General features: G+C 35.7%; 2 protein-coding genes across 2 annotated transcripts; one reads left to right on the forward strand and one right to left on the reverse strand.

Annotated features, from left to right (window-relative positions):
• Window positions 1-11,159: 11,159 nt before the first annotated feature.
• On the forward strand, window positions 11,160-14,122 carry LOC113296993 (G-type lectin S-receptor-like serine/threonine-protein kinase At1g34300). The gene has a single exon (XM_026545367.1). The coding sequence runs from the start codon at window positions 11,350-11,352 to the stop codon at window positions 13,810-13,812; it is 2,463 nt and encodes an 820-aa protein (XP_026401152.1). The 5' UTR covers window positions 11,160-11,349; the 3' UTR covers window positions 13,813-14,122.
• Window positions 14,123-14,586: 464 nt separating this feature from the next.
• Window positions 14,587-17,871, reverse strand: LOC113296994. Its single transcript, XM_026545368.1, has 3 exons — window positions 17,574-17,871; window positions 15,187-15,536; window positions 14,587-15,085 (listed from the first exon to the last, which is right to left on the reverse strand). Exons 1-3 carry the CDS (start codon window positions 17,795-17,797, stop codon window positions 15,003-15,005), a joined length of 657 nt encoding a protein of 218 aa, XP_026401153.1. The 5' UTR covers window positions 17,798-17,871; the 3' UTR covers window positions 14,587-15,002.
• Window positions 17,872-72,089: the final 54,218 nt, after the last annotated feature.

A 72,089-nucleotide genomic window follows, 5' to 3' on the forward strand; every position in this document is an offset into this window, starting at 1 on the left:
TATGGGATGTTTGATTTCGGTTTTCTAACCTTGATATTCGATCTCATAATGTGTAAACCCTTATGGTTTGAGTGACTTTTTGATTTAGCAGGATTAAGTTCTAGCCCATGTTGGTAGGATTTATCAAAGGATCATGAGGGGTTCTGATAGAAACAATATGTGAAAAAGTCACAATATGCTGAATCGGTTTTGGTTTAGCATAAAAGCATATGTGTTTCGGTGGTTTTCAACTTTTTCTTGCAATAGTTAAAAACTGGTTTTCAACCTTTCTCTGGTAAAGGTTGGTTGTTGTTATTCTTTTATTTTGCATAAGGATGACAACATAATGATATTTCGATATCAATTCTCCCTGGAAGAAGATGAAAACATATTGGAGAAGTGGATGCGAAATTTGAGGTAACAATCTTGTTAGTTAATTGTTTTCCTGTTTAAGAAAAGCCTGATTTTTATTTCATATATTTATTGTTTTTGCTTAACAAAATTTCGGTACAATTGATGTTTTATTCCATGATGTGTGTATGGATGTGTGTGTGATTTAATTGGTTCCGGTTAAGAAAAACTATTGTTATCTTGCTTTATTGTGTGGTATCAATTGTTTAGGCTTACAAAATTTCGGTGCAATTGTGGTGCTATAATGTCCATGTTGTTTCAATTGCTTCCGGTTGAGGTGAATAATTATGCAAGTTGATTTATTTGGTTTGTATGAATTGTTTATGGATTAACGAAAGAAAAAGTTTACGGGATGGATTGTTTAGTCCAATTCGATTCCGGATAAGAGAAACTAAGTTTATCTTAGTTAGACTTATCAAAGTGGAGGTTTCGGTTATTCATGTCTAATCGAATGCCTTAACAAGAAATACTAGTTAACTAACCTAGTACTTGTCTTGTTTAAAAGTGAAAGGTCTAAGTTATATGGATAATTAGAGTCTGATGATAAAAATATAGTTATCTTTATTTTGGTCTTATCGAACGAAGCGGTTGTATTTGTACAATCGGTTTAGCAAAGGAACTAAGGTGCTTAGTTGATTTTTGGTTTGCTAAACTACTAGGAAAAATTGCTTCGGGCAATTATTTCCTTGATAACATATCAAAACAAATTACTTTGTAGTTTCGGTTTTGATATTGGTTATCAGAAATAGTGTGTGGAAACCTCGTGCTTAACTCTATAGGTTGCAAGTCTATTTTGAGATTTGTAAGATTCTTTTCGGTTTGTCCTTTATTTTTTCGTTTCTTTGTCATTTTTTGACACAAATGGGGAGAAATATATGGAGTAAACAAGTGATACTGGCATTGATTTTATATTGATTGGTATCACTAAGGAAAATAACATTGGTGCTTAAACGTTTATCTAACGAAAGAGTGAAAGCATAGACTAAGGGGGAGTAACATATCATTATCAAGGGAATAGCAAAGACGTGCGGATTGATAAAATCTACCTATCTTACATTTAGGGAGAGTATGAGATTTTTTATTATAATGACAACAACGGCGTTTAAGGATTGAATGTATACATGTTATTGTTCTGTTGAATTCGGGAATCAAGCGTATGTGTAATGAATTCTTGTAATTTGTTTATCCATATGATTGTAAGAATTTTGTCACTAAAATTGACAAAGGGGGATATTGTAAAAGCATTGCTCGGTTGAACCCACCAAGCGTTGGTATGTTAATTTTGGTTGTCATATTTTAGTGAATCAAAACTCATTTTAAGAGTCGCTTGATTATGTACTAGAGTCAACTGCGTATAGGTTAGCTTGAAAGTATTAGGATATGAGACATTACAAGTATTGCGAAGACTTGAAGAAGTGAATAAGTAAGAAGCTACGACGACGACATCACCCTTCCAATTGAGGTTAGTGATATTTGACTTGAACTGTTTCATACCCTAACGTATCTTTCAAGTCGTGCATATTGAAAACAAAACTGCGAAGCATGAACACTCTAGATAGACATAGTATTAAGGAATACAATACGAGGTTTATTGCTTAACCATTAAACTTTGTAGATAAGACATCGACATAATCGTTTAAATGCTATTGTGATTATGTATGGGTATGAGGTGAGGATTTCATCCTAGGAAATAATGTTTTACATGTTTTAAGAAGTAAGTTCATAAACTTGTTTATGAACCGAAAAGGAAATCGCCAGGCGTTATTGGTATCGTTATTCATTGCATATCTTGTGAACAACCAATATGTGTGATTTAGTATAAACGCTCATGACTTGTTTGTGTTCTTGGTAAAACTATTCACAAAGGCCTGACTTATGTATTGGTATGACTTTTATTAGTGAAACCGATCTTAAGTAATCACCTGAGATGGTATGATCGAGTTTGTGATTTGTGTATGACCGAATCTGGGTAAAGGGGAACCGATCCTAGTAAGAGGTGAAACACATCACAAAGGGGAATCGATCTTTGTATGAGGTGCAATAAGTTTTTAGCAGAAATGGGAACTGATTCTATGGACATGTGCAACACGTTTTTAGGCAAAGGGGAACCGATCCTAAGGACATGTACAACACATATAAGTTAGATACCATATATATGTGGGGAACCAATCCTAGTACCTAGTCAACCGAATTTTGGAAAGCTAGTGTGAGTAAGCACAATACTCACATGGAGGTAGAACCGAAACTTGTTTTGGTAGAACCGTTAAACCCATGATTTTTGATTGAGTGTTCTTGATCAATCACATAATTCTCGAAAGTCAGATGAACCAATTCTAAACTTATTTGGAAGTGTGGCAAATCGGTTTCAAGGTTGTACGTATGAAAGAGGACTTACAAAGTAAGGATGTCGACATACTTTGAACATGTGTTGTAATGTTTATCTTTTATTGTTCAAAGTTATTCCTTAATAGTTAAAGGAAGAAAATCCCAGGATCGAAAGATAAATAAGTTAAGAATCTTTTATTTAAGATTTTTAATTTTATTTTAGGAAAACAAGAATTAGTAATGTGCATTTACTAGTTAAAGATTTTCTAAAGAGATTTTCGGTCAATATTTTGGACAGAGCATTTCCAGGAATTATGGAAACCGAATTTGGAATATATTGCATATCTTAAGAATATTTTCGGTTTTGGAAATTCCTTGGTGTCCAAACTTCCTTATCTATAAATAATTGAAGTTTGCATTTCTAGCAAACTGATCCTTCGTGACATCAAACTTCCTCGGTTGTGTTGTTACTGGTGAAGCCGCCTATTCGGAGAGGAGAGTAACCTAATTAGGCGAAATCTCTTACGGCCGCTCAATTTAAAGTCTTCTTTGGGATTGAGAATCTCTATTAGTACCGTTAGTCGGAAACTAGATAATTGCGGTTTATCTTGTGTTTTCGATTGATTTGATTGACTAACGGTGGTTGAACTTTGATTGCACCTGGTTTGTTTATGCTTGAGAATCTTCTCTTCTGATATAAGATTCACTCAAACTAGATCGAAGTTTCGACAGGGATCTTTAGACTGTTTTTAGTTCTAAAGACAATATTATGATAATTCATTGTTAACAGACTCAGTTCTGTGCGTGATTGATCACAAGAGATTCAAGTTGTTGTATGCGGGTGTTGATTGAAGATCTAAGAAGATTTGAAGACAAAGAAGATATTGAAGATTTCTGATTTGGGGTTCATAATCTTTGGTGTGCACAATACTTGTTTCGGTATAAGAGGATCGAACTATAATCGGTTTATCCTTGTGGTAGATTGGATTGATTAGTTGTGTAGATCGGCATCAATACAATTCTTTGTGATTAAAAGTATTGATTGCAAAATCTTAACAATTACCTTTGGTAGTTGAACATAAGATAGATCTAAGAACCTGACGAAGGAGTTTATTGAGATAAACAGAAGAGCCTTTGTTGAACTCACATCACTTGATTGAAGAGAGTTGGTACTAAACAGATTTTTTGTTCCTTTACTGTTTGGAATACGAACCAAAGGAATTATTCCAAGTACGTGACTTATTCATAAGTTGGAGGCGTGGGAATACAGACGTAACTAGGTGAACTATAGGTTTAGTTGCTTGGTCTCAACTATACGAAGTTGGTTTAATTTTGTGTAGCAGCTTCATCATGAGAGTATTCAATTCTGGACAAGGTCCCGAGGTTTTTCTGCATTTGCGGTTTCCTCGTTAACAAAATCTTGTTGTGTCATTTACTTTTATTTTCCGCAATTATAATTGTTGTTATTGTAATTTAAAGTAAATTGCACAAACGTTAATTCCTATTTACTTGATAAGCAATCCTATTGTATTTGGTTAAGTCCGAACCTTTTATCAAGTAAACATACTTCGTTGTTGTATTGTCTCGATCTCGTATCCATAGACGATCACACGAAGTGTGAACCGATTAGTTGCATTGTCTCGACTCAGTCCATAGACAATCACTTTCGGATAAAAGACTTATAGGTAGAAAAAGTTTTAGCTTGGGGAATATTTGGGTACCCTCGCCTTTTCAGTTATATAATTGAAATATCACAATTTGTTTGTTAAGATCAATCAATTAGAATATCCGACCTTGGGTTGTTGATTTACATTGATTGACACTTGAACATTGGTCTTTGGTACCGTTCAAGTAATTCCTCTTATATTCAATCAGGCTCGCAGATTTATATCTGCTGATTGCGGATTGAATTAAGAGTTAGAGATATTAAACTCTTTGATATACCTTACTCTAGATTGAGTCTGACTGTCTAGTTGATTCTCTATAAAGTATATTGGAGTAAGTCCTCTCAGATTGCCAAATGAATTGTTGGTTGTGGTTGTTAGACCCCCGCATTTTGAGTAATGACTCAGTAACTTTTGTTAATCCAATAACTTCAGTTGCATGTAATCAACAAGGAATGATTCAAGTTGTGGAAATAGAGGAAGAAAAAGGGAGGATAACTTTGTGACAAGAGGAAAAGAATTAGAATGGAAAGAGGTGGGCCTATTGATCTCATAAATCAGTACATACAGATCCAATCTAATAACTCTTTCTCACAAACTGTTCATGAGTCGAATTTACGTATACTTAACGGTAACCGCAACCCTTTATTAATTAGGTTGTTTAACGGAGCAAGGAAACGAATACGGGTCGACTCTTCTTAGATCCTATTTATATATGGGTGAATTTGATGTTACATACGATGATTTCAATGCTCAAAATATAGATCTAGAATATATGCATCCTACAAGGGATTACAAAGAACCAATCCTTTCTCTTGTTAGACACTTTGAGCAGAATCAATCAAGTCAAAATTCCAAAGATTACAATGATGATACTACTGATAACACTCATATCATTTTAGATGAAAATTAAAATGATTTTACTCCAAATTCTTACCCTGCATTTCATGGGACTGTTTCAGAGCAAAATCATTCAAGAACAATAAAAGGAAAATATCCAAGTGTTGATGCCCAAGTATTCTTCTTTATCTATCTCAATTTACCTAGTCTTTACATCAATTTAATTACCTTTTCTCAGTATATTACTCTTTTATCTTCTAAATTTAGATTCACTTTACTTTTGAAATATTATCAATTTCTAGATTGAAATCTCAGTATGAAAATCTTGTCTTGGAATGTTCAGGGCTTTGCACCAAATACACTAGAGATTATTTAGGTTATATCATTAAAGATTATAGTCCTGACATTATCTTTTTAGCTGAAACCAAGATCAGTGAAAGGAGAGCAAAAAATTTTGTTCAGAGATATGCTTATCCTAATTCATTAATAGTAAGTTCAAATGGTCTTGCTGGGGGATTAATTCTTCTTTGGAAACATGGGTTTCTTTGTGATATTGTGTGTAGCAAAGACAATATGATACATCTCCTTCTTACTTCTAATCCATCTAAGCAGGAATGTCTATTGCTCCACTTATACATATTTGAAACAAATTCAGTGGGATTTTCTGAAAGATCTTAACGAAAATGTTTGTCAGTCTTGGGGACCTTAATATTCATCGGACGAAGAAAGGGAAAACCTCAGATATAAGGTCAATAGATAACTGGATTAATAATATTATTGATTCAGCAGGGTTAATGGATATGGGTTATGTAGGCAGTAATTATACTTGGTCTAATAGGCTAAAAGGCAAGGGTTATAAAAGAGCAAGAATAGACATGGCACTTCATAACTCACAATTTCAGATAGATTACCCGGATTCTAAGGTTTTTCATCTTCCTTTTTTGGCTTCTGATCATTGTCCACTACTCTTAATAACTGAAACAGAAGGATACAAACCAAGGAATAATTGGAAATTTAATAGGTGTTGGTTGCAAGATCCAACTTGTAATGAAATCATTTCTAAATCTTGGTTTTCTTCAAAAAGATTTTAAAGAAGAGATCTCTCTAGATGGAGTATAACTAATTTTGGCCATATTAGTCAGCAGGTTAAGAAAGATAATGATACTTCAAATCAGCTGCAATCACTTCCTTTTTCGGATGAGAATAATGAACTTATTCATAGAGCTGTTGATAATATAAATTATTGGAAGAAAATAGAAGCCTAATATTGGCAGCAAAAATCTGGTGATCACTGGGTTAGGGATGCAAACAATAACAAAGCATATTTTCATTCTCTAGCAAATAGGAGAATATCTAGAAATAACATTACAACTCTTAGAAATTCTAATGGTATTTGGTATCGTACTAGAGAAGAGCTGGCTTCTCTTTTTATAACTCATTTCTCAACCATTGCAACCACTACATCTCCAGATATACAAGATTCTTCCTTTTCTTTTATTAATCCAGTCATCACTCAAGAGAAGAATCAAAGGCTAATTATGGCTCCTTCGACTGAGGAAATATATTATACTCTTAAAAGTCTAGCTAGCTAGAACTCGCCGGGACCTGATGGCTTCCCGACGGAATTTTATCAGTCACAATGGCAGACAGTAGGTCCTGATATTATTAACATGGTAATAGAATTCTTTGATACAAGAACTATGCCGTCACATCTTAATCAAACCCTAACCTGCTTGATTCCAAAAACTCAGAACCCAGTTACTCCTAGTGATTATAGGCCAATTGGTCTTTGCAATTGCTCATATAAGTTGATTTCCAAAATTTTGGTTAACAGGCTACAACCTTTGATGGAGAAAATAATTGCTCCAACTCAGGTATCTTATGTCCCTCAAAGACTCATTAATGATAATATAGTTCTTTCACATGAATTAATTTATTCGATGAAGAAATATAAGAAGAAATCACCCCAAACTTAACATCTCGAAAGCTTTTGATCGACTTGAATGGTCTTTCTTACATAAAATGCTTCAAAGTTAGGGTTTGAAGAGCACTGGAAAATTCTGATACATCAGTGTATATCAACTACTTCAGTATCAATCAAACTCAATGGTGGTACCTGTGGTCCTTATATTCTATGAAGGGGTCTACGACATGGAGATCCCATGACTCCATTTCTGTTCATAATAGCTATGGAATATTTAACTAGAATGTTAGCTCGTGCTGAAGCTAATAACCTGATTACAGGTATTAGAGTTGTTTATAATGCACCCTCAATAAATCATTTGCTTTTCGCAGATGATTGTCTCCTATTCTTTCAGGCAGATTCCAAAAGTGTTCATAACATTGTTGCTATCTTAAAAGAATTTGGAGATCTCTCGGGTCAGATGATCAGTTTTAATAAGTCTGCAGTTTTCAATACAGGTGACTTATCCCATCAAGAAAAACTAGAGATACTAGAGACATTGGGAGTTAAATAATTATGTTCTTCAGATAAATACTTAGGTCTCCCTATTCTTCTTGGTAAATCGAAATATGCTTCCTTCACTTCTATAAAAGACGCTTTTGCAAACAGACTTCAAGGATAGACCTCTAAAACTCTCAATCAGGCTACAAGAACTACAATGGTAAAATCTGTGTTGAATTCAATTCCAGCACATTACATGAGCAATTTCAAACTTCCTAAAAACACTTTAAAAGAGTTGGATACAATTCAACGAAAGTTTTGGTGGGGGCACAGTAAAAATAGGGGCTTAAATATGGTAGCTTGGGATTCATTATGTGTCTCCAAGGAAGAAGGGGGGCTAGCTTTCAGGCAGCTAGAACAATACAACTATGCTTTAATAACCAAACTTGCTTGGAGATTGTGTACTGAGTCTGAGAAACCATGGGTGTTGAGTATGAAGGCTAAGTACTCTCCACACTGTGAATTCTTACACTTGCAGGAAAAGCACAAAAATTCATCATGGGTTTGGAAAGGGATTGAACAAGGATTAGACATATTAAGGAAGTATCACAGATGGGAAGTAAGGTATGGTACAAAAATTTTGGTATGGTATGATAACTGGGTTAGAGGGCTAGATTCTTCACCATATCAAAAGGATTCATTTCATGAACCTATAAGAATAGTGTATGTGTTTGATCTCATGTTACATCACCCTAGAAGATGGAATGAGACTTTAATTAAAGAAGTCTTTCCTTCTCATATAGAAGAGTTAATTCTTCGAATGTATCTGGTTTAGTATGGTGAAGATAAATTAATTTGGGAACCAAGCAGAACAGGCAATTTCTCAGTTAAATCAACCTATAAAGCTTTAACTTCAGGTACCCGAAATGCTAACCATCAAAATCAACACATTCACAGATTGGTTTGGAAAACCTTTGGAAATAAAGGGCACCACATAAAGTTAAACTCTTTATTTGCAAGTGTCTCAAAAATGTAGTTCCTACAAGGAAAAAGTTGAACCAATATAAACCAGAAATAGAGATCAATTGTCCTTATTGTCCTTCCACAGAGGAGTCCTTGCAGCATCTGCTAATTGAATGTGACTATGCTAGATCAGTTTGGTTAGCAATGAATATCAATGTGTCAAACATTCAACAACAGAATTTGGATTTGGTAAACTGGATAACTAGTTGGTTTGAACAGCCTCTACATTATGATCCAGAGGAAAGATCTAATTGGATCTTACCACTTATGTGCACAGCCTGGCAAATTTGGAAAAACATATGTATGAAAGTCTTTCAAAATAAAAACATTAACAAGTATCAGACTGTTAGTAGCATTCATTATATGATTCCACACTACACTACATCTGTTAATATTCAGCACAATAACAGTATGATTAACAAGACAGATGGTTGGATTCCACCAAAGCATAACCATTTGAAAATGAACATTGATGCTTTTATTGATCCTAACATAGGAAATTATGGCATTGACTAATTATTAGAGATTCTGCAGGCACAGGCTGGGGCATCAAGGGCAAGTACTTCCTTCCATGGAGGAATAGATCTAGAGCAAACAGAATGTTTGTCCATGAAAGAAGCTATATTGTGGGCCAAATAGAAAAAGCTAGATAATATCATATTTGAATCTGACTGTCAAAATGTAGTTAACTCTCTCCAAAATGCCAATATCTTTGTTCACTAGGTGAATCAAGGAATTGTACAGAAAATAAGGCATTTAGCTACTACTTTAAAGTTTTTTGATGTCCTCCTTTGAATTTTGGTGTAACATCCCATTACAATATGATCAAATTATAAGGGATGAAAGGACGGTTAGTCAGAAGTTATGTAAAGTTCATCTACGAATAATTTTCTTTGAATAAAAAAAAGATATATCTATCCTTGAGAATAAAAAAACAAAGTAAATTTGATAGATGTTACCCACTGTAGTTCAGAATCAAGGCTTAATTGGGGCCCTGAAAAATAATTGGGGCCCCCTAGCTACCCCTAATCATTAGTGCTAATTAGTGATTAAGTTAAGTTAATAAATTGGTAATGATTTAGTTGGATTAAAATATATTTAGGGATTAAATTTTGTTATATGAAAAATTGTGTTTTTTGTGTTGGAGAGAGGAAGAAAGTGAGTTTTGGGGGAAAATTTAGGGTTATTTGAAATGAGTGATCCTAATGAAGATCATATTGCTCAAGATGAAAGAAACAAACCTCAAAATGAAGAACCCAAAGCTCAAAACAATCAGGTAAACTTCCTATACTCTTCAAATTGTATGAATGGTGCTCCAAGTGGTCGATTCATGGACAGTATGCAACTGCTCAGAATGAGAGTCGTTAGGTCGAGATGCTAATAAACTAACGACTCTAATGAGTCGTCAAGCATTTCACATAACAGTTGACGACTCAAACCTGCAACTTTTACAGGTTATGAAAAATCGTCAACCAAGTTTGATAAAATTGACGACTCCAGCTAGTTAGGTCATCCAGAGTCGTTAGTTGAATTTTTTTAGAACATGACGACGCTCAAATTAAATGCTCTCTGCAAAAATAACTCCCGGGGTCGTCATTTTGGTATTCATATAAAATGACGACCCTTCAACATAGTTAACGACTAAAAATTTTCAAATGACGATCCTTAAAACAAAATGACGACCATATTGCTTTCAGATGACGACCCTTCCTATTTTTTGGACAGAGAATTAGTTTTGTATCATAGAAAGTCGTTAGTTTCATAAATGGGTCGTCAAAAATAGAATCGTTAATGTTATAGAAATTTATTGACGACCCTATCATTATTTTGGACAGAGAGGTGGTTTTGCATTATATAGAGTCGTTCATATTTAAAAAGGGTCGTCGAAAAAAATCGTCAACAGTTTACTAAACGACTCTAAACTAGGGCAAAAAATAATGCTGGGGTCGTTATCTCCGACACCCTAATGGTTAACGATTGTTCATGATTTTAACATGCCGATAAAAAATCGTTAAGCAAAAAAACTTCGTAGTTAACGACCCGGTTTCTGAAACTACAATTTTGCAGTTGAAAATCTAATTTTTTTAATCAGCACATCAAATTAAACGCAAACCCGATTTAGATTAGGGGGTTTTAGTTCCCTTCTGATCGGAATCTTTCTCCGCCTGATTTGGTTACGACAATGAATCGGTTGGAAAAAAAAATTCTCCACAGTCGTTAATGGAGCCGAGAGAGGGGGAGTGGAGAAGAAGAAGAAGAGTTTAGAGTTGAAATGAAAATTGGGGGCCTCTGTTAAAGGTTAATAAGATTTTAAGATTAGTTATTAGAGAAGGATAAAATAGTTATTTCACCATCATTTTAGATGGCCCGTATATTTTTTTCCATGCCCCCAGTTAAGCTCTCTTCAGAATCTTAACCCAGTAAACAATTGTCAAGTCAACCCACTTGGTTGAATTATTACGAGTACTCCAAGGAAATAAATGACAGTTGAGCTATTTAGGTGCAGTGTCACCACTGCCATGAAAATGAAATCTTCTTCTTCTCGTCAAAGTCTACTGTTGTTTTTTCTTGACTTCCCTGATTCCCTTCTCAAGTGAGAAAGAGTAAAACAAAGAAAATTCAGAAACAAGACCAGAGATTATTATTCCCATGTAGAAAACAGAGGATTTTCAATAGAGAAGTTGCACACACAGAAAGAGAGATATGGTGAAGAACCCTTGTTTTGTTTCACTCTCAATCTTCATTATCTTATCATTTCTATCAACAATTTCATTTGCACATATAGAATTAGGTTCATTTCTTCAACCCAACAGTCAAACCAGCAAATGGGATTCTCCAAACAACACTTTCTCTCTGGGTTTCATTCCTGTCTCTTCATCTCCTCCACTTTACTCTGTTGCCATCAATTTTTCCGGCATACCCATATGGAAAGCAGGTGGTGATTCTGGTATAGTTGATTCAAATTCACGTTTTGAATTTCTTAGAAATGGGAATCTCCGGTTAATCAATAGTTCAAGCACAGTTCTTTGGGAATCAAATACAGCTAATCTCGGAGTTACAATAGCAACACTTGATAACTCAGGTAATTTAGCTTTGAGGAATGGTTCCACTGTTGTTTGGTCTAGTTTTGATAATCCAACTGATACAATCTTACCAGGACAGAATTTTACGACTGCTAAAACTCTAAAATCTGGGCCTTATTCTTTCAATCTTACAAAGTCTGGTAATCTTACACTCAGATGGAAAACAGACACTCTTTACTGGAACCAAGGTCTTAACTCATCAATCAATTCAAACTTAACATCTCCAGTTTTGAGTCTTTCTGGTATTGGAATTTTACAGCTTAGTGATATTACTCTTCAGAGTTCTGTTAGAGTTTATAGTAGTGATTTTGGTGACACTGGTAATCTTTTTAGATTCTTAAGACTTGATTCTGATGGGAATTTGAGAATGTATTCTTCTGTTGGGGGTGGGAATGCAACTGAGAGATGGGAAGCTGTTGTAGATCAGTGTTTAGTTTATGGGTGGTGTGGTAACATGGGTGTTTGTAGTTATAATGATACTAGTCCTGTTTGTGGTTGTGCATCTCGAAATTTCGAGTTGGAAGATCCAAATGATAGTAGAAAAGGGTGCAAGAGGAAGTCGGATATAACAAACTGTTCTAGTTCTTTAACCATGATGGAATTGGATAATACTATGTATCTCACTTACCAACCTGAACTCTCTTCTCAGCTCTTTTATGCTGGGACAGCGGGATGTAAGTCGAATTGCCTGAAAGATACCACATGTATTGCATCAACAGCTCTTTCTGATGGAACAGGAGTATGTTACTATAAAACAACAAGTGTTGTTAGTGGGTATCATTCGCCTACTATTCCTAGTATTTCATATGTTAAGATATGCGGATCAGAGGACCCTAATCCACCTCCATCTGCTCTTACTGCGGCGCTGAGTGGTAAATCATTTCAATTTCGTGGTTGGATAGTTGCGGTTGCGGTTTTAGTTACTGTAGTTGCTGTGGTTTTGTTGGAGGGTGGTCTATGGATTTGGTGTTGTAGGAACAGCCCAAAATTTAATTCATTATCGGCGCAATATGCGCTACTGGAATATGCATCTGGTGCTCCCGTCCAATTCTCATTCAGTGACCTGCATAGTTCAACCAAGGGATTTAAGGAGAAACTTGGGTCTGGAGGTTTTGGGACTGTTTATAAAGGGGTTCTTGCCAATAGATCAGTAGTTGCCGTGAAACAGCTAGAAGGAATTGAGCAAGGGGAAAAACAGTTTAGAATGGAAGTTGCAACTATAAGCAGCACCCACCATTTGAATTTGGTGAGATTGGTCGGGTTCTGCTCTGAGGGTCGCCACAGGCTTCTGGTTTACGAGTTCATGAAAAATGGGTCCTTGGATGGTTTTCTTTTTGCGGCGGATGGAAATTCAGGGAAATTATTGAACTGGGAAAGTAGATTCAACATTGCACTGGGGACTGCAAAGGGGTTAACCTATCTGCATGAGGAGTGTCGAGACTGCATTGTACATTGTGATATAAAACCAGAAAACATTCTTTTGGATGATAATTACAATGCTAAAGTCTCGGATTTCGGCCTTTCAAAGCTAATCAATCCAAAAGATCATCGACGAACTTTGACTAGTGTCAGAGGAACAAGAGGATACTTGGCTCCAGAATGGGTGGCTAACCTTCCTATCACATCAAAATCCGATGTCTGCAGTTATGGAATGGTTCTATTAGAGGTCGTTAGTGGTCGAAGGAACTTCGATGTCTCGGAAGAAACATGTTGGAAGAAATTTTCCATGTGGGCATATGATGAGTTTGAGAAAGGTAATATTTTCAGCATCGTTGATAAAAGACTCTCAGAGAATGAGTTAGACATGGAGCAAGTGCTAAGAGCAATTCAGGTAAGCTTTTGGTGTATTCAAGAGCAGCCATCCCAAAGACCAAAAATGGGAAAAGTAGTGCAGATGCTTGAAGGCATTGCAGAAATTGAGAGGCCACCAATTCCAAAGGCTGCGTCAGAAGTGTCTGTTGGTGGAATGACCATGAATGTTAGTGACAGCATAATTGCTTCCTCAACCATCGCTACTTCAGCTCATGCTCCCTCCTCCACATCATCATCTCTTAGATTCTCGAGGGATCTGACATCTATCTAGTTCAGCATTTTTCAATATAATTGCTGATTTGCGGAAGAATAAAGAACCAGGTACCCAATAATAATTTGTAGAGCATAAATGTTCTACGCAGTCGTCAAATAAAATTCTATTGTATATACTCATACCTTTACCATGTCAGATGAGGAGTAGAAGGTTGTTCTCATCTTTCTTCATTTGTTTAGTAATCTGTATGTTAGATTGTTTAGGTTCTATATATAGAAAAAGCCAGGTCTGTATGGTTTCACATGTTTATTACAAGCAATGTCTAAATGAATGTGTAGTTGTTAGTATCATATATTACATTATCATTTAGCGCCCAATTTGACGAATTGTGTTGCTATTTCAATGCCCCCGAAGTTAAAATTTGAGGCATAAGCGGGCAACATATAGTTTTTCGATCCTTGCTGTTGTTTTCTGCTCTGTAAGACGCATAAATCTCGAAAATACAGAAAGATAATCTTAACTCGTAAAAGTGTTTGGAGTAATAGTTGCTCAAGAAAAGCAACTTCTTAGAATTTGCATTATCTGTGTAGGCATATAACATTTTGCAAATACTGCAAACGGTAAAGTTTTCTTCTAGTTTCTGCGTCATGACATGAGTAATACACAACACCCCATATGACATTTCAGAAAATATGCAAATTTCTGGAAATCTTCTTGTGGAAGTGAAAAACAGAACAAGAATGAGGGAGAGAAAGTGATACTGACATCAAAAAAATGATCGGTGCATCAACAAGGGTATGCGCAGATCATTACTTCTTGAGACATCTTGGATAAAGCTGAAAACAATCTGGGTCCTGGGATATTCATTATTTTTCTCATACATTTGTCGATGTTTCAATTTTGCGTTACATGATTCGACTATCGAGTACCCACCCAGTTGTTCACACCAAATCCTTCACTCTTACCCAACAAATATTACATGATTGAACTTCTCACCCTACAGTGATTACAACATCTACCAAATACAAAAGTTGCCCAGTAACTCTTAAGAACTTCTATGATCTCACATGCTTGTTACTGAGCCTATGGGTTATTATTACTGATGTCCCCGGACCGGATACAATGAAGAACAAAATCACAAAACAATCAATTAGGAAAATCTCACTTATCCTAGTCTCTTGATACGCACAAATACTTGAAATGTTCCTCTCATGTTGTAGGACTAGGCAATCCATTCATATTTGTCATTAAAAGGAAAGGTCCATCAAGTCCTGGAACAAATTCTCCAACATTTTATCCTCGACTTCTCCAGCGCAACTCCTTCCATTGCCTATAACACATATAAAGAAGAAGGTTTTAGAAGGCAAAAATGTGCTTATAAATGCAACTTTTATGCAACTATCAAATGAACGCGCAGAGAGGAGAGCTCACCAGATAAAGATGCAATGTGGCGCATGTTTGGAGTCTGAGGAAGCTTCTTCTTAATAGGGCAGGAAGCAGAAAGGGGAAGAACAGGAAGATTGTCACAATTGCAAATTTCAATCATGTATCCATCTGGGTCATGGAAAAAGAGCTGATCCACCTTCACCCCACCTTCCTCCACAACCGCGGTCACATATTCAATGTTCATTCCTTCCAGTTTCCTCATCACCAACTTCATGTCAGAACATTGAAATGATATGTGATTGTCTTTAGGATTTATCGCGGCGCCTTTCTTATTTCGAATGTCATCCGGTGAATTGCACTCCAACAAATGAATCCCGATGCCATAGTTGAACAACCTTAAAAAAAAAAAAAAGAATGATTGAGCAAAATTATTCCAACTGATGGTACCAGAGCAATGAAGTTGGACTAGACCATACAATTAAGATAAGATGACCCTAACGTAGGACTCCCTTGTCGGTGGGAAATGGGCAAAGGGTACTAATTATCGGTATGGAAAACACTGTTAAAAGGGGCCGAAATGTTTTTTCAGCTAACTGTTTACAAAAATAGACCTTAAACTGTTGGTTGTGTACTTAAAAGACTGAAATTGTAAAACGATTCCTGATCACTTTAATGGTTGTGGACACAAATAAAAGAACTTGATTGTCAAAGTTTTAAGCTCACATGATCTGTCGTAGTGAAATCTTAAAGAAGAACAGTTACACCAAAAAAGGAACCCTTTATTGTGTGCAGTCTGCTGCCGAATCTCACTAGAGTATGCAAGAAGAGCATATAAATTCGTATTTCATGCACTAAGAGCCCATCATGATCAACTGTTCTTGTGTGGATGGGAATCATTATCAACCATCTAAATGCGTCAAAATGGAATCACACAGGTGTCAAGATGATGTGGCTGTAGATTTATTATTGTATTTTTGTTTGTGGTGTACACTATTTACGGATTTTTATTATTTTTTCCGATTGATGGGGTACTGCGGTGAGTTCCGTCGGACAAGTTAATGGTATCACCATCAAATGATTTTAGTGACATTGTCCCCATCCGACAAAAATAATGTTACTGATATTATTAGTATAAGTTTTGTGGCTTCAAATGGAATGGTAATTATTGTATTTAGCGTATTATGAGAAGTAAGACCGGGTCTTATGGTTCTTCCCAAGAGCTTCCCAACTACCTTTCCAGCTCAGCTTGGGAATAGGAAAAAATGAACGATGATAATCCGTTTTCTAATTAGTTGGGTCCACCAAATCCTAAAATCCCACTTATTTTTATGTTGGTCCTACTAAATTTCCCCATAACAGATAATGATTATCCGGTTTAAACAAGTTAATCGATTTTTAAGCTAAAATCTCTGTTGGTCCCACTAAGTTGCAAGGGTTTTAAGTCTGAAACGGTTAATGATTTTCCGTTTTTCACTTTTTCAAAACGGCCTGATTAGCCGTTTTGGGAGTCTTCCCGCTGGAATTCTCGCACACTAGGAAAGCCTTGCGGGAATACCCACCTATAGCCACGGTTTTCTTGGCTGGGAAGGGCTTGGACATGCCCATAAGACCCGGTCTAACTACACGGCACAATTATGTTGTTTTGGTAAATTTCTTTGCCAAATGGCAGAATGTATGCCGTATTTCATTTTTTTTACCTATATGGACAACTGAGGCTCTACATGAGTTATCCTTAAACCTATGAGGCAGACAATTTGCCATCGAGAACTTACACGGCTCACTAGCTGCCTTATAGTGTCTGTCTGAGAGTAGTTTGAGTTCGAAACAAGTGATGATATCAATGATCTGAGTTCGAAACTCGCAAACACCAAATTATTACCCATCAAAAAAAAAAAAAAAAAAAAAAAAGAGTTTGTCTGAGCAACAACAAATAGTTTCTACTTTCATAATGGCCTATTTAAAGACTAACTAATTCATTTTGGAGTAGAGAGTACCCTAAGTAGGATCTGCTGTAAATACTATCATTTGTTCTCTAAAATTGGGAACAGAACAGCAGTCAAATTTTAGTATGCACTTGATTTCTACAACATGGCTGCTCTGAAACAAGAAGTGTTTTGTCTTATATAAGATTTGTTATCTGGCACCCCTATTAATTTTGTTTATTTATTTTTTCTGAATCTAAGGATTATTCGACCAAAAGACACAAGATCTTAAATTGTTTAGATTAAAAGGTCTCTTATTCTCAAAACAGAACATAAGCCTTGGAAATGACTCGCCCAGATTTCCCAAATACCATTAGTAAAAAGACTTCTTCAAAGCCTTTTGTACGTAAGCCACAAGACTTGTTGCTCTAACAAAGATATGAGCTTGAATTCGAACAAAGCAAAAATGATATTGAATTAATTAGTTTGAGTTTGAGGACAGAAAATTACCAAGCTCCTTGGAATTTGAAGGAAGAAGGACGTTTGATAAGTACAAACCCCAAGACTTGTTCATAGAATCTCACAGATGCACCAACTGATTTACACAAATATGAAACATGGTTTAACGACAAGAGTGGCATGTTGGCTGGTGTTGAAGAACTCATCATCATCATATTCATCATCCTCTCTGCCTCTGCTTCATCTATAATCATATTATCCGATGGTCTGCCCATCTCTCTCTCTCTCTCTCAAATTTCTAATGTTTCTAGAGTTTTCTGTTTGCTCACTGGTTATCAAATGTGTTGATTGAGTTATCCTTTTATAAGCAGAGTTGAATATCGGATTGGTTGGACTGGGAAGTGGGAAAATAACAGAGGCGTGAAACACACATGGAGACACGTGGACAAGTTGATTTCGGCTGGCGATATCTACAATCTTACTTTGGATAAGGGGACTTATTTGGAAAAACAATACCAGTTAAATGAATTTGCTGCATTTCCTCCATTTTTCCCATTGGTAATCATCAATCCAACTCGCTAGATCCGGAATGCGATCATTTATTTTTTTTTACTTTTTTTGAGACCAGTAAGTCCACGTGGAAAATCGTAGGAAGTCAACGGATGGATGATGCGTATTTGGGGAAAATTTTGAGGTAAATATTGGGAAGCATGAATTATTTTTGGTCACACTCGGTTACTTTAATACTTCATCCATTATAACAAAGATATAATTTCACAATTTAATTTAACTCAGTGACATTTTCTTTTTCTTTTTTGAAAATAAAATAAGTTATATAAACGCAAAAAAAAGGGTTAGTTGATCTTCTGATTCAGGCTCGTTCGTGACATACTACAAATGAGTTGTCCTTACAATGAGTGAATATGTTTGATTAACCTCATCTAAGATTGAAAATACGTGGTTATTTAGGATACATACATTCATAAGCTTTGACAGAGTCAAAAGCAATTCTAGGAATTAAAAACTCTGGAGTTGAACTTCCCATGAAACTGAAGTAATAGAAGTTCTTCTGAAAAGACAAAGGTACCTAGTACACCACAAATCTTTTGAGTCCAATGACTTCCAAGCGTACGATTACGGAAATGTTTTTACAATTAAATAACTTTAATGCGGAAAAATAAAAGCACACAAAGACAACTATTTTGTTAACGAGGAAACCGCAAATGCAGATAAACCCCGGGACTTAGTCCAATTTTAAATATTTGCATAATTAATCTGGTATACAAAAACTACTGCCACTTTGTATAGTTGAGACCAAGTAAACTAACCCTACTTACCTAGTTTCCTCAGTATCCCTACGCCTACAACCAATCTGGCCACTGCACGTGATTCATAAGATAAAATCCACTATCTTAAGTTGCTTCACCAGCCGTGAAGACTTCTTGCACTCAACTCCTTTGGATCGTGTTCCGAAATAGTAATGGATTAATCTGTATTTGGTAACTGCGCTATCATTCTTAGGAAGTAAATCAAAGATTTGTGTTGAGTTTAACAAGTTTCTTTCGTTTAATCTAATAAACTCCTTTGCTCGGTTTATATCAACCAAGATCTAGATTATCAAGATAATCAGATCTAGGTTTACAACCAATCAGATTTGGATCCCGAAGAAGACCATCAAATGATAGATTGTCAATCTATATGAGTAGTAATAAGATGTCTATCAAAAGATAAAAAAAATCTAAGTCATATCCCAGCCGATCAAAAACTAATAAGAAATTTTCTTTTTTTCAATGTATTCAATAAACCTGCACAAACAAACTTGATTCCACTTGTGATTGATCAGGCACAAAACGGAGTCTGTTAACAATAGATGATCACAAGTCTAGCGTCAGATCTAAAGACAAATCTGAATTACCGTTAATCGTTGATCTAGTTTGAGTAACCTTATGTCAGAAGAGAAGACTCTCAAGAATAATCAAACTTGGTGCAATCATGGTTTAACCATCGTTACTAAATCAAATCAAATAATCAAAAACTAAAAATAGTGCAAATTCTAGTTTCTTACCGATGGATCTATCTCGACACTTCTTGATCCTAAAGAAGTCTTTAAACTAGCGTCTTGCAAGATCACTTTTCTCTTCAAGATAGTATTACAAGTAATACTATTAGTCAGCTATCATAGTGACTACAAGATGAAGTGTTTGTGTCAGGATAAGTTTGTAAGAATAACAAACTTCACTATTTATAGACCAAGGTAGTTTGGACACCATGGAATGTCCATAACCGCAAATATGTAAGGATATGCAATAAACACCAAACGAATATCTAACGAAGTTGGCTCAAGTAATTTAATCAACCGACCTTGAATTTTGGAATTAAAATATGACAACCAAACTTGAAACACCAATGCTTGGCGGGTTCAATGGAGCAATGCTCTAGCATCTTCCTTTGTTTGCCAATAAGTCAACAACTATATTTTCCAATCTATATGCAAGCCGGAAACCCAAAAAAAAAAAACTAGTTCATCTGCTAATTCTCATGCTTCGTCTAATATTTAACTCAGCATGATTGATTTAACTATTTATTCATATTTATATGTCATGGTTTATGGCTCATAATCTTCTTCTTTTTTTTGTTAACTAAAATAGAAAGGTTTTATCCCAGACAGGTCATGGTGGTCAAAATGCACGTGATGATGCAAAATCTACACCCACCTAGCATATGCTTCGTGGCTCGAAGCCAATACTTGATCTAAAATATTCTAGTAACCCGTTGAAATTATAAAATTGTCCATTTGAATAATTCAAAATATGTCCATTAAAAAAAATATGACCCAAATTTTATATTGTGACTTATCTTCTGCCACACCGACTAAAAATATCTACGGTAATGATATTAAACCTACATTATATACCAAAATTTGATTAACAGACAACACATTAGTTTCATCTTTTGATTCAATGCATTGCTCAATAAAATCACGAATATTTTGGTAAATCTAATTTTCACCAGGTTTTAAATTCACTACAATATATGTACAACGAACAATACATTTATATATAAAACGGGTTGGAGTGTGGTTTAAAAGCAAATTTAAGATAAAATTTTAGTTTTGATTCAACAAATGTGATGATCGAAAAAGGAAAAGTACCATTGTCAAGAGAGGCCATGAAAAAGGCTAACTGAATACGATTGGCACTTGTTTGACCTGCAATGCCGACAACAATCCATGGGCCTAAGTTTGATAAGGATGGATCCACATGGAGACGTGAGTTCTCACAATTTATTTTGAAAATTATTAGTAATAGTCTTTAATAGACAATATTATACGTAAATATCAAATGCATATCGGAAATAAAATTAATGACAAATGTTAAACAGAAAAAGGAAATTTTATAAAATATCCTCATATGAACTAGTAATCTGTAAGATACCCCTGTTTTCCTGAAAATCTATAAATTACTCCCAACTTCACAAACAACCAATTAAATGTTAGGTGGCAGTTATCTCAAAAGCAAAAGTCTTAAAAGCTCCTGAATCAGTTGATTTGAACTAGTTGCTTACATCTCGCTGGTGTTGGTGGGGAGGATAGATAATTCAACGATCCTCAAAGCCTATACCGATCCTGAATCGAGCTCGACGAGCCTAAAAACATTGCCACGATCTTGGGTCGTACTCGACAAACTTGAGATATAACGTACAAGGTCAATTTTCCACCAACCAAAAAGTCAAACAGGGACTTTTTGTTTCCTAAAAAAAAAACTCTCACGAACAAAACCTAGCTGCTTGAGTTTTTCTTTTTCAATTTGCTCCATGGAAGCTAATCTGAACAAGATAGCTTCAACCCTTCTTCACTCACACATTTTCTTCTTCTATTAGCTTCCTTCGTGTTCTTTTCTTTTTGTTTTAGTCTTGAATGATTTGAATAGACTCACATCAGATTTGTTTTTTCTTCTTTGATCTAGGTTTTTTAGTTAGCTTTATAATCTCGGTTTTAGGGTTTGGATAGGTTTCTACAAACTGGTTTTTGCAGTCACATGTATGAAGAAGATCAACTTAACGACAACAACGATATCAAAAAGATATGCAAAATCAACAACAAATAGTTCTACCAAAGACAACAACAACACTTACTACAAAGTCACCAGCAAAAAAAAGTTACAGAAGCCGTTTTCGAAGAAGATTAAGACTGATTCCGATAACCGGTTCCACTCCAAGATAAACGATTCTAATTATCTTTCTTACATGTGTTACTATTTTTCAGGAAAAAACCCTTGAGAAAGGGTTGGATTTTTGGATCCTAACATCTCTACTGATTGTGGAGTTGCTATTAAATGATCAGGATGTGTTGATTTTCATCCAAACATGGCCAGTTAAACTTGTTTTGTTACTGTTTTTGCTACTTAGGAGCCAATGGAATCGAAAAGGAATGGTTAGAATCACCCGTCGAATCAGTTTATATGGATGTTATGTTATATGTTTAGATTATGTTTGTTGTCTGTTCGATTCACTAAAAATTGTTAAAACTTATGTATTACGTCAATTTTGTAATCGTGCCTGACTCTGATACAGGTTATTATTTATACAAAATTAAGATTTTCTGGAAAAGGAAAATGATTTTTTTTTGTGGAATGATATAACGAACCTCAAAACAGAGAAACAGTCATGAATCGAACTCCATAAACTTGAAAAATGATATAGAAGATCAACGTATCAATTAGTAAAGTGTAAACAAGCAAATCGTTGACTAGCTTAACCAAAATATATTGAAAATCTAACGATATATATATATATATATTAAAAGAATCTTCACTTATTTTTATTTTTCTCAATTAATTAGTTAATTTATTTTAATCGGATATAGATTACTAATTGACTAAATCTTGAGCCAGCCCTGAGCCAAGTTTATCAAGACTTTGTCTTGGGCATCACAACATTTTAGGGCAACATAATAGGAATATTTCAAAGGGGATTTGACCTATCGACACCAAATATCTTTCCATATCATTATCGCTTATAAATAGGAAATAGCTTATCTCGGTAATCCTAAATGTAAACTTCTATTGGCTGCTGCCCTATTTCTCTCTGCTTTTAGTTATATCCTTTGTATCGTATTTTAATTTCTAGGATCCTTTGATGTTTTAATTTTTGTGAAGCATTTCAAACAAGGGTTTTGTTTTCTTTTTTAGTCTAATTTTAGGCATTTCTCATTGATCTTTGAGTCCAATTTATTTTATGTTTTTGATATTTCAAAGGCATTTACGGTCTAAATACTTGAATCATTAGCGGTTCAGATGAATTTGTGAAGACATAATTTCATGTTTATCTATAGATTTTAATTTGATTTGTTTGGAATCCGTTGTGTTAAATTGATCTGTGTTGCTTCAAGTAATTTCTATTCTGGCCTGTCACAATTTGGTTAACTAACAAATTTAGTCTGGTGGAATTTTATTTGCTTGGGCTTCACCCTTGGGGCCATAATATGAGACTACTAAGTACAAACACAGGCTGATAGAGATGCATCATTGATAGGGCAACAACTGAGATTCTGTCTCGGCAGCAAAATCTCAGGACCGGTCCTGACTAAACCCACCTCTTATTTAAAGTCTTATAATCTTGTCTGGTATCTGGTTGGCGTCATTTGAAGCAAAAATAAAACCGAAAGAAACACATGTGGCTTTGAACTCTGGGCGGCAACATTTTGTACAATGGTACCATTTTCCATTGTACATATTTGTACCCAGAACAGAAAACTCTAACTTCGTTTCTTGACTGAATCCTAAATTTATATCTATCTAATGAGATTTCAGATGTCAATTGTTTGTCATTTAGATGGCTTTCACTATATATCTTGTATTTATTTGATAAGTGGATGGAGGATCTATGGACACTCTTAGATGGACAAGATCAGATAAGATTTGTGCCATTTTCTCCACAAAACCCAAACGATAATGATTTTAAATATAATATTTTGATGATATGTATTTCTTATAAGACTCAACATTCCTATAAAAAAAATGAACGCAATTCAAAATAGCAAACCTTACCAACTACCTATCTTAATTTCAACTGTTAATTTTGAGCGGCTGATATTCAAACGGGTAGATGGTCGTTTTATACGTCTCGAATTGTGTGCATTTTTTGTAAGAATGTAGAGCCTTATAAGAGGAACATATCATCAAAATATTACACTTAAATTCATTGTCGTTTGGATTTTACGGAAAAAATGGCACAAATCTTGTCTGGCCTTGTCCATCTAAGAGTGTCCATGGATCTTACCTCATTTAATAGTACTTAACTTGTAAAAATGCTTGATGTATGCTCTTCCGGGACTAAAAATCCCCGGGGAGTCGGTTCACCCCGTAAGAAACAACATATGCATATCGCGACATTTATCGAATTGGTTTTCCTAATATTTACGTAAACTTGGTGAGGTTTGTTAGTTTGATTTAACCATCACATCACATCTTACGCAAACCAAAGTTATATAAATTTAAATATCAAGGATAAGAGCCAAAGTAAGATAAAGTACATATGTTGAACAACTGGTAGGCAAATGACTTGTAAGGCCGAATGTTTCTAGTCTCAAAGGGAAGCAAGTTCATTGCCTTCCAAAGGCCCCATAGCAGATCACTTGCAAGGCAGAATGTGTCATCGATCCCTGTCTTTGGCCTCCACAGCCAATTTAAAGGAGTTTTTAACTCCCCAGGTCAAAGGAGAAGCGAATAACATTGCCTAGGTGAGCTTACAATGGAGGAATACGTACGCCGTTAGAGTTAGAGAGTCCTCCAGCTGCTCATGACATGGCATAAAGTTCACTCGGCATTTATCCCATCAATATGAGCACCAAATCTTTTTCGTTAGGCGCTGGCCACCCATGCACCAATCTTATATGTATGTATGGTCAACAAGTTATAGACATGACTGCCAGTGGAGGTATTAGTTTACTATGGTGGATATGGATATCAAAGTCCATATTTTTGTTCGCGTATGATGGGATTTGGCACCCTTGGCAGTACCCATTCTCATTTGAGATAAGGTTTTGAAAAGACTGAGAAATGAAGTCACCTGAGTTTGTGCGTATCCAGACCAATTTGTCTTCCTCGGCAGGCTCCAAAGGGATGCGACTCTTGTCAATCTCATCAGCTGGGGATCATATATATGAGATGATAAGCTGAATAATAGTTTGTCCACTTCGATGACTATCTTGTGTTTTATTTGACGATGAATTAAATATTTTTCTTGTGTAAATACTGTGATGTATATGCTTTATTTTTCTTGTTATATTTTTCATGACCAACAATCCGATAGGTCATACCGTACAGTCTACAGAAATAAAATATACTCTCTTCGTTACTTTTTAATAAGTCAGTTTCTTTTTTTGAGAAAATTAAGGAAATTAAGAGAACTAATTATTGAAAGTGGTCCTCTAGACACTTGTCAATAAAATAAATGAAGTGAAATGGTCCTCATGACACTTGTCAGCCAAAGAAATAAGTGAAATGGTCCACATAGCACTTGTCATCAAAAAAAGTTAAAAGAAAAGTGGTCCCAAAAAATTAAAGTAACATTTGACTTTACCAATTAGGAAACTGACCTATTTTTTGATATATTTATTTATAGAAACTGGCCTATTAAAAAGTAAGGAGGGAGTACATATCACGACAATTATTGAATCGTGACTTTATGATACCAACACTACATAACTTGATGAAGTTTGATTCTATGATTTAATCATTACTACATCTTATACTCAAACTAAAGTTAATTGAATATTAGGGGATGAGAACCAAAGTCAGATAATTGATTATGCTGAACAACTGGTACGTTGTGCATGGATTGCGAGAGTGCAAGCAAGACCATGGATTGTATTCCAAGACTGGCGGACTGCTTCTCAACCCCTTCCCTGCATCCAGGAACTCTTCTAGATTGAAATACTATTGACTACTTGGTCGATCAGTTAGTTGCTCCTAACTTTTTTTTAAACAAAACTACACGTTATGAAAAGTGAAATTGCTTCGGCAATTGTGGGGTCTCGCTCATTCTTTAGGTGTACTAATGTTAAATTTTAGCTTAATGATCAAGTAACTCCGGGTCTCTGTTTCATTATTTATATATTATTTATTTTTTGCTCGATAAATAAAGTGACATATTAAGAGGAAGGAGGAAAGTACACGGCTACAACGCAGCTAAGCCACCAAGCCCGTGGGGAAGCACAAAAAGTGAAGGAAAACCATTATTTATATAGTAGAATCTATCTTTGTTACACTTCTAATATAATCAAGTTCGTTGCCATATGAAACATGCCCTCGAAAAGAAATTCAGTGGTGCTAGACACATCGAGCTTTCCACCATGAAAGCTCCCGAAAAAAATCCGGCAACCCCTGCAGCGCTCCCAACATTGAGATTAGCGCGATGTGTCTGTCGGTGATCACTTCGGCAGAAGAAAATGTGGAATTATTGAAAGAAATTATGAAAGCAAGATTGCTTCTCTTTATTTGGCTGATCCCGGTCGGTGGCCTACTGGAGTCCGGTCCTAATCATATAAACTCACCTCCCACGAGGTCCACATTGACTCATTCCCCACGGCTAACTGCACAGTAAATTACAGAGAGTTCTTGTTTTATTTTTATTTTTTATCCCACGATTCAAGCCGTTTTTCTGAAGAAATATATAAAATCAATTGATATGGCCCAATCATGATCAGATGTATGTATCGACAAAGTCACAAAGACATTCTAGATGGAGAAAATATATAACTAGAAAACAAAAAACTAGACTGGAACTTTTGTTAAAAAAGACATACATTCATGTTGAAAAACTCCACCTGAGCCAGTTGTTGAATCATAGTTTCAAGACACTTGTAGGGCTTTCGAGGAAAAAACACCTTTTGGTCAAATGAATGGTGCATTTTTCACTGATGGACGCTGCTTACCAGACAAAATGTAGTGACATATAGGGGTGAGCATTTGGCGCGTAATTCGCGGATTTAACCGGACCAACCGTTCATTTGCGGATAGATGTCCGAACTGTTCGTTAATGGGTTGGATGCAGATGGAATTTTTGAAGTCCAATGGATAACGGATCGGACCCGACTGCAATCTTGAAAATCCGTTGGACATCCATATCCGTTAAATTAAGGGCATTTATATAGTTCTAGAAAATACTATAGATCATTTAGGAATTTTTAAGATGTTTGGTTGGGGTGTTGTACAAGGCATATTTATATTTGTATACATATATAGGATACATAAATTAATATAAGGAATCATTTGTGTCGGCTTATTTTCTTTACTATAAATTTAACTAAAGCAAATCCATTGGATTATTCGCGTCCAATCCGTCCATCCGTGCATCCATCGGATTCAAATCCGTTGGATATGGATTGGATGTGGATGCCAAATTTGAAATCCGTAGTGCAATGGATTGGAAGCGGATGACATGAAAACCGGTCCATATCGGCCCATGCTCACACATGCATGAGGATTTTGAGATCGAATCAAGAGTAAAAATATTAAGGAAGGGTTGCTGGTGGTGATGGTTGTGTTGTCGTAAGTTCTGAGTTAAAAGAAGTGACGAGTTAGAGAAGATTAAGTTAGGATTTCTGAGTTTGAAGTTGGGTCTGTGAAGTTCTGATGATTATATTGAGTTAAGGATAGATGAATATCGAATGGGTTGATGATGAATTGATGCTAAGAGACTGTTCGGATGAAGAATCAAGATAAAAAGGTAAATTAATATTCTTTTGATTTGAGGATTAAATTGTTTGGAATTGTTTGATTAATTGAGTAACTGGAGGTGGGTTTCGATTGATTTTGGAGTTGGATGTTTCTGTGAGGTTTAATTTGATTTTAAAAGAAATTAGGGCTTCTGTTCTTCCCCAACTTAAGATTTAGGGTTTCAAGTTAAATTACAGAGATTGGAGTTGAAATTGATATTCCATGAGGACGATTAGAAGGATGGGAATTCAAATTGAATGATGGGGTTTAAACTGAATTAGAGGAATTGACATAGTATTGCTTAATTGGTCGAGTTGGTGATTTGGTTGGCTTGTATTTCTGAAGCTGAGATTAGTAGAGGTATTGAATGAGACTTAAGACCTCAAGTGGGATCTGGTGGTGATGTCCTTAACTGATGATGTTGTGTTGAGTTGGATATAAGAAGGGGAGGTTGTCTGGAATGTAAATGGAGTAGTATTGGGTGGTGATGCAGGTGGTGTTGCATCAAGGAAATAATTAGTGATGATGTTGTTGTTGCAGGAAAGGTGTTGGTGGATTATTGTGTTAGTGGATGTTGAGTTGATGTTTAAGGTTTGCTGTGGTGTCGAGATTAAGATCTAGCATGGATGAGATGAAGGTGAAATCTCAGGGTTAAGAAGATATCGAGCTTATATGGATGGCTGGTGGTATTTTAATGCGAAGAAACTGGTTTTAAGCTGATTGAAAGAAGTAGAAATGTTGGTTGTTGTTGTGGCAGCTTACTAGCGATATGGCTGTAATGAACATTGGAATGGTAATGAAGAGTGAGGAGTAGATTGAACGATTATAATTTGGTGGTTTCAGTGAGGCCTGCTTAGAGTTACAATTGTAGGTAAACTGAATTATCACTTGTAATTGAATTATGAAGTTTAACTAAGAAAGTGTATTGTTGAGATTCATAGTGAACCAAAATAGTAACTGCTGATGAGAGTGGTTGGTTGTATTGATGTTTCAGTAGTGGCCTTAGTGAAAGCCTGCAACTGCAGATTAAGGTAAACAGATTTTGTATTGTAATTGAATTATAGTTATTTGAGTTGATTGAGTTGATGCATAGATTTTTGGTTTAGACCTATTAGTATCCCTGTCAGTCTAGCTGACTTACCTGACACAGACCATCTGACTGAGTCGAGTTAACCTTGTAACCTGAGTTGAATCGGTTTGACTCAGACTTGACCATTTGACCAGTACCTTGACTTGACTTGGACGTTGACTGTTAGTTGACCTCCGACCGTATGTTGACCCAGAAGGACCAGGCCTTAGTAAGGAGATGGTTTGTTGGGCTTGGGCTTATAGTTGGTTTCTATTTTGATGTGTCGGACCATTAAGGTCTGAATTACTTTCGGATTCTTCTACAAGGTTGTAGATATTCATAAGACTTAGCTATACACTATAGAACCAATCTAATTGAATTAGTAAACCTTAGATTTGCTAAAAATAGATAAATAAAAGATATAGAACCATAAGTGGGCTTAGAATCATTAGATAAACTTGTATGGGTTATGTTACGAGCCTTGTGTGAGCCTTTTGGCTAAACTCTTAGAGTGCTTGTATGATTAACAGTTAGACTCTATTAACAACGTTCGATTCAAAGGAAGAACCAGTGGATCGTGGATCTCGAGGTAAACGTGGCTTGTCATCAAAAGAGGTGGGAATACTTTTAACTCTTTTGAAACCATTGTTGTTTCTTTTACAAAAGTCTTTGTTTAACAAACTCATGCATTGTCAGTTGTGCATTTCATGCATTATTTAGTTTGTATTATGATTGTTCAGTTGATTCTTTGAATCTTTCCATGAATTGGAAAGGACCTGTAATATTTGGTTGTCAATATGAATTGTTATGGGAAATGAGAATTTCCACGTGTGGTATATAGGATACGCTCCTTCATTTATATCTACATGAATTCAGCTTTTATGCTTATTAGGTGTGGAACAACCCGGCATCAATATAGCTATGTAGGTGTGGAAAAATCCGGCATCACTAATATATATTGTTTGAAGAAGGAGTTTGTCCATATACATTGTTTGTGCATTTCCAGTGACTTAGTCACTTTGATGTTTGGGAAAACATGAATTGTTTTCCAAATCTTTCTCATGATTTCTTTAAAATTAATTGTTATTCCTGCTGGGCACCCATTTTAGGGATGATGTGCCCACCCATTCTCACTTTCAGTTTCAGAGACAGATCAGAGTTGCGCAGTGAAAGCTTCGAAGAATTGACTCCATTAATTAGTTAACTTTTGATATGTTTATTATGTTGTGTATTCTATTTGCAAACCAAATGACTATTGTATATGTATCATTTGAAAGGAGATCTTGTATATTTATTTTTGAGCGGGGCTAGTTTTGGGTTAAGTTTTGTAGCAGATTTCTTAATTGAATGTTTAAGTAAATGATTTAGATTCTTAGTGCCTCTTTATTTAGTTAATTTTTTGGATTAGTGAGCTGCTAGCTTTGGGGGCGCTACACGGGCACTGTCCTGGTCATTCAGCAAACAGGTTCCCAGAAAATCACTCACCCCAGGATTGCTTCTGCTCGATTACGCCTAACTGCAGAGATTTTTGCCAACTCTGGAATCAATTGTCTTTAAAAAAATCTTGGTGTTAGTAAAGGTAAAATCATTATTATATTCCATTCAGTGAACCCGACATGCCCGATCCGAATATTACAATACCATCATCTTATATTGGAGCCGTCATATGGTCTAATATTATGTCTTGAATCTAGTGTTATATATTTTTCATTACATGAAAAATGCAAAATGGCCAACCATCAAGTGGTTTGATGGTTGGCATGCTCCCTCCCACTGCGGAGCTACGAACCTCGTAATTGCCTGAAATAACTCCTTAGAGAGTTAAAGATGCACTCCAAAACCACTGTTCCAAATGCCTGAAATAACTCCTTAAAGAGTTAAAGCTGCACTACAAGACCACTGTTCCAAACAATCTCCAAAAAAAAAAAATATTGCAAACTGCTGTGCATTTGCCCAACCAAAATGGAGCAATCCTTTAAAAGATTAGCTAAAGTAGTTAATAGGTGGAAGTGGTTTCACTACCATGTGTGTTAAAGAATGAACCTCGTCCATTAGGACGATTACTAGGTAACTGCTAGAAATGAAATTAAAAGGGAAAAAAATAATTGCGTGTGCGCAAAATCGGGGAATGGATCGGGTTTTTTCCAGTCAGTGAAGCACCGACACATCAGTATTGGCGCCGTGTCCGCTCAGATGCGCGATGGACACATGACGCGCGTGGGACACCGACACGACGCACGTGTAGAAATCTATACGCCATTTTAGTAGTTTGGTAACCTAGTGTGTCAAGGAAATCAGTATAATAGCCAACTTTTCTACATGTAAGCTAACCTAACGGCATAAAATTGAATTTTTTCATGTATTTGCGTGATTAATGTATTTGATATACTATAACACTATGATCTTAGTATATAAAAATCATTTTATTAATGTATATATAGACGTGTCCGTGTCCTGATGATTTTGGATTTTTGTCAATCCCTGCGTCCGTGTCCTGATGATTTTGGATTTTTGTCAATCCCTACATCCGTGTCCCGTCGAGTCCGTGTCCCATGTCAGTGTCCATGCTTCCCAGCTCCCAGGTATTTTGACTTGACTTCAGAATCTGGTGATTGTTGCTTCGTCCGGTGTGGGATCCACAAGCCCGCATTTGGTTTCCTTCAAACAAACTACTAACTGCCAACAAGTCTTTTGACCATTAATTCTTCTTCTTCTAGTCATTTTTCTATTCAGGCCATCCCCTTTCTTGCGCTCCAAATCCTGAAAATCCCTCGTTCTGTCTCTATAATGGAAGAAAGAAGAGTACTTTCAAATGACTGCATTATTTATCTAATGTTTCATCATCATTGTTTGACATTAAATAAGGTTATTTTTGCCGAAATATTTTTGTATTTGGCCTTCCCCTTTCTTGCACCCCAAATCTTAGAGAGTGGGAGTGGTACTTAATATAGCCTTCCATTTCTCAAGGTATAAACTATCTCTATCTGTGCCTCTCTCTTTTACTCTCTGAGTTATAAGCGTAAGGTTCATAATTTGTTTAGAATTATGGATCATTTCTTTCCTTTCATGTGTAAGATTGCTGCTTAAAATTTACATTAGAAATTTCAGTGTAGAACACTGTATATGGCCATGTTGTAAAAACGAGAATTCAGATTGGTTTTATTGATTTCTTTTTTATTTTGTCAGGCTATAGGAGCTATGGAAGCCGAGTTCCCATCATTGACATTAACGGAACGGGATGAAAGATGCAACGATATAAAGTATCAGAATCCAGAACTTGATGAACATGTTGATAAATTGCCAAAATCTAACTGTATTCGTTCTTTTTATTTCGTGAAATATCGGACATATCAAAATCGTGAGCTAGAAACCAAAATTTATAAGGCGGAAGAGCAGATAAATTTTTTGGACCAAACTTGCAAACTGATTCGCCGAACAATAGAACGAAAAAAGGTATACTAACGAGTAACCACATGTATTTTTGATAAAACAGTAGGTAAATATGTTATGGCAAGACTACTACCTATCTTTGATATTTTCTAATTTCTGAATCTTTGAGCTCAGCTTAATGATGATGCCAATAGAGGACGGTTGAGGTCGCAGTTGTTTGATTTAGTCCGTGAAGATGACAGATACAAGAATGTCATAAATGAGAAAAGGACTAAAATAGACTACAAACGTCAAGCTGATATGGGGAATCTTCGGGCTAGATTCGATACAATTCCGAAGAAGGGCGATGATAGATGCTCATCGGAGAGAGAGCTTAATCACCGTGCAAGTTTAAACATTTTCTTTGTTTGCTTTTCCATTTTTAATTAGACAAAATGTTATATGCCATATATCGTACCTTTGAACAACAACAACAACAACGTAGTTAATAGATATTCAAAACAGGTCTGTAGGTTGCATTTTCGGACAGGATGTGCAAAAAATACCTTCATTGAGGAGAAACAACTTCTTGAAAAGATTAAACAGCTTGAAGAGACTAGACAGGAAATTATTGTCAATGATGCCTTGAAACAGAAACGTTTTAATGATTCAATGCAGTGGGTTGGCCGCCCAATCTATTCCGATCGGTATAGTTGTAATTCTTCCCGTAAACAAATAAATGTAAGTGTTTATGTAGCTTCTATTCATAAGATTTATTTTTTTTAATCTAAACCAACCATAAAGCCGATTTCGATTTCGTAAATCACTTATTTCTAATTCGTTGCTTAAGGATACGGTGGATTTGGATAAATTAAAAAGGTAAAAGCAAGTCTTTAGTGCAAGGGTTAAGAATGTCGAGGAAAAGTGGAAATCTATGAATAACGAGATTGCTTCATTGGAACTTAAATTGGCAAGGGCAGTCAAAAAACGGACTACGGAAGAAAAGTTGTTGGTGAAACTAAAAGGACAGCGAAGTGAAGAGGTATGATGGTTTCCATCCCGTTAAAAAAAAAAAATTAATTTCTGACGGTGGGGATCATGATTTACTTATTAGCCTGTTAACCTCTAACTTATCTTTCACTTTATGTTTATTTTCTTAACCTCTAATCCTCTTTTAATCTTGCATTATGGCATCAAAAGAGGGTTCTAGCTAGAGTGGCTTATATTTGCTCTGTTTTAGTCCCTCTCGATCCGTAACTTTATTACACACTCATTTTCTTTTCTTTTTTAATTTTGACAAGACCCGCTGGGTTAAGGACACCAAACCAAAGAAAAAAGAAACATAAAAATAAAAACAGAAAACAAGCAGAAAATAAACAAACTATCTACTGCTGCGCCTATGGTAAATCTGTTGAGCCTTGTCAGCAGTTAGGATTTCTCTAAAGTCAGGAGAGAAATCATCATGTCGAAGCTCCACCCAAATATTACTAGGATACAACCCTACAAGATGATCAGCTGCTTTATTTGTTTCTCTGTAACAATGAGTTACTTTCCAAGAGACAAATCTTCTTCTTAGAGACTTTATTCTTCTCCATATTACACACTCATTTGGCCACTTTGCTTTGCTTGGTCCAACATCCTCTTATTTTTCTTAGAAATGTACGATTTGGTCACCAGTGACATTTTGTTAATATCCCAATCCACAGGTCACGTTTTGGGCTATGATTGATAGCTATGGCTATTTCATTGGCCGAATAAAGAGAAGACCTTCTATGTGATGACTAAACGTAATGATGTCTTTGAAAGAAAAAAAAACCCAACTCTTCAATTTGATCAATCTAAAGTTATTTTTCTTCAAAATTCTTTCCGTACAGTAGAACTCTAGAATTATATCTTCGCTGGATAATATTTTTTGCCAGTTCTAATTTGGTTTCGTGTGCTAAAATAATAACCCCGCTAAATTTATAAGATAATAAAAGTTTTAAGTTTCCAATAGGACCCAACTATTATATTTGTGTGATAACATATCTAGGTGCTTATTATTTACGGTTATTTGTTTTTGTTCACATTTATAATATATTGGACTTCATCTTTAATTTTTTTTGTACTATGTTGAGATGTTCCGAAATGATTCTATTGTTTTTTTTTGTTTTTTTTTTTAATTTTAACATTAAATACATTTACAATATAATATGCCATAAAATAATTAGAAAATAATTTAAATTGAAAATAAAATCTCTAGATATTTGATACTACACACTTATCTTAGAAATTTAAAGCTAAATTTGGTATGTTTCGATATAATAATAACTTATTAATTTACCGATAAATTAATACTTCGCTAAATTGATAGAATCTAACAGTCCGAAAACTATTAATTCATCAAAGTTTTACTGTAGTGTAATACTGAAAAATTGAAAAGAAAAATCGAGAAATTTGATCAACAGTTGAAGAATTTCGCAACCGATATTTTACCCAGAAAAACAGGTCAATATCAGGTTAACCACGGGCGAAGAAGAAAGAATCATGGATCGGGTATGATAGCACCAGTTATAAATCCGCAAATATTTGATATATCTATTCCAAATTAGTGACGCGCGCCACAAACTGTGAATTAATAAATTAGGAATGAAAAAAATGTATTGCTTTGAAAAGATTATGCTTGGCCCCACTGTTTGCGACAATTATCTAGTTTATATATTATCTCAATCTCATTTTATATGTTAACTATATCATATTTTATTTTTTTCCATGAGGTGATTGATTTTATTGTCGCTTTACAAAATCTGAATTACAATTTACAATACTACAACAAGTACAAATCACTTCTAAAGAATGTAAGAAAGCTTGTTGCAAATAAGAATATAACCGCATTGGAAGAACTGTCATATAAAGAGGTTAGTTATGGTATTTGCCATATTTGTGGTGACATTGTCAATCTCACTTATGGAAAACTTCGTAATTAACCAAAATTATGATATTTTTATTAATTACATTAGGTTGAGAATTTCATGAGCCAATGGAGCAGCGAAAAAACTTTTAGGGAAGATTACCTGAAAAGAACTACATCATACATACCTGAACAAGCATCAAATGAGTTGGATGGACTACTAAGGAACCATCCAGATAAGCAACCTACTTTAGGCCGACCAATAACCACCAACTTTGGCATCACTGAACGGAAGCGCATTGTGCAAAAGAATAGTCTATTTCTTCGAAATACAAGGCTAAAAGTGCCAAATGGTTGGTATGTTAGGTTTTGGGAAGATAGTTGGATTTTATCAGCACCCATGTGTTGTATTTTTCCATCTCTTTATTCTTCCGCCAGATCCAAACTCAAGTTGGTAAGTGAAATTCTAGATGATGACTTCGTTTCTGTTTTGCCTAAGTTGCTTCTTCCTAGTTACCTATCTCTAGCTGCAAGGGTAGAACTCAATCTTGTTAAGGACGCCCTACAGAAATTCAAGGTTTTAGATGATGAAAATTTGTTCGGATGGACAACTAAAGGTTTATTCTTGGTCAAATTATGTTATGAGAAATTGGTTCATTCATATGATAACATCGATGTGGATCTAAAGTATAATTTTGCTTATGATAAATTCGCTTTAATATGCCAACTAAAGGTACCACCAAATATTATCTTCTTTCTATGGTGTTCGTTTCATGATAAACTATCAACAAGAGACAACCTGATTTGTAGAGATCAGGATATTCCTTCTACATGTCTATTTTGCAAAAAAGATCAGACTTCAACACATTTGTTGCTACATTGTTCAACTGCTAGAGGTGTATGGACTTATTTCACTAAAGAGCTTAACTGGTTCTTCACTACTCCAAATTCTGTTGAATCTGCTTTAATTTCTTGGCAATTGTTAAATGGTGGTACTCGCGAAAGAAAATTTTGGAACACTATTCCACCAGCTATTCTTTGGTGCTTGTGGAATGCTAGAAACGATAGGGCTTACAACAAGTTTCAGTCTTTGAATCAGATAATTAATATCGTTAAATACATAATCAGTTCTTGGGATTTCGAGTTTAAGTAGTTTGCAGACATTTCTTATCAACATGGTGATGGTCAATTGGATGGATTTCTATTTCAAGCCGCTCGCTAGCTATATATCTTTTTAGTTTTTATTTTCTTTTCTTTGGTACATTTTTCTATTTTCTTTTGTGCATTTCTTTCTTGGCTGGTGTTGACGGTGGAATTTTTATAAAAAGAAATATTTGTAAATTCGCCTCTGCCTAGTAAAAGAAATATAAAATATATAGAAATTTTATGTATTTATGGTCATGTATCAGAAACATGAGGTATGTATTCCTATCTCATATTGCACGACATAGTCGAGAATACAATTCTATTAATAGCTACAATTATTCTATACTGATCATGTAGCCTCTCTAATACTAGAACTTCAACCACCTAAATTTTAATATTTTATAAATATAATATATGTATCGTATGACTCAGTACTGATTTTGTGTATAAAATTCTCTCAAATTACTGGAATCTTAGAAGAGTTATCGGTGCTTCATGCAAATCTGTGTGGACTCTCCGATTATACATATATGTTCTTACTATTTAAATAACATAAAGGAAAACTAATTCATTTACTCAAGCTATTATGTTATAACACGTTAAATCATTTCATATGACAATTCATTTTTACTCACATAAGATGTAGTTTTAGTTTTTCAAAATTTCCAGACATTCTACGACATTAACCTTCCAAATATGAGGTTATTTGCTGCACAAAAATAATGAAACCATGATTATCTAGTAAGTCAAATGGTTAACCACTTAATTCTAATAACAATATACTATAACAATAACTAATATACTTTACTATCCATCATCATTGAAAAAAATAAAGTTAAGCTATTTATGTGGAAATACGTGAGACGGCGTGAAATTACTCACTGGGAACCATTGTTCACCAATAGTTCCCACTACCATAATTACACCATCACCACTACTGTTTTTACTGAAACAACTTCCACCACCACCACTTCCAATCAAACCATAGCGTCTTTCCCTTAACACCACTACAACCGCCACTATGGTCCACTTATATGATTATTAGGGAATCTAACTGAGTTTTTTTTTTTTTTTTTTTTTAGAAAGTATTTCGAAAACATATTTGAAAAGACCGGGGTACCCTAATATACCTCAATCTAAAACTTTTCCACTTATAAGTTCTTTCTCCGAAAGTGATTATCTATGGACTGAGTCGAGACAATACAACTAATCGGTTCACACTTCATGTGATCGTCTATGGATACAAGATCGAGACAATACGACAACAAGATAACTTGTATGATTGACTATGGATACAAGATCGATATAATACAACAACGAAGTATGATTACTTGATAATAGGTTCGGACTTAATCAAACACAATAGGATTGCTATCAAGTAATTAGGAATTAACGTTTGTGTATTTTACTTCTAATAATAATAAAAACAATTATAATTGCGGAAATAGAAAAGTAAAAGACACAGCAAGATTTTGTTAACGAGGAAACCACAAATGCAGAAAAACCCCGGGACCTTGTCCAGAATTGAATACTCTCAGAATTAAGCCTCTATACAAAATCTAAACCAACTTCGTATAGTTGAGACCAAGCAACTAAACCTATAGTTCACCTAGTTCCCTCAGTATCCCTGCGCCTCCAACTTGTAATAAGTCATGCACTTGGAACAATTCCTTTGGTTCGTATTCCAAACAGTAAAGGAACAACAAATCTTTTCGGTAACAACTCTTTTCAAACAACGTGATATGAGTTTGACAAAAGGCTCTTCCGTTTATCCTAATAAACTCCTTTGTCAGGTTCTTAGATCTATCTATTTAACAACTACCAAAGTAATTGTTTAGACTATGAAATCAATACTCTTAATCACAAAGAATTGTATTGATGCCGATCTACTCAACTAATCAATCAAGATTATCACAAAGATAAACCGATTATAGTTGGATCCCCCAGCCGATCAAGTTTTGTGCACACAAAAGATTATGAACTAAAAAAAGAAATCTTCTTTGTCTTCAAATCTTCTTATATCTTCAATAAACACCTGCACGCAAACAACTTGAATCTCTTGTGATCAATCACACACAAAACGAAGTCTGTTAACGATGAATTATCACAAGACGTCTTTAGATCTACAAACAGTTCTAAATATCCCCGTCGATATTTCGATCTAATTTGAGTGAATCTTATATCAGAAGAGAAGATTCTCAAGCATAAACAAACTACGTGCAATCAAACTTCAACAATCGCTAGTCAATCAAATCAATCGAATACTAATAATAAACTGTAATTATCTAGTTTCCAACAACGGTACTCGTAGAGCTTCCCAATCCCAAAGAAGTCTTTAAAACGAGCGGTCGTAAGAGATTTCGCCTAATTAGGGTACTTTCCTCTCCGAATAGACAGCTCCACCAGTAACAACACTGTTAGAGCATAGCTCGGTCGACCTCGCATGCGTTGCTATCTCAAGCACGTTTGTCAATGTTAGTGATCAAAACTATGAGTCTTGATTTCTAGTCTACATAGCTAAGTCTCGGACTAGGATAGAAAAGTGTAGTTGAGCTCAAGGACTTCATGGCGATTCATCATACAACGACGAAGATCTACTCAAGGAACCGTGGAACTTCATCAAAAAAAAGGTATGTGGAGACTTGACTTATCTATCACTCAAAAGTCTATCTCTTCTATCTCCTACTTCTTATGAGACAAAAGTCGTATGTTATATAGATTGGATCATACACATTTGATATTTCGAGCCGAGTATATCTCGCCTATCTATATCTCGAAATCATGTGTTGGTAAAGCGTTTCGCTTTGATCGGGTTTATCTTCACCTAATGACGAAAGTCATATTGTTTCAATCGCTTTGACTAGAAATAGTGTAACAACTATATAACGTCCTCTAAGAATGTTTCAATGGTTGGAATGAGAGTTTAGGTCTATATAACCAATGATGGATATAAGCATTGTGTGGAAACACATATGTGCATAAGTCCTATTCCTTAATCCGAAGTTTGCGAACTTTGTTGATTGAGAGAATCCGGAGGAATTGGATTTGCCAAGTCCGCGAACTCAGTTTGCGAACTCAGTCCGCTTACTGACGGAAGTTCTCTTGCCGAGAATTTCTGCTGGGATTTCCCAAAAACTCGATTGCGTGTTAAGTCCGCGAACCTATTCCGCGAACTGGCGGAAGTCTCTTTGCCGAGATTTTCTGCTGAATTTGGAAAAACTCTCTCGGTTGTCTTAAATCCGCGAACTTGTTTGCGTACTTGAGTGGGTCATGATCTAAAGATGTGCTCTGAACATGAAACTTAAATTACTAAGGATGCAGTAGTTACATAAGATCTCATAGCAATTGAACAACTCTCTAACTAGTTCATTTGAGTCAATTGAACTAGTTATGGTGAAGAAGAACAAGGTTAATATGAAATGCTCATATGGTTGACCTTTTGGGTTACTATGTTGAACCAACATACACGTACACGTTTGGGCACGGTTTTCACAAACCCATTAAACGTATATCTCAAGTGTGTGTGACAAGCTAAGTTTTCGATCTAACGGTTGAGAAATATTAGCTTGAATCTATATCAGGTTTTCATCTAACGGTGAATATTGATTGCTTTGTAAATAAGGCAAAACCCTGATTTGAAGACTATATATAGGAGACATTTAGCATTGGGAAAAACTAATCCCCACACGTCTGTTGGTGGGCCCGGAGATGTGTAAAATTAAGCGTAATAAAACGGGCCTACAGTAATACCGCAAGTGCACGGTCGTCAGTTGTAGCTCGTGCAAGTACGGGTCGATCCATAGAGATTGGGAGTGTTTGGTAGTTTCTAGCTATTTTGGGTTCTAAATTGCTATTGGGCTTTTGAGTGGTCAATGGGCTTTGAGTACCCTTTAGATCCTTTGGAAATGTACTGGGCTTAGTAAAGTGATCTGGGCTTGTGGTTTCCCTTGACAGTGAGTTACATAACAAATGGAGTAAAGCAATGAAACATGAATAAGATGGTGTTTACAGGGGCAGTGAAAATGGTATTTACAGAGGCAATAAAAATGAAGCAAAGAGAAAGACCAAGGCAGTGAGCCAAGGGCAGGGACAGTGAGCAAATAACCAAAGGCAGTGAAAGAGAAGTAAACAAAGATGAGGTAAAATACTAAAGAACACTAGGGATTTGATTCCACCATCTAACCTATCTAGGCAGTGTTACTTGTGAACTAAAATCTTGTCCCTAATGGACCTAGGTTAAGGTTCAAGCCTGCCTATGGTCCAGGGCCGCATTAGTGGAAGATAATTAGCTTAATTCACTAGCATTACCCTAGCATTGAGTGTCTGTTTAAGGCACACTCAATCACAGGTGATGTTTGATCCCTAAACTTCATTACTTCCCTACTTCAGTTAAATGTGGATGGTTAAGTCCCTAAATTCTCTAGTTCACCCCTAGCATTGAGTGTCTTCTTACAGCACACTCAATCACAGGTGACTTCGATCACCAAGAACACTAACATCCTAATTCAGTTATACCTACAAGAGTGTTCACTAAGATTTTGCTACCCAATAAGGTCTTCAGGCTTCATCTAAGCCCCAACTGATGATCTAGAACATGTTGACAGTAATTGATGACATGATAAACATAAAGAGTAATTGAAATTGCAAGTGGAACAAGAACATAAAACAAAGCATCAAATTGAACTAAAACATTAACAGAAATTATGACCCTTGAGGCATTGGCTAGTCCAGTCCTCTTGGGTGACACTGGCTATTCCAGCATATCCTCTCACACACACCCTCCAGTTCTATTTATACCCAAAACATCAAATTAGGGTTATCACCCATTTTCCCAAAATCCCAAAATAAAACAGTACAATTAGGTTTACTGTTTTTCTAATGTCATGGGTCTAATTGAGCCCATTTCCCTACTCTAATCCTCTCCTGGTACGGTCCCAACATGAATTAGGGTTTCTAGAGAAACCCCCAAATTACAGAGAAATTAGGGTTAGTGATACTCACCCAAATCGAGGAAATTTCTTCCATGTAGTCTCGACCCATGCTTCCTCTGACCTTCCTGCTCTTCTCGGCTGCTTCAATTTCTGTCTCTAACCTCACCTATTTCATCAACTTCTAAACTAGGGTTTTCGGGTTGAGAAGTTGATGTAATAGATGGCTAGAGAAGAAGGGGACGTGATGGTGGTATCTGCTACGGTCGGGGAAGAAGTGATGGTGGTGGAGAAGGCGAGGTAGTGACAATTTGCAGAGACAGGGCATGGAGGTGGTGGTGGTTCTGCAACTGATTTTGGGAGAAGGGGAAGGAGCTCGACTGTTTTGGGAGAAAGGAAGTGTTTGTTTGGGTATAGGGTATCGGGTTCTACGGTGTGAAGCGGGGATAGCGCGGTTTGATGATCTGCGACAAGGAGCGATGGATGGGAAGATGGTAGGTGGATCCAACGACGATACGGAGGTAAGCGTGGAGCGACCGTCGGATGAAGGGATGTAGCAAAACGGACGACCCAAGATGGAGATGGGCGTTGCGATGTAAAGCGGGGGCTTCGGAGTTTGATGTGCGATGATGGAGCGACCGTAGGATGCTGAGATGCTTCGATCTGACGGCTGAAATCCGAGACGGGCTTGGATAGTGGAAATGTGGTTGAGTAAGGGTTTTGGGCCTTGGGTATGCCAAGCCCATATCTTCTTTAAGGACAATTCTTCTTCTTCAAGCCCACTTCTAGCCTTTTGGTCTTGTGCACAACATTCTTCGCGGCTTCCTTGTGTAATTTCTCCCGGCTTTTCACTACTTTTCTGCTCTTTTCCGCTCTGCTATTCATCCAAACTTTATTTATTACCTAAAAATGCAAAATTAAGTAAGAAAAATATTTATTCTTGAAAACAATGAAAATACAGAATATGGGATAAAATGTAGAATTAATGCACAAAAGATGAGTTAAATGCCAACAAAAAGGGATAAATATATACAATATTTGGCACTCATCAAATACCCCCAAACCTGAATTTTACTTGTCCTCAAGTAAAACAAAACTAAGGAAATCCTACCTATACCACTGTCGCTGGTCTCTCGAATGCATTTAGCGTATGCACTAAGACTTTTAAACCACTAAGTGTCCCTAGTGGACGAGTTGAAGTCTCGTGAAGGTTTGCTTAGAACGTACCTACAAAGTTATAGGTCAAAATATAAGCTCAGATTCCATCAAATGTGACATGTGCAAGTCAGTTAAGCTCACAGCAAAATGGAGATGTCAATCTAGCTATCAAAGGCACAATCCTAGCACTGATAACAAAAAAAGACATGTGATAAGAGTGTAAAGTGTATCTACACATGTGTAAAGAAAGATCTGAAGTTATGACTACTAATCACCAAGAGATAGTTTCTCAGGCTAAGAACCAAGGTCGAAATCTAGCTAGCTGTCCGGACTTTACGAGAATTGTGAATGAGTTGGAGGTATTTCACAATTACTCGCGTTGTACATAAATGGCATACACCCTCCTTGCTTATTACAATGAAACAACAAAATGACTATTTACATGACTCTTATTTACATTGACTATTCTCTTTTTATTTTTGGAACAAGAGATGATGGAATTGATAAATACTTGATTTTTTTTTTTTTTTTTTTTTTTTTTTTTTTTTTTTTTTTTTTTTTTTTTTTTTTTTTTTTTTTGAATTTATTTTTTTTTTTTTTTTGCAAAAGAAAACACTTTTGATACAAATACAAAAGGAAACAAAAGATTACATGACACTTTGCAAGAGGTAGCCCTTTTTGATGCACCCAGTTAAATTCGATGGTTGTCTTTCTTAATGTAACCTCCACCTTCTATCCCAACCAACCAAAGAACAAGCTAGTCAAGTTTCGTTCAGTATTCTAAAGTGATTGGCAATCGTAACTTCCTATCAAACACCTTGAAGATCGAGGCCATACATGTATTGGTAGATCGTGCGCGTGCAAATTTCTTATCACTATGTGAATTGTGCTAGAATCAGGGTGCCTAAATATCTAGACTAAGACTCCTAATAATTACATATTTGCACAAGAGTCAACATTTCAAGGTAAATGAGCTCCATTTTTTTATGATTTTTAATTTTTTAATTTTTTATTTTGATTTTTCATTTTTTTCAAAAAGAAGGGAGTTCTTGTTTTCAATTATGGCATATTATCAAAGTATCTACTTTTCACCCCCAAACCTAAACTAAACATTGTCCTCAATGTTTCAAAATATGAACAAAATTATAATACAACATATGAAGAGGATCATGTTGAGTAGAGAAAAAGGAAAGAGAATACCCGATTTCGGCGAAAAATATTAGAACTCCGTTATTCAAGGCAAAAATCCATCATATGTCAGCCGAGATCATATTGGATTAGCAAAATATATACAAAAGGAACAAAAGGGTTTTTAAGAAATTTTATCTACTGGATTATATACAAAAAATTCACCATACACTAACAATCTAAAGAGTTGAGGATCAACCCAAAAGACAAAGTGTAAAGGTTTCAACAGCTTCACACAATATAACAGGAAAGAAACGCAAGTGAACTGTGAAACAAAATGAGCTACCCCCAAACCTGGATTTTTCAACGGATAAAATTTTGGAAACAAAATCTCGCAGTTTTGGGGGTTCATCATGCACAAGGTCTAGCTCGAAATGAACTTTGCTAGGGACGGGCAAACATGCTAATTCCAACTGTGGTTCCTCAGATGTATTATACTTAGAAGCAAAATAGTCCAAGAGGACTTGGGAAGCACACAGTTCCAAACCTAGGTTGGGCATTCTCAGAAAAATTGGTTTGACAATATCGGTACAAACCAAATCTAGGTTGGATGGAAGGCCATCAGATTGTGACTTATGTAGGACGATAGGCACATCATTATTAATCACATCAACATCTCCTAAGTCTTCTACAAGTGTCACAACATGCTCACAATCATTAAACAAATCGGCAAGATCACAATCAGAGTCATCAACATCATCAACAAATTCATTCTCATGCATCGGCAAATCAGGAGAAATATCACAATGTGACCTAGGTAGAGAATCAGACACATCAAATATATTTTCATGCATATTAGTGTCCACAGAAGATTCAGCTATTCCTATGTCATGCTCATCTTCACAGAATAATTGTACGAATCCCATGTCAATATCAAAATCATATGAATTACAATGAGTATTAGAAAGAACAACATGCATGAAGGTCGAGGGCGAGAAGCCATATGTTATTGAACCCACAGGTTCCACAATATTTTCATGTTCTTCTAACATATCATCATAATCATCATAATCATCATCATGGTAGCATGCATGTTGGTCCTCATTAACAGTGGTGGTGTCATTAGTCGATTCATGTTCCTCTAAATTAGGTTCATATTCAACATCATTTACATGAATGGGACTAGACACTTCATTAGGGACAACATACATTTCCTCATGAATTTCCTCCTTTTGTAGGTGAAGCAAAATCTGATCTAAATATGCCTGAATTCGTGATGTAGATCTATCGAAGTTTTGCTCACTGAGTCTGAAAGCTTCTGTGGTGGAGTCTAAATTCATGGGAGTACAAAATTCTTCATGTTCAAATTGTGGTGATTGGTACATGTGTGCATGGTCATTAGGGTTTATAAAAGATTGATCGCAACCCTCAAAGGATTGATTATGGTCCCAATGACTACCATTCTCACAATTTATGGGCATTTCATACCTTGGATTTTCTCTAGATTGCCTAAAATCATGCAAACTATGACAATTCTCAACAGGGTGGTCTAAACTACCACATGCGGGACATGCATAGATTTCAGGTTGCCTAAGAAAATTAGATGTGACAGATTCCTCATGTGATTGCATTTCTAAAGCTGCGATTCGAGCGTCTAATTGATCCACAAGAGATGATTGTGTGAGTGAGGCACTAGCAAAATGTTCATTTTCACGTTGTGGCGAATGATGCATGTGTGAATAGTCATTAGGGTTCAAGTATTGAGGCTCGGGACTTTGAAAATGTCCATAATAATTCCTATGACTATTGACATCATGGTCTATGGGAGGTTCATAACGTGAAGTATGTCCACACGCAAGTTTTCTAAGGGATTTGTTGTACTCCCCAACTGTAGAAAAAGATCTATTCATGATTGGCTCAAAAGCTAAGTAAAGAATGTACAAAGCTCAGAATTTGGTTTTTAAAGGGTTTGGATTTTTGGGAAAAATTTGGTTTTGGTGGGATAAAAGAAAAAAATTTGGTTGTTAATGTGGGAGCAAAATAAAATTTGGTTTTAAAATCTGGGAGCAAGTAAATTTTTTTTTTATTTTTTTTTTAAAAGAAAAAAATTTTGGTTTTTGAATGGGAGCAAGCCCACTGTTTGTTTTGTGTTTGCTTTGGCTCAGCTGGTTTGAAAACGTTTGGTGAAACTGAGTCCAAAATCTCGGCCTAGAATTTGGGTACTCGGCCCACTAACGAGTTAACCTAGCGTGATCGGTTACAAGCTCAGCTGGGTTTAAAAACCCAGAATACAAATACCAGTCCAAATTAAACAAGCTCACAAAAATTAAAACAAGCCCACAAATTAAACAAACAAGCCCACAAAAATTAATTACAAACCCAACAGAAAATAAAAAGCCCAAAAATTGGCTTTAATATTACAAGCCCACAATTAAAAATTGGAAGCCCACAATTCGGGTTCTCTTAAATGGGTTACCTTTTAAGCACAGCCCAGCTGCTCTGATATTGTTGCAAAAACCCAGTTGGGCTTTGGTTCTTTTCCTTGGTGGCGTCCCAGCAGAGGAAAAACAGGTTCAGAACAGCAGGTCCAACAGCAAATGAAGTGAAGCAGATGCAGATGCAAATGCTATGCAGTGAAATGCAAAAATAGCTACAAAAAAAACACAGCACCAATCCCCGGCAGCGGCGCCAAAAACTTGGTGGGCCCGGAGATGTGTAAAATTAAGCGTAATAAAACGGGCCTACAGTAATACCGCAAGTGCACGGTCGTCAGTTGTAGCTCGTGCAAGTACGGGTCGATCCACAGAGATTGGGAGTGTTTGGTAGTTTCTAGCTATTTTGGGTTCTAATTGCTATTGGGCTTTTGAGTGGTCAATGGGCTTTGAGTACCCTTTAGATCCTTTGGAAATGTACTGGGCTTAGTAAAGTGATCTGGGCTTGTGGTTTCCCTTGACAGTGAGTTACATAACAAATGGAGTAAAGCAATGAAACATGAATAAGATGGTGTTTACAGGGGCAGTGAAAATGGTATTTACAGAGGCAATAAAAATGAAGCAAAGAGAAAGACCAAGGCAGTGAGCCAAGGGCAGGGACAGTGAGCAAATAACCAAAGGCAGTGAAAGAGAAGTAAACAAAGATGAGGTAAAATACTAAAGAACACTAGGGATTTGATTCCACCATCTAACCTATCTAGGCAGTGTTACTTGTGAACTAAAATCTTGTCCCTAATGGACCTAGGTTAAGGTTCAAGCCTGCCTATGGTCCAGGGCTGCATTAGTGGAAGATAATTAGCTTAATTCACTAGCATTACCCCTAGCATTGAGTGTCTGTTTAAGGCACACTCAATCACAGGTGATGTTTGATCCCTAAACTTCATTACTTCCCTACTTCAGTTAAATGTGGATGGTTAAGTCCCTAAATTCTCTAGTTCACCCCTAGCATTGAGTGTCTTCTTACAGCACACTCAATCACAGGTGACTTCGATCACCAAGAACACTAACATCCTAATTCAGTTATACCTACAAGAGTGTTCACTAAGATTTTGCTACCCAACAAGGTCTTCAGGCTTCATCTAAGCCCCAACTGATGATCTAGAACATGTTGACAGTAATTGATGACATGATAAACATAAAGAGTAATTGAAATTGCAAGTGGAACAGAACATAAAACAAAGCATCAAATTGAACTAAAACATTAACAGAAATTATGACCCTTGAGGCATTGGCTAGTCCAGTCCTCTTGGGTGACACTGGCTATTCCAGCATATCTCTCACACACACCCTCCAGTTCTATTTATACCCAAAACATCAAATTAGGGTTATCACCCATTTTCCCAAAATCCCAAAATAAAACAGTACAATTAGGTTTACTGTTTTTCTAATGTCATGGGTCTAATTGAGCCCATTTCCCTACTCTATCCTCTCCTGGTACGGTCCCAACATGAATTAGGGTTTCTAGAGAAACCCCCAAATTACAGAGAAATTAGGGTTAGTGATACTCACCCAAATCGAGGAAATTTCTTCCATGTAGTCTCGACCCATGCTTCCTCTGACCTTCCTGCTCTTCTCGGCTGCTTCAATTTCTGTCTCTAACCTCACCTATTTCATCAACTTCTAAACTAGGGTTTTCGGGTTGAGAAGTTGATGTAATAGATGGCTAGAGAAGAAGGGGACGTGATGGTGGTATCTGCTACGGTCGGGGAAGAAGTGATGGTGGTGGAGAAGGCGAGGTAGTGACAGTTTGCAGAGACAGGGCATGGAGGTGGTGGTGGTTCTGCAACTGATTTTGGGAGAAGGGGAAGAAGCTCGACTGTTTTGGGAGAAAGGAAGTGTTTGTTTGGGTATCGGGTTCTACGGTGTGAAGCGGGGATAGCGCGGTTTGATGATCTGCGACAAGGAGCGATGGATGGGAAGATGGTAGGTGGATCCAACGGCGATACGGAGGTAAGCGTGGAGCGACCGTCGGATGAAGGGATGTAGCAAAACGGACAACCCAAGATGGAGATGGGCGTTGCGATGTAAAGCGGGGGCTTCGGAGTTTGATGTGCGATGATGGAGCGACCGTAGGATGCTGAGATGCTTCGATCTGACGGCTGAAATCCGAGACGGGCTTGGATAGTGGAAATGTGTTTGAGTAAGGGTTTTGGGCCTTGGGTATGCCAAGCCCATATCTTCTTTAAGGACAATTCTTCTTCTTCAAGCCCACTTCTAGCCTTTTGGTCTTGTGCACAACATTCTTCGCGGCTTCCTTGTGTAATTCCTCCCGGCTTTTCACTACTTTTCTGCTCTTTTCCGCTCTGCTATTCATCCAAACTTTATTTATTACCTAAAAATGCAAAATTAAGTAAGAAAAATATTTATTCTTGAAAACAATGAAAATACAGAATATGGGATAAAATGTAGAATTACTGCACAAAAGATGAGTTAAATGCCAACAAAAAGGGATAAATATATACAATATTTGGCACTCATCATCTGTGTGATACTAGTGCGCTTGCTAGAGTCGATTCTCCTCTAACCTTTGGTTTTCTTCTCTAAAACCAGGTTAACGACTTAAAGACTTCATTGGGATTGTGAAGCCAGACCGATACTACTTTTATCGTAATTGTGTGATCTGATCTTGCATCTTCTATCGTACGAGTACAATCTTTGATTGGCTTGAGATCGTGAGAGTTCCCCGATAGGCAAGATAAAGAAGTCACAAACATCTTCGTCTCACTGTTTGTGATTCCTCGACGTCCTCTTGTGTATTCAAGTAAGACTGTTGAGAGGTGATTGATTAATCTAGGCTGTTCTTCGGGAATATAAGACCAGATTATCAATTGGTTCCTGATCACCTTGATTTCATATCTTAAGACGGAACAAAAACCTAGGGTTATTCTGTGGGAGACAGATTTATCCTTTGATAGACTTTTCTGTATGAGACAGATTTGTTTATTATCAAGTCTGCGATTTTGGGTTGCAGCTACTCTTGGTTGTGGGTGAGATCAGCTAAGGGAATCAAGTGCGCAGTATCCTGCTGGGATCAGAGGCGTAGGAGTACAATTGTACCTTGAATTAGTGAGAGACTGATTGGGGTTCAACTATAGTCCAGTCAGAAGTTAGCTTGGAGTAGGCTAGTGTCTGTAGCGGCTTAATACAGTGTGTATTCAATCTGGACTAGGTCCCAGGGTTTTTCTGCATTTGCGATTTCCTCGTTAACAAAATTTCTGGTGTCTGTGTTATTTCATTTTCCGCATTATATTGTTTATCTTTATAATTGAAATAATACAGGTTGTGCGTTAAAGGTTAATCGATTGGAGATCCGACCTTGTGGTTGTCGATTTCATTGATTAACACTTGGACATTGGTCTTTGGTACCGTCCAAGTTATTCCTTGTATTTGATAAAGACTCGCTATTGTTTTTAGCTTGAGTAAAAATAAAATCAAGAGAGAGATATTAACTCCTTGAGATACTTTTATCTAGATTGATTCTGACTGTCTAGTTGATTCTCTAGCAAAGTATTTCGGAGTTAGTCCATACATATTGTTAAGTGAAATATTGGGTGGTGTTGTTAGACCCCCACTTTTTCAATTGGTATCAGAGCTGGCAAACACGGTAAACCTGATAAGTTTGTGTTTGTTTGTTCCTTATAAATTCTCCTGGCATCTGTAACGCACGCCAGAATTCCTTAAAGATTGTTCAGAGATTGTTATGGTTAAAACCTCTGGTTTCTCATGATAATCTTACTTCATCTAAAAGGGGAGATTTAGATGTTAAGAAGCAATCGGAAGGAAAAAATAAAAAGAAATAAAGGTTGGGAAAACGTTCAATACGCTCAAGAATATGGAACCTCACTAGATTAACTCTTGATCTCTATGAGGAATACTATCGTGATGGATCAATTGATAAAGATCTGTTTAAAGCGTTCGAAGGCGTTTTTAAATTCTTAGAAAAACTTAACTCTGTTAAGTCTAAGAATCATTCCGAAAAGGGTTTCGTACGTGTTAAATCTGTTAATACTGTACAACCCAGAAATCAGAAGAATCCTTCTTCTAGCCAGAATAAACGAAGGATAGGAAGCTCTAACTTCCCTGACTATCATCATTATTTTGACTATACTACAGGGACTGTTCACACTTATCAACCAGACGTGTCGCATGATAACTCCTCTGCGCATTATGCCTCTTGGTAACAAGGTTTGCATTTATCCCATTTGTACATATCTTGAAGTGGGGCAAGAAATGGATTGAGTTGTGTACAGTTGTGTTGTGCTTGGTTAGCTTTCTATTGCTTCTGTTATCTTTCACATGTATGTTGGTTGCATACCTTTAATGTGGAAAGGGCTAAGAAAATCCCATAAGTCTTGTGGGTCACGGTTCATGTTCAACCCAAGCCCGTGAATGAGGAATATATATATACGGTCCACGTACCTTCTCCTTCCTCATCTTTCGTCCGCGTACGTGAACCAGGGTTTGTGCTTCTCCACCATTAAAGCTTCTTTGAAGAGATCAAAAGGAAGGGTGTTTGAGGTTCTCTTAAAGTAAGTAATTCCCTCTGGTATATCCTTTTATGATGATTTCTAGGAGCATGAAAAGGAGTTCAAAAAGCTCAAAAAATCCTAGCTTGAATTCTCCTTGTGATCAAAATTCTCTTAGAATTAGGTTTGTGAATGATTCTTGTGCTAGAACTTTTGATAGGATTGCTTCCAAATGTTTTATCCTAGAAAATAAATTGGAAACCTTTAGTGGACATGAAGAGGATTTAGCTTGCTTCAAAAAGTTCAATATTGGGAATATCTTTAATGGCCTTTGTGAAGGTTTTGATTCTCTAACAAGGATTTTCTATGCCAACATTCATGATGTTGATTTTAAAAAGATGGAATTCAAATCCATGATAAAAAGAGAAAAGTTTCTTGTTAATAGAGAGTTAATTTCAAGGGTCACCAAAATACCGTTGGGCAACGTACGGTTACCTAGACCAAGTGATGAACGTCCATCATATGATGATATCTCTATTGGACTTTGTGGAAAGAAGGGTTTTTGGAGTCAAGGAAAGTTTCCTACTAATGATCTTAGTATTGCTCTAATGGCATTTGGAAAACTCGGTATCTCTAACCGTTGTCCCTCCACAATTGAGAATTCTTGGTGGAGTCATGAGTTTGAGGAATTGGTCTTCTTCCTTGCATCCGGTAGTAAAAATCTTGATATTTGTGGTTTTATCATCTTTCAAATGATGACGATGACTTCTCATATCAAGATGTTAGGCTACCCGTGTTTGATAAGCCAAATTTTTTCGTGATCGTGGGCTTGATTTTATTGGAAATTCTCTTGGGATTCCCAAACTTGTTCGTCCATGTACCTTTCGGCACATAAGGGAAAATGTTCGCAAGCGATAAAAAGGTACTCCTCTTGATGTTGAAGACCCTACCACCTTGAAGCTTATTCAAAAGGTTTACAAGGGTGTGCGCAAAGTAAATGCAAGAGTAAAATGCTTAAAAGATCAAGTGTTGTTAATTGGAAGCAAGTGTCCCGAGCTCAAGGAAGAGTTGGATTCAATTCAAGCTACATGGAAATTTTCCGATGATGAAGGTATGAGTAATGCATCTTCTTATATGCCTAGTATATCTTCTTTTTGGAGTAGTTGGAAGAATAACTAGCGTTTTGAATAGCGAAGATTGTGAGTACACATAGCTATTTTGTTTTCATCTTCTTATGTTTATTTTTTAGGTTTATTGGTTTTAAATTCTAAAAATATTTGGAGGGTGATGTTATTGCAGTATTAATCTTTATGATTTTGTGATATTGCAATATTTTTATGGGATATGTATTGTTTGCGTCCGTGAACTTGAAGGTCCCATATGTTGTCAAAAGTAAAGTCGTTCATGAATTGGTTCTCGTATTGATGAAAGGATGAATGGACTTTTGACAAATACAAAAGTTATGCCTATGCAGTCATTTATTTGATGGAAAATAGGATAAAATATTTTGTGTGACAAGGATAAAGTCTATTATGTCATTATGCATATAGTGATGGAAAGATAGAATAGATCCTTGTATGTATTCCACAGTATTGATCTTCATTGATCCATTCTTTTTGTATTACCGTGAAGGCTCCATTGTGTGTCTTATGTTGAGCACGATACAACTAAGTCGATTATTCTTATTGGCTTTGTTGGTTGTTCCATAAGATGTTATATGTTGAGCATTATGAACTAAATTAATCATCTTGGTTGGTTATTTAGTTATTTGCTCCGAAAGTCTTCTTTTGTCGAGCAAAACTTTTGACAATTAAATTGATTACCTTCGTGATTAGTTTGGTTGTTTGTATTCCAATTAGATTAATTATGGGTTCTCTTGTAATTAGTCTAGTTGAGTTTTCATATATTCCACAAGTTCTTGTGTTGAGCATATGAACGGCTATACTAACTATGTTCTATTGGTTAATGTAGTCGTATATTCCGTAAGGTTTTCCTTATGTTGAGTATGTGAACGATTAAGTTAGTCATCTCCGTATGATTACCTTAGTCGTAGCTCCGTAAGTTTACTTATGTTGCGCACAATCAATTAAATTGATCAATTTTGTGGTTTGATTTAGTTGCGTATTCCAATTAAATTAATCATGGGTTACTTGTGATTAATTTGATTGAGTTTTGGATATATAAAATCATTTTCCCATGGTTTTTGATGTCCAATTAAAAATCCTTCTTTTCTTTCGAAATTAAGGTCGCTCTTGTTGTTCTCTCGGGAATGACATCAAATGGGGGAGAGTTCTTTTGAACTTGTGCTTAATGGTAACATCTTGCGGGATGTGCGGCTGTGGAATTTTATAGGGGTTATCTTGTATCTTAAAACTCCTTGATGAATTCATTTAGCTTCGGCTTTATGATTGCATCTAAATAAAGTTGGTATGTATTTCTTCTTTTACTCTATGAAACGTCTCTTCTAGGAAATTTCATTAGGAACCCGTTGTTGTACCTTTGCCAATTTTATTGACAAAAAGGGGGAGAATTAATGTGTAGTTCTACTACATATACATATGGTTTTCGGATCATTGTGTAAGGGGGAGTGGTTTCCATGTGAGATGGAGTATTGACTAAGGGGGAATGATACATATAACCGTAGTATTATTGTTAAAGTCGTGATGCAATTGGACTTTGATGTTACATAATAATACTATGTCATTGTAAAATGATGATCAAGAATCTTGATTTCTCTCATTGTTATAGCTACGGATCTTCAACAACAGTGATGCTAAACTTACAATCTTTTGGATCATTTGAGTACTTGGAAGAACGAAGTTTAAGGGAACGTTGAAGATGAGACTATGGAATAGGAGCCACTAAAGTTTATATTTTTTGTATTTCATATGTATTAATATTTTTGTCACTAAAATTGACAAAGGGGGAGATTGTTAGAGCATAGCTCGGTCGACCGTTGCTATCTCAAGCATGTTTGTCAATGTTAGTGATCAAAACTATGAGTCTTGATTTCTAGTCTACATAGTTAAGTCTCGGACTAGGATAGAAAAGTGTAGTTGAGCTTAAGGACTTCATGGCGATTCATCATACAACGACGAAGATCTACTCAAGGAACCATGGAACTTCATCAACAAAAAGTTATGTGGAGACTTGAACTTATTTATCACTCAAAAGTCTATCTCTTATATCTCCTACTTCTTATGAGACAAAAGTCGTATGCTATATAGATTGGATCATACACATTTGATATTTCGAGCCGAGTATATCTCGCCTATCTATATCTCGAAATCATGTGTTGGTAAAGCGTTTCGCTTTGATCGGGTTTATCTTAACCTAATGACGAAAGTCATATTATTTCAATCACTTTGAAAATCGCTTTGACGAGAAATAGTGTAAAAACTATATAACGTCCTCTAAGAATGTTTCAATTGTTGGAATGAGAGTTTAGATCTATATAACCAATGATGGATATAAGCATTGTGTGGAAACACATATGTGCATAAGTCCTATTCCTTAATCCGAAGTTTGCGAACTTTGTTGATTGAGAGAAACCGGAGGAATTGGCTTTGCCAAGTCAGCGAACTCAGTCCGCGAACTGGCGGAAGTTCTCTTACCGAGAATTTCTGCTGGGATTTTCCAAAAACTCGTTTGCGTGTTTAGTCCGTGAACTCAGTCCGCGAACCTAGTCCGCGAAATGGCGGAAGTCTCCTTGCCGAGATTTTCTACTAAGTTTGGAAAACTCTGCCGGTTGTGTTAAGTCCGCGAACTTGTTTGCGTACTTGAGTGGATTATGATCTAAATATGTGCTCTGAACATGAAACTTAAATTACTAAGGAATGCAGTAGTTATATAAGATCTCATAGAAATTGAACAACTCTCTAACTAGTTCATTTGAGTCAATTGAACTAGTTATGGTGAAGAAGAACAAGGTTCATATGAAATGCTCATATGGTTGACCTTTTGGGTTACTATATTGAACCAACATACACGTACACGTTTGGGCACGGTTTTCACAAACCCAGTAAACGTGTATCTCAAGTGTGTGTGACAAGCTAAGTTTTCGATCTAACGGTTGAGAAATATTAGCTTGAATCTAAATCAGGTTTTCATCTAACGGTGAATATTGATTGCTTTGTAACTAAGGCAAAACCCTGATTTGAAGACTATATATAGGAGACATCTAGCATTGGGCAAAACTAATCCCCACACGTCTGTGTGATACTAGTGCGCTCGCTAGAGTCGATTCTCCTCTAACCTTTAGTTTTCTTCTCTAAAACCAGGTTAATGACTTAAAGACTTCACTGGGATTGTGAAGCCAGACCGATACTACTTTTATCGTAGTTGTATGATCTGATCTTGCATCTTCTATCGTACGAGTACAATCTTTGATTGGCTTGAGATCGTTAGAGTTCTCCGATAGGAAAGATAAAGAAGTACAAACATCTTAGTTTCACTGTTTGTGATTCCTCGATGTCCTCTTGTGTATTCAGTAAGACTGTTGAGAGGTGATTGATTAATCTAGGTTGTTCTTCGGGAATATAAGACCGGATTATCAATTGGTTCCTGTTCACCTTGATTTCATATCTTAAGACGGAACAAAACCTAGGGTTTTTCTGTGGGAGACAGATTTATCCTTTGATAGACTTTTCTGTGTGAGACAGATTTGTTTATTATCAAGTCTGCGATTTTGGGTTGCATCTACTCTTGGTTGTGGGTGAGATCAGCTAAGGGAATCAAGTGCGCAGTATACTGCTGGGATCAGAGGCGTAGGAGTACAACTGTACCTTGAATTAGTGAGAGACTGATTGGGGCTCAACTATAGTCCAGTCCGAAGTTAGCTTGGAGTAGGCTAGTGTCTGTAGCGGTTTAATACAATGTGTATTCAATCTGGACTAGGTCCCGGGGTTTTCTGCATTTTCGGTTTCCTCGTTAACAAAATTTCTGGTGTCTGTGTTATTTCATTTTCCGCATTATATTGCTTATCTTTATAATTGAAATAATACAGGTTGTGCGTTAAAGGTTAATCGATTGGAAATCCGACCTTGTGGTTGTCGATTTCATTGATTAACACTTGGACATTGGTCTTTGATACCGTCCAAGTTATTCCTTGTATTTGATAAAGACTCGCTATTGTTTTTAGCTTGAGTAAAAATCAAATCAAGAGAGAGATATTAACTCCTTGAGATACTTTTATCTAGATTGAGTCTGACTGTCTAGCTGATTCTCTAGCAAAGTATTTCGGAGTTAGTCCATACAGATTGCTAAGCGAAATATTGGGTGGTGTTGTTAGACCCCCGCTTTTTCAAACACAACTAGGTAGTTTTGCTGGCTCTGAGGATTAGTTTGCTCGAAATGCAAACTTCGATATCTATAGACCAAGGAAGTTTGTACACCGAGGAATTTCCAAAACCGAAAATATTCTCAAGATATGCAATATATTTCCAAATTCGGTTTTCACAATTCCTGGAAATGCACTGTCCAAATATTGACCGAAATCTCAGTAGAAAATCTCCAATTAGTAAATGCACATTGCCAATTTTTATTTTCTAAAGATATGCATTTAATTGCTGGAAATTAAAAGCATATAAAACTAAAAACCTTAATTAAAAGATTCTCAATTTATTTCGATCTGGGATTCTCCTTTAATTATTAAGGAGTATCTTTGAACAATAAAAGGTAAGAATTACTTCACATGTTCAAAGTATGTCGACATCTCTACTTTGTAAATCCTTTTTCATATTTACAATCTTGGAACCGATTTTCCACACTTCCAAACGAGTTTAGAATTGGTTCATCTGACTTCCAAGAACTATGTGATTGATTATCCTATCAAATCACCATTAATGGGTTTCACGGTTCTACCAAAACAAATCTTCGGTTCTACCTCCGTGTGGGTACTAGGATCAGTCACAGTAGCTTTCAAAAAATTGGTTGATTAGGTACTAGGATCGGTTACCACATAATTATGGTATTTTACTTGTGAGCGGTTGCACAAGTCATATGATCGGTTACCAATTACTAAGACTTGTTGCACCTCTTACAAGGATCGATTCCACATACTTGTGATTGGTTGTACCTCTTACTAGGATCGGTTCCCCGATGTCTAGAGTTGGTCATACCAATTACAACATATCGATCATACCATCTCAGGTGATTACTTAAGATCGGTTTCACTAATAAAAGTCAGGCATTGTGAATAGTTTTACCAAGATACATAAACAAGTTATGAGCATTTATACTAAACACACATATTGGTAATCCAAAGATTTGTAATGAATAATAATACCAATAAGCATACCGATTTCCCTTTCGATTCATAAAACAAGTTTATGAATTGTACTTCCTTTAAACGGATGTAAAACATTGTTTCCTAGGACGAAATCTCCACCCATACCCATACATAATCACAATAGCATTCATAAGATTATGTCGACGTCTTATATACGAAGTTCAAAAGATAGACGTTATACTTCGTATTGTAATTCCTTAATTGAAAATGCGGGGGGTCTAACAACCACATCCAAGAGTTCGTTTGGCAATCTGATAGGACTTACTCCAATACACTTTATAGAGAATCAACGAGACAGTCAGACTCAATCTAGAATAAAGTATATTAAAGAGTTTAATATCTCTAACTCTTAATTCAATCCACAATCAACAAATAGAAATCTGCGATCCCGATTGAATACAATAATGTTAAAGTGTCAATCAATGTAAATCAACAACCCAAGGTTGGATATTCTAATTGATTGATATTAACGCACAACCTGTGATATTTTAATTATATAACAAAATATAATGCGGAAAAGAAATAACACAGACACCAGAATTTTGTTAACGAGGAAACCGCAAATGCAGACAAACCCCGGGACCTAGTCCAGATTGAACACCACACTGTATTAAGCCGCTATAGACACTAGCCTACTACCAATTAACTTCAGACTGGACTGTAGTTGAACCCTAATCAATCTCACACTAATTCAAGGTACAGTCGCGCTCCTTACATCTCTGAACCCAGCAGGATACTACGCATTTGATTCCCTTAGATGATCTCACCCACAACTAAGAGTTGTTACGACCCAAAGTCGAAGACTTGATAAACAAATCTGTCTCACACAGAAAAGTCTATAGGATTGAATAAATCTGTCTCCCACAGAAATACCCAAGATTTTTTGTTCCGTCTTTTGATAAATCAAGGGAACAGGAACCAATTGATAAACCTGACTTATATTCCCGAAGAACATCATAGTATTATCAATCACCTCACAATAAACTTAATCGACTAGCGAAACAAGTTATTGTGGAATCACAAACAATGAGACGAAGGCGTTTGTGATTACTTTTCTATCTTGCCTGTCGGAGATATAAATCTCAAGCCAATTTTATAATTTCCCTCAATCACGATAGAAACAACAAGATCAGATCATGCAACTATAAATAGAATAGTTGGGTCTGGCTTCACAATCCCAATGAAGTCTTCAAGTCGTTAACCTACAGGGTCTCGAGAATAAATCTAAGGTTACAGGAGAATCGACTCTAGTTATGCAACTAGTAACACACAGGAGGTGTGGGGATTAGGTTTCCCAATTACTAGAGTTATCCTTTATATAGTTTTCAAATCAGGGTTTGCAATCCAAGTTACCTTGGTAACAAAGCATTCAATATTCACCGTTAGATGAAAAACCTGATTCAACCAAGCTAATATCTTTCAACCGTTAGATCGAACTTAGATTGTTAAACACAAATGAAATGTACCTTCATTTAGGTTTATGTAACCGTACCTAAACGTGTACACCATGTTGGTTCACAAATAGTTAACCGAGGTTAGCCATATCATTACTCTCATATCAACCTTATTCATCTTAACCATAACTAGTTCAAATGATTCAAATGAAACTAGCTAAAGAGTTGTTCAATTGTTATATTCTCATGGATTTATACAAGAACACAATTGAAGCAAAATCGGTTTGATTCACTCGAATCAATCATGAACATTATAGCCACGGTTTGCAAAGATTTCATTCCTTATAATTTAAATGTTTAAGTTCATGAACATACCGATTTGATAAAATAACCAGCTTAGGTATGCGAACGGGTATGCGTACTTAAGCAACCGGATTTGAGTTTGTTAAGTTTCCAAACTCAGCAGAAATTTTTCAGTTTGAAAACTTCCGCCAGTATGCGTATGGGTACGCATACTTAAAGTGACTAGTTTAGGAGTTTGTATTTCCCAAACTCAGCAGATATTTTTGGATCAAAGACTTCTACTAGTATGCGTATGGGTATGCATACTTAAGGTGACTAGTTTAGGAGTTTGGAATTCCTAAACACAACAGATATTTTGGATTCGAAAACTTCTACCAGTATGCGTACGGGTACGCATACTTATCTTGTCTCCTTCACCAATTTGGTATACACACATATGCATACACTTGGTTCCCGGTTTATGGATTTATACACTAATGTGTGAACGCACTATATATGCTTATATCCAAAGATGGTCACATCATCAACTCTTTATTTCAGTCATTGAAACGTTCTTCTATAATGATAATAGCCGTTTTCACACACTATTAGCATCAAAGCAATTTCCAAGATCTTGAAATAATCATTATCGAAACATTCCAAGTCTTACACCAAATGATTGTATCACACAAACCATGTAAGATGTTACTCGGAAACTTTCTGATGATATAAGATGAACTCGGTCGAAGCGAAAGCTTATCAACACATATTTCGAGAAATATGTAAGCGAGATATACTCAGCTCGAAATCTCAAATGTGTATATAGAAAACTATATCGTAACAGGACTTATGTCTCAATATAGGAGATAGAGTAGAAATAAACTTTCCAAATGATAGATGAATTTAAGTCTTCACATACCTTTTGTCGATGAAGTTCCACAAGCTCTCCTTATTAGTTCTTCGTCTTCAAGTGATAAGCGTCGTGAAGTCTAACTCAACTACACAAACTACGCCCTAGTCCGAGACATCTATAAATAGGCTAGAAATCAAAACTTATAGTTTTGATCACTAATATTGACAAACATGCTTGAGATAGCAACGCATGCGAGTTCGACCGAGCAGTGATCTAACAATCTCCCCTTTTGTCAATTTTAGTGACAAAACTATCAATACATATGGATTACAAAATAAATAAAAATTTTAGCTTCTCATCTAAAATTTTAATTGATTGTGCGCAACATAAGTAAACTTACGGAGCTACGACTAAGGTAATCATACGGAGATGACTAACTTAATCGTTCACATACTCAACATAAGGAAAACCTTACGGAATATACGACTACATTAACCAATAGAACATAGTTAGTATAGCCGTTCATATGCTCAACACAAGAACTTGTGGAATATATGAAAACTCAACTAGACTAATTACAAGAGAACCCATAATTAATCTAATTGGAATACAAACAACCAAACTAATCACGAAGGTAATCAATTTAATTGTCAAAAGTTTTGCTCGACAAAAGAAGACTTTCGGAGCAAATAACTAAATAACCAACCAAGATGATTAATTTAGTTCATAATGCTCAACATATAGCATCTTATGGAACAACCAACAAAGCCAATAAGAATAATCGACTTAGTTGTATCGTGCTCAACATAAGACACACAATGGAGCCTTCACGGTAATACAAAAAGAATGGATCAATGAAGATCAATACTGTGGAATACATACAAGGATCTATTCTATCTTTCCATCACTATATGCATAATGACATAATAGACTTTATCCTTGTCACACAAAAGATTTTATCCTATTTTCCATCAAATAAATGACTGCATAGGCATAACTTTTGTATTTGTCAAAAGTCCATTCATCCTTTCATCAATACGAAAACCAATTCATGAACGACTTTACTTTTGACAACATATGGGACCTTCAAGTTCACGGACGCAAACAATACATATCCCATAAAAATATTGCAATATCACAAAATCATAAAGATTAATACTGCAATAACATCACCCTCCAAATATTTTTAGAATTTAAAACCAATAAACCTAAAAAATAAACATAAGAAGATGAAAACAAAATAACGTTCTTCTATAATGATAATAGCCGTTTTCACACACTATTAGCATCAAAGCAATTTCCAAGATCTTGAAATAATCATTATCGAAACATTCCAAGTCTTACACCAAATGATTGTATCACACAAACCATGTAAGATGTTACTCGGAAACTTTCTGATGATATAAGATGAACTCGGTCGAAGCGAAAGCTTATCAACACATATTTCGAGAAATATGTAAGCGAGATATACTCAGCTCGAAATCTCAAATGTGTATATAGAAAACTATATCGTAACAGGACTTATGTCTCAATATAGGAGATAGAGTAGAAATAAACTTTCCAAATGATAGATGAATTTAAGTCTTCACATAACTTTTGTTGATGAAGTTCCACAAGCTCTCCTTATTAGTTCTTCGTCTTCAAGTGATAAGCGTCGTGAAGTCTAACTCAACTACACAAACTACGCCCTAGTCCGAGACATCTATAAATAGGCTAGAAATCAAGACTTATAGTTTTGATCACTAATATTGACAAACATGCTTGAGATAGCAACGCATGCGAGTTCGACCGAGCAGTGATCTAACAATCTCCCCTTTTGTCAATTTTAGTGACAAAACTATCAATACATATGGATTACAAAATAAATAAAAATTTTAGCTTCTCATCTAAATGCTTGATCTCCTTGGCATCTTCAACGCGACTCGAAATCTTCGTCACTTCCAAGTACTCCATGATCCTAAAGGTTGTAAGTTCAGCATCATAATTGTTGAAGATCCGTAGCGATAACAATGAGAAAAAAGATGCTTTCAACCATTGTTATACAGTGTCATAGTATTATTACACAACATCAAAGTTCAATTGTATCATAGTTGTTGGTGATATGTATCACTACCCCTTAGTCAACACTTCATCTCGACATGAAAACCACTCCCCCTTACATAATGATCCGTAAACCATATGTATTTGTAGTGTGAACTACACATTAATTCTCCCCCTTTTTGTCAATAAAATGTCAAAGGTACGAAAATTAGTGGGATCCTAATGAAATTTCCACGGAGATACTTCTTGACTAAAAGGTGTATTAACATACCAACAAATTCAGATGCAATCATATAGCCGAAGCTAAATGCATTCATCACGGAGTTTATAAAGATACGAGATAACCCCTATAATATTCCACAACCGCACTCCCCACAAAGATTTGGAAATTAAGCACAAGTTCAAGGAGAACTCTATCCCATAAAATGTCATTCCCAAAAGAACAACAAAGGCGACCTTACTTTCACAAGAAAAAAAGGAATTCTTTGGACATAACCAAATCACATGAAAACATGAATTTGAGTCCAAAGTATTCAATTGAATTATTCACAAAAGAATTCATGATTAATCCAATCGAAGTGCACAATTAAATTAATCACAAGAAAACACATGATTAATTCAATCGGAGTTTCACAACTAAATTAACCACAAGAAAGTGATCAATTTAATTGGACATGCTCGTCATGAGAAAACTTGCGGAGCAACAACTAAACTGACCACAAGAGACTGATCAATTTAATTGGTCATGCTCAAACATAAGAAAACTTATGGAGAAACACAGTATATGCACAAAAATGTGGATTGGAGATCGACCAATACTGCGTAATAGTCAAGGATTCATTCTATTTTCCATCACTATTTGCACAATGACATACAATAGACTTAATCCTTGTAAACAAAAGTTTTATCCTTTCTTCCATCAAAACAATGACATAAAAGGCTTTAACTTTTGTAATGTCAAAAGTTCATCGATCTTTTATCAATACATGCATATTGACCCTATGAAAGAGATAACTTTTGACCATAAGTATTTGTACTCCTTATGGATCTAACATGTGTAGCAGTTAAATTGAAAAATAAAGTCATTCAAGGCTAAACATAAGAGTTATTGCAAACATTAAAGGTTTCAAAAGTAGATCAACACAAAGAGTTCAGAAAATAAATATATTGCAAATGCAGAGATTAATCACTCATCTCATAATAATATTTTTAAATTTCATAGAATATTTCAGTCAGTTCAGGGTGGGATGTCTGAGCATAGTCCAGCTTCTCCTTCAGGACTTCATTTTCTTGCTGAAGACGAATAAGTTCAGAGCTGGGTGTTGCACGAGTTCTAGCCATTTTTCTGACGCTATTCATGGAAAAGACTTTTGGTCCTCCAAGATTGGTTCCAACAGCAATAATGCCAAACTGACTGCAAATCCTTGAGATAAGACAAGGAAAACCAGGAGTTTTCTTTAAAATTTGTCTGACACTTATCATCTGACGAACAATAAGTCCACAAAAGTCAATATTTCTCCCTTCCACAACATAATACACCAGTTCTGCAAGAGGTCTGGTCCACAATTGTCTGTCAATTGTGCTGGGCATCAGGTTAGCTACCAGAAGTTTTCCAGCAACATTGAGGAACAAATCAGCATCATGGACATCAATTTTCCCTTCGTGGCGAGGAGGATTCTTACTCATGAGAAGGTATGAGAGCGCCTCAGTAGAAGGTCTCAAGTTCTCAGGAGGAGGCAAGAGAAAATCACCAGTAAGAGGCAAACACATCAATTCAGCAATTATTTGTCGGTTTACAATAATAGTTGTTCCCTCGACAATAGTTTTGAAGGAGCAGTTGACAGTATCATGCTCATGAAGGTTTGCATAAGATTGAGCAGTTAGCTCCATGTATGCAATTCCCATGGGACGATGAACAATACCTCATTCATGATTTTCAAAGAACCTAGATAGGCCATCTACCTTGAGAACAGAGGGATAGTAAATCCTTTCCATAATAGGTTTCTTAGTACTATATTCCACATAGTAATCACGAGCCTTACGATTAAAAAACCAAATTCTTAAGCTCGGGTCAAGGAATTCTTCTCCACGATTTTGATTACCCGAACTCTCACCACGATTAGTTCTCTTCCTAGAAAACATTTCTGGTAAAGTATGTGAACGAGAAGTTTGAGAAAATTACTTGGTTCGTGAACTGATAACAATGATGAAGTACCGAAACTGCACCAAGAAGGAAAACAGACACCAACCCCTGAAGTAGTTTTTCGCTGCGATCCCAAAAAGGCCAAGAACGCTCAAAGTGGTTGAGAAACAAGGTTGATGAGAATCAAAGAAGAATGAACTGTTGGGTTTTTTTCTTTTTCGTACACGAACTGAAGAAGAAGAGGAGGATTTGGTGAACGAAGAGAACACCTCTCTTTTTAAGTGACAACGGTGGAACCTGAACCAGTTTAAACACGTTCTGGAACACGATTTTAAAATGGACAGGATAGGCTTAGGGTATGCGAACCGCACGTGTGATGACAAGGGCATGTTTGTTTTTGTGAATAATAAGGAACCCATATTCGGAGTAGAACTCAACGAATATTCTTACAAACGGCCATCATAGTCAATCAACAATGAAGCATACAACACCGTGGCACCAAGAGAGAGTCTCCTTCCAGTAGCTCTTACATCTTACAGTATTGGAGAAAACCCAAGGAATTGTTTCTATAGGTTTTTCGAAGAACCTCCAGAGTGCACAATAAGAATTTTACTTCTGATTTCTTAGTTTCAACCTTACGAGAAACAATTTTTGCAGATATTTTTTAGCATTGCAAAGGGAAACACTTTTGGTAAAAAGAGACGTCATGCTTCTTTAATGAAGACAATACTATTATCTTGATAGTAAGTGTCAGGAATTGAGTACTGAATCAATTCATGCTTTAGGGTGATATACTCGAATGACTGAGATTTAGACTCCTTTTGTAAACCGTTTATTTTGTTACAACTGATTGGATTACACATAGGAGAAGCATTGCTCTTACTGATTAACAAATCAATATCAACCTCAACATGACTATTGTTCATCATAACTTGATTTAGCCTGTCAAGAGACTCTTATTCATTCTGGAGATATAGATCAACATCAGAAGATAGACAAGTCTCTTTTCAATTTCAAAAATAACTTCAAGAGATTTTAAACCTGGTGGAGGTTTAGACAGAATTTCTTCTACAGATTTAATTAAATCAAACATGGAAGAGAATTATGAAATCCCTGGATCTGGTGGTGCATTTATTGAGATAACACTTCTGTCCATATCAGATTGCTACAAACACAGGCTTGTAAGGTCTTTAACGTGTTTTCCTGCTCTGATACTAATTGAAAATGCGGGGGTCTAACAACCACACCCAAGAGTTCGTTTGGAAATCTGAGAGGACTTACAAGAATACACTTTCTAGAGAATCAACTAGACAGTCAGACTCAATCTAGAATAAAGTATATTAAAGAGTTTAATATCTCTAACTCTTAATTCAATCCGCAATCAGCAAATAGAAATCTGCGAGCCCGATTGAATATAAGAGGAAGTACTTGAACGGTACCAAAGACCAATGTTGAAGTGGCAATTAATGTAAATCAACAACCTCGGGTTGGATATTCTAATTGATTGATCTTAACGCATAATCTGTGATATTTCAATTATATAACAAAATATAATGCGGAAAATAAATAACACAGACACTAGAATTTTGATAACGAGGAAACCGCAAATACAGAAAAACCTCGGGACCTAGTTCAGATTGAACACCACACTGTATTAAGCCGCTACATACACTAGCCTACTACCAATTAACTTCGGACTGGACTATAGTTGAAACCTAATCAATCTCACACTGATTCAAGGTATAGTTGCGCTCCTTACGTCTCTGATCCCAGCAGGATACTACGCACTTGATTCTCTTAGCTGATCTCACCCACAACTAAGAGTTGCAACGACCCAAAGTCGAAGACTTGATAAACAAATCTGTCTCACACAGAAAAGTCTATAGGATTGAATAAATCTGTCTCCCACAGAAATACCCAAGAGTTTTTGTTCCGTCTTTTGATAAATCAAGGCGAACAGAAACCAATTGATAAACCAGACTTATATTCCCAAAGAACAGCCTAGTATTATCAATCACCTCACAATAAACTTAATCGTCTAGCGAAACAAGTTATTATGGAATCACAAACGATTAGACGAAGGAGTTTGTGATTACTTTTCTATCTTGCCTATCGGAGATATAAATCTCAAGCCAATTTTACAATTTCACTCAATCACGATAGAAACAACAAGATCAGATCATGCAGCTACAAAGAGAATAGTTGGGTCTGGCTTCACAATCCCAATGAAGATTTCAAGTCGTTAACCTACAGGGTTTCGAGAAGAAACCTAAGGTTAAAGGAGAATCGAATCTAGTTATGAAACTAGTAGCACACATAAGGTGTGGGGATTAGGTTTCCCAATTACTAGAGTTCTCCTTTATATAGTTTTCAAATATGGGTTTGCAATCGAAGTTACCTTGGAACAAAGCATTCAATACTCACCTTCAGATGAAAAACCTGATTCAACCAAGCTAATATATTTCAACCGTTAGATCGAACTTAGCTTGTTATACACAAATGAAATGTACCTTCATTTAGGTTTATGTAAACGTACCTAAACGTGTACACCATGTTGGTTCACAAATTGTTTACCGAGGTTAGCCATATGATTACTCTCATAACAACGTTATTCATCTTAACCATAACTAGTTCAAATGACTCAAATGAAACTAGTTAAAGAGTTGTTCAGTTGCTATATTCTCATGGATTTATACAAGAACAAAATTGAAGCAAAATCGGTTTGATTCACTCGAATCAATCATGAACATTATAGCCACGGTTTGCAAAGATTGCGTTCATTATAATTTAAATGTTTAGTTCATGAACATACCGATTTGATAAAATAACCATCTTAAGTATGTGTACGGGTATGCGTACTTAAGCAACCGGATTTGAGTTTGTTAAGTTTCCAAACTCAGCAAAAAAAATTCGGTTTGAAAACTTCCGCCAGTATGCGTACGGGTACGCATACTTAAGGTGACTAGTTTAGGAGTTTGTAGTTCCCAAACTCAGCAGATATTTGCGGTTCGAAGACTTTTACCAATATGCGTACGGGTACACATACTTAAGGTGACTAGTTTAGGAGTTTGTAATTCCTAAACACATCAGATATTTTCGGTTCGAAAACTTCTACCAGTATGTGTACGTGTACGTATACTTATCTTGTCTCCTTCACCAATTTGGTATACACACATATGCATACACTTGGTTCCCGGTTTATGGATTTATAAACTAATGTGCGAACACATTGTATATGCTTGTATCCAAATATGGTTACATTATCAACTCGTTATTTTAATCATTGAAACATTCTTCTATAATGATAATAGCCGTTTTCACACACTATTAACATCAAAGCAATTTCCAAGATATTGAAATAATCATTATCGAAACATTCCAAGTCTTACACCAAATGATTGTATCACACAAACCATGTAAGATGTTACTCGGAAATTTTCTCATGATATAAGATGAACTTGGTCGAAGCGAAAGCTTACCAACACATAGTTCGAGAACTATGTAAGCGAGATTTACTCATCTCGGAATCTCAAATGTGTATAGAGAAAACTATATCGTAACACAACTTATGTCTCAATATAGGAGATAGAGTAGAAATAGACTTTCCAAGTGATAGATGAGTTTAAGTCTCCACATACCTTTTGTCGATGAAGTTCCACAAGCTCTCCTTAGTTGTTCTTCATCTTCAAGTGATAAGCATCGTGAAGTCTAAGCTCAACTACACAAACTATGTCCTAGTCCGAGACATTTATAAATAAGATAGAAATCAAGACTTATAGTTTTGATCACTAATATTGACAAACATGCTTGAGATAGCAACGCATGCGAGTTCGACCGAGCAGTGCTCTAACATTAATACTATGTCTAACTAGAATATAATCATTCACAGCTTCGCAGTTATGTTTTCAATATGCACGACTTGAAAGATACGTTAGGAATGAAACAGTTCAAGTCAAATATTACTAACCTCAAGAGCAAGGATGATGTCGTCATTGTATCTCTTTACTTCTTCACATTCTTCAAGTCTTCACGTAATACTTGTAAGTCTCATATATGAAGTTGACTCTAGTAAATAATCAAGCGACTATTTAAATGAGTTTTGCTTCACTAAAATATGACAACCTAACTTGACATACCAACGCTTAGTGGGTTCAACCGAGATATGCTCTAACTTTCTCCCCCTTTGTCAATTTTATTGACAAAACTCTTACATCATATGGATAAACAAATTACAAGAATTCATTACACATACGTTTGATTCCATAAATGCGATGTTGACATTATAATAACAAATCTAATACTCCCCCTAAAGGTAAGATAGGTAGATTTTCAATCCGCACGTCTTTGTTATTCCCTTTGTAGTTAAGATGACCACAAGTATCAATATGATATGTTAGTCCCTCTTAGTCTATGCCTTTACTCTTTCGTTAGATATAACATTTAAGCACCATTTTCCTTTCCTTAGTGATACCAAATCACTTGTTTACTCCATATATTTCTCCTCCTTTTTGTCACAAAATGACAAAGGTACGAGAAAATAAAAGACAAACCGAAAGAATCTTACAAATCTTAAAAGACCTACAAAACCTATAAGAATTAAGCACGAGGGTTCACACACCATTTTAGATAACCAATATCAAAACCGAAACTACAAAGTTAGTTTGTTTTGATATGTTACCAAGGAAACAATTGCCCGAAGCAATTTTCCCTAATAGTTTAGCAAATCAAAAATTGACTAAGCACCTTAGTTATTTTTCTAAATCGATTGTACAAATACAATCGCTTGTTCGATAAGACCAAAATAAAGATCAGAATTAACTCTATTTTTCTCATCAGGTTCTAATTATTCAAATAATAACTTAGACCTTTCACTTTTAAATATGACAAGTACTAGGTTAGTTAACTAGCATTTCTTGTTAAGGCATTTGATTAGACTTGAATAACCGAAACCTCCACTTTGATAAGTCTAACTAAGATCAGAATTAACTTAATTTCTCTTATCCGGAATCCAATTGGACTAAACAATTGATCCCGAAAACCTTTTTGTTAAGCCATAAACAATTCATATAAACCAAATAAATCAACTTGCATAATTATTTACCTCAACCAAAAGCAATTGAAACAAACATAGACATTATAGTACCGCAATTGCACCGAAATTTTGTAAGCCTAAACAATTGATACCAAACCATAAAGAAAGATAACAATAGTTTTTCTTAACCGGAAACAATTGAATCACACACACATCCATACACAAATAATGGAATAAACATCAATTGTACCGCAATTTTGTTAAGCAAAAGCAATAAATATATGCAATAAAATCAGGCTTTTCTTAAACAGGAAAACGATTAACTAACAAATTTGTTACCTCAAATTCTGCATCCTCTTCACCCCAGAAAGATATATCATTAAACGCAAGTTCACATTATAACTCTCCCCCGTTGTGTTGTGATCCTCTCGCCAAAACAAAAGGACAACAACAAGGACCAACTTTTACCAGAGAAAGGTTGAAAATCGGTTTTAACTAATGCGATGCAAAAGTTGAAACCCCGAAACACATATGCTTTTATGCTAAACCAAAAACGATTCAACATATTGTGACTTTCTCACATATTAGTTTCAATCGGATCCCCTTATGATCCTTTGATAAAGCCTACCAACATGGGCTAGAAATCAATCTCACTAAATCAAAAAGTCACCCAAACCATAAGGGTTCACACAGTATGAGATCGAATATTAAGGTTATGAAAAACGAAATCAAACATCCCATAAACATACATAGCAATAATATAAAGCATTCAAGCACAGGTTATGTAATCGAAAAATATCACATGAAAAATTATAAAATAATAACTTTATTAATAAATAATAGATAGTTAATTCAAAATAGACCTTAAAAAATAATTGAAAGCAATCAAAAACTGATGTTTGTTTTTCTGGATTAAGTCTTGCAATATATATAACTTAATCTCTAGTGGTGCTCTTATTGTTTACTGAAGATTTATTAGTACTCAAACTTTTGAAGCATGTCTTGTAAGACTTGTCCGCAACCACTTTTTGTGTTTCGAGTTCTTCAGTTTGAAGTTTCAAGTCTGCAAGTTCACTTTTCGTCTCTTTTATTTCATATTTTAGTCCAACTCGATCTTGAACCAAAGTAAAAAGATTTCATATGAATTCTTCAAACTCATGCATAACTTCACACATACCATCTGTGGGAAACCACTTGGTAATATCAGAATTATTTGAGGCAAAAAGTCATGACTCTTCTTGAGATCTATCAGAGTTATGATCACAAATACGATACTTGAGACAATCTTCCTGATTCTTCGTTTTGAGACGAATCCTTGACAGTTTCTCATCTTTCGTGCTTCCCTTTTATTACTCCTTGTAACACTGCGAGTTATAGGAGACATGCTTAACAAAAAAAAAATTACCAAGAGAAGACAATATATCTAAGAGAAGATTTTTCTTATTTTGATAAGAATATATTTAGTTCAGAAATACAGGGTTTCCAAAACTACACAAAATATTTTTCGAACTTCTCTTTTTATTGAAAGGGAGATATTCTTTAAATATCTCTTATTACTAAAATAGAAGCTATCATGAACATGTGCCCTTGATTTTTATGTGCTTTTCCCATCCAAAGTTATGAGCACGAATAGGATGAGTTTGCACATTCTCCATACAACTAATTTGTATCAGAGTAAGCTTTTTCTAGCTTACAACAAGTATTAGAAACATAGTTCATGACTGATTCATTTAATGTACCGCAAGACATTGATATACTGTATTCACAGTATACTCTACAGAAAGATGATTTGTTTTCAAATCCTGATGAACATCTTAACACTATTAGATCATTTGTTGAAAACAACTCAGGAAATATTAGCCATGATAAGTTAATAAGAAAACAAACACCTGTGATGCAAGATTCCGATACAGATGACAGTGACGAGATTAATTTTTCATAAAGCTTGATGAAAAATATAATCTAAGAGATAAAGTTTATTATCCATTTGTCAAGAAACTTATCAAAGTTGCTTTGATAAAATCCAGGTCTCATGAAAAAGTTGTGCTTCAACAAACTCTTGAAATTCATGAACCTTCTGACAGGATGATAATCTCATCTATCTCAACAAGTCAATTTCAAGATGACCCTACTTGTATGTCTCTTCTTGAGTTTGTATCTGAGAATTCTGACAACTACCCTTGTGTCAGAAAAGTTTTATCAGTCAAGACATATATACGTAAGACAAGAGTGTGTGATCCTAGTATCCAGGATCTCTTGATTAATAGATGACATCTTGATTCAAACAGCCTAACTACCTGCAAGAATCAAAAAAATTTTGTTTCAAAATGTAATTCATCGATTGATACTCAGTTAATTAAAACTATCATTAACAGTAGCAAAAAGGATTACTTGTCTGAAAAAGGCAAAGATCAACTTGAATGCAAACAAACTAATGATTTCAGACGATTTAGTTTTGTTATCGATCTATTGTCTAATTCAAGATCAAGGAAACAATCTCATCAAAATATGTCATCATATTCCAAGAAAAAACAGGGTCAACCTAAAAGTACTACTCGATTCACGACTCCAAGGGTTTCAAATCACATTTACAACTTTATTTCTTTTCGAATAACATTACCTGTTAAACCAGATTCATCAAGTTGTAATCTACAGGATTGTGAAATCTATTCTTGGAATTATTCCAGAAAAAAAAATTCCGAAAACATCAATCATATCTTGTAAAATCTATTGATTTCTTTGATAGATCTTGTTCCGTTTGCAATATTGAGCTATTGAAAGCTCATTTCAACAACTAGTCTTGTTGATTGAATCTTGCTCGTAGTTGTGCTCCATATCGAATAAATGAGGAAGTTCTCAAAGAGCACAAGGGAACATATGAGATTTGTTTCAAATTCTTAATTGATCTATCTAGATCATGAATAGTCTGGGTATTTTCTAAAAGTTGGACCGTCTTCATTATTTGGAGTAACTCTCTGATATTTTCGGTCCATACTAGGAAAGTCATCATAAAATTGTACAGAACATCTTTGGACTCTCTAGATGTCAATATTTCGGAAAAATCTTCATTGATTTTTATTTTCGAATTTGAGCATGTCCTCACCGGTTTTAATATCAAATAAAATACTAACTTATTTTGGTATTTCAATAAACTTGGAAACTAAGTTTTATTTGATATATAAGACTTCTTGAAAAACGTTAGTTCCTATACAATAAGATTACGGTTCAAGATGGGTGAAGATACTGTTGATATCAACTCTCAACTACAGAAGCTTGAAACTTATCTTCCAACCGAGATTAAGTGCTATTTTTCAAGAGAACACAAGAGAAATCAACTATATCTTGAACTCATGTTTATGCTTATGCGAGATTTTGAGATTGCTCGTGAACAACTAGAAGCTTCTATAAAGAATGAGGAATGGCTCGAGTCAAAGCTTCTGAAGATGATTGTGGATCCAAATCTTTTAAAGAGACGATTCAATTAACTGAAAGAAAAGAGGAAGCTCAAAATTTCGAACACTTAAGAATCTTCGGTGATCAAGCAAAATACCTCTAAGGATTAATTTAATCTCTATAATACTTAATCTTGAGAATAGACTAATCAACTGTTAATTTATTTCGATATCTGCGTAAAGTCTATCCAAAACTATCAATAATATGAATGATTATGCTTTTACTTAAATCTTTTGTATCATTCTTTTTGATGGTTGTTTCAATTGCATAGCCTGTGTGAATTAATATCTTTATGCTTTGCTTTCGGATTATGAGATGTTATTTCGGTTTTCACTAACCCAAATTTCCGGTCTCAAATTATGGTGATCTCTTATGATTTGTGTGACTTTTTGATTTAGCAGGATTAAGTTCTAGCCTTTTTAGATAGGCTTTATCAAAGGATCATGAAGAGATACTGATAAACTCGTGTGTGAAAGTCACATTGATGTTATTATCAATTTATGTTTATAAGTTGTGTATTTAACATAATATATGATTTTCATTTTAGTTTTACTATTGGCACGTAATATCTAAAACCGATTTCAACCTTTCTCTGCTAAAGGCTTTTTTTTTTGTTCTTTTGTTTTGCAGGGGAATAACAACTAACAGGGGGAGTTTATATTGAACTGGTGCTTAATGATAAATCTTTGTGGGGAGAGTGGTTGTGGAAACAAAGG

This window comes from Papaver somniferum, chromosome 7 (assembly GCF_003573695.1).
Source record: "Papaver somniferum cultivar HN1 chromosome 7, ASM357369v1, whole genome shotgun sequence".
Lineage (NCBI taxonomy): Eukaryota > Viridiplantae > Streptophyta > Magnoliopsida > Ranunculales > Papaveraceae > Papaver > Papaver somniferum.

Excerpts from the sequence above, each read along its gene's own strand:
- LOC113296993 (XM_026545367.1), top strand. The coding sequence starts at position 11,350 with ATGGTGAAGAACCCTTGTTTTGTTTCACTCTCAATCTTCATTATCTTA.
- LOC113296994 (XM_026545368.1), bottom strand. The coding sequence starts at position 17,797 with ATGGGCAGACCATCGGATAATATGATTATAGATGAAGCAGAGGCAGAG. Across the intron at positions 15,537-17,573 it reads TTCAAATTCCAAGGAGCTTG|GTTGTTCAACTATGGCATCG; the intron begins GTAATTTTCTGT and ends TTTTTTTTTAAG. Across the intron at positions 15,086-15,186 it reads CCACATTGCATCTTTATCTG|GCAATGGAAGGAGTTGCGCT; the intron begins GTGAGCTCTCCT and ends TATGTGTTATAG.